The sequence below is a fragment of the Pelobates fuscus genome, chromosome 12, assembly GCF_036172605.1.
Source record: "Pelobates fuscus isolate aPelFus1 chromosome 12, aPelFus1.pri, whole genome shotgun sequence".
Taxonomy (NCBI): Eukaryota; Metazoa; Chordata; class Amphibia; order Anura; family Pelobatidae; genus Pelobates; species Pelobates fuscus.
This window is the reverse complement of record NC_086328.1, coordinates 89,771,386-89,843,474: the sequence shown is the minus strand read 5'-3', so window position 1 is coordinate 89,843,474 and position 72,089 is coordinate 89,771,386. Positions and strand designations below refer to the sequence as shown.

The 72,089-nt window shown below is 43.0% G+C and overlaps 1 protein-coding gene across 1 annotated transcript; it reads right to left on the bottom strand.

Moving 5' to 3' along the window:
• Window positions 1–39,095: 39,095 nt before the first annotated feature.
• On the bottom strand, window positions 39,096–70,196 carry LGALS12 (galectin 12). The gene is made up of 9 exons (XM_063437726.1): window positions 70,107–70,196; window positions 67,849–67,937; window positions 50,411–50,624; window positions 50,092–50,211; window positions 47,760–47,798; window positions 47,183–47,209; window positions 46,265–46,353; window positions 41,920–42,082; window positions 39,096–40,074 (listed from the first exon to the last, which is right to left on the bottom strand). Exons 1-9 carry the CDS (start codon window positions 70,149–70,151, stop codon window positions 39,928–39,930), a joined length of 933 nt encoding a protein of 310 aa, XP_063293796.1. The 5' UTR covers window positions 70,152–70,196; the 3' UTR covers window positions 39,096–39,927.
• Window positions 70,197–72,089: the final 1,893 nt, after the last annotated feature.

Below are 72,089 nucleotides of genomic sequence, written 5' to 3'. Positions count from 1 at the left end.
GGCGAAATGTTCGCGAACGGTTCGGCAGACAGTTCGCGACATCACTAGTGACCAACTTTTCACTCATAAAGTTACCTTAGTCACCCTCTTTGCCACTGTTACATGACATAGATCATATTATTCCCTGTCCTATTGTGTTTTTTTTTTATTCTTTATTTTTGTCGTGCACATAAAAGTTACAAGCAGGCGCGAGGTGCCCCGAGAGCAGTCCTCATGCGTTTTCCTCGCTAAACATGCGGGTCAATCGACCACAAGGCACATTTTTGTATTGTTGTTGTTAGCTGGTACATTCAGTTTGTGGGAGTAGTGTTAGATTGTGAGTAGGCTTGAACCATGTTTAATCTGAACTGTGGATAGCACAGAGTATGCATACATGAGAGGATGGGAAGAAGTAAACATGAGAGTTAAGTATGCAAATTGCCAGGCAGGCAGGTATGTCATCGTAATGTTAATAGGTGACAGGCTATTTGGGTGCGTGGCTGGTGCGTGCTGTGAGGCGCTATGCAAGTGTGGGATTAATATTATGTGAGTGCTAAACAATTAACAAGAGTAAACAGTGAATATCGCTTTAAAGTTCTATGTCGTTAGAAAGTCACTGTTCAGGATGTTTCAGCGTGGTATGAACAGCGTCTATTGTATTAGAGGCTTTGGGCTTGTACCTCTATGTGTCCCAGTTTGTGAGTTCTTTGACATCCGATACCCAGCTCATTGAAGGGTGTTGGGGGTGTTTGAAGATCCTGCTGAGGCACCGCAAGGTGCAGCGTTGTGGGATCCAGGTGCTGTTTTGTCTGCCCGTCGCTGTGGGAGCTTGAGACTCTCCATGATGACGAGTAGGATTGGGGCTCTGTGGGAAGTTTGCTTGTTACTGGTTGCTGTTTGGATCTCCGCTTTATGCAGGGTCTGAGGGGAGCTTGTGTGCCGATTTGGGCTGTGATCGCTGGGTGGCTTGATCTTGCCTGTTTGCGTGTAAGCAGGTGGGATCTCCATTTTCGGCACCATCTTTTAGGTCCCGTCGGGCGAGGCCCAGTGCGGTTGCGGTGGGTACGTGTGGGTTTTGCATTGGGTTTGTGCACTGGTGCTTCGGCGTGTCGCTCTTTGCTTGCCTTTCGTGCCCAGAAGGCGTCTAGTATGAATTCGAGTTTAGCCAGGATGCTGTGTCTGTCAGTGTGGCAGTTTGGAAAGCACGCGGCATCCGCCATTTTATGAGCCTGTGTAGCTTGGAGTTGCCCTGTATGCTCCGCTGTCAGCTTGCTTTGTAGCCCTGCTGCCTGGAAAGGTTGGACCGGGATCACCCCCGCCGGTCCCAAGGGGGGGGAGCAGGTAGTCGGCAGCTCTGTACCTCCGGCGTAGGAGCGGGGAGAGCGGCCGTCTCCCCCCTGCTCCGTCCATCGCAGGCCGCGGCTTGCCACCTTGGGTTGTCTCTTACGGGAAACACTCGATTCCGGTATCCGGTGCATCACCAGGGTTCCCCCAGCATGGGTAGCACGTCCCGGCATCAATTCAAGCATGAGATCAGTAAGTATTTCCCTGTAAACAGCCTGCACGGCGGGAGCTCCTCCACCATGCGACTGCTCTGCTTGCAGGTCAGGCCCCGCCCCCTGCCCTATTGTGTTTTATACCCCACCTCCTATAGACTGTTATCTTGTTTGAGCCGGGTCCTCTTCAACCTATTATTCCTGTAAGTTTTCTTGTAATTGTCTTATTTCTAGTTAAATCCCCCCTCTCATAATATTGTAAAGCGCTATGGAATCTGTTGGCGATATATAAATGGCGATGATAATAATAATAACTGATCCTGCAAAATCCATTCATTAGCCTCTTCCCATGTTTTAAGAAGGCCTGCATATTAGGTCTACAGCTATTACAAGCTAATTTGTCATACACTCCAAAAGAAATCTTGCAAATAGAATTACATGTGTGTTTCCTTTGTGGGTATAGCTACTAAACTACCCAGGACATAATTGAAAACGAGAAAAATCTCAATGTATCCTTCCTGGTAAATTATTTTATAAATAAAAAATAAATAAATAAACTGTGACTCCCACTGGACACATGACATGCCAGCACGTTATGTTAACATGCCATAAATCCACATGACGTGCTGCTATGTATTCCTCTATCAGTGCCAGCAGGGGTTAAATCCCTCCTAGAACCAGGGAGAGCCAGGTCAGCTAGATCCAGATCATGTGGCCCACATTAACCAATAGGCTGTATGCAGCGCTGCAAAAAGTCATCCAAATCACTCTTGTTGAACCATTACATCTAGGTACTCTGATCTCTCGGAAGTATAGGAGTTCCAAGGTTTGCCCTCCGTGACCTGATGAAGTCTCCCTGCATGCCAGAGCTGACATGGCGCTATATAAATATCATAATAATAATAATAATATTGACATTGATGCGCTCTGGGCTATGCAGGCTGCTGTGACAGCTCCAGCTCCTTCCATGCTGCAATTTGGCATTACAGAGTAATTTTGGCATCAGCATGGGGGTTCTCTCTGCATCAGGGCTAGGATTAGGATTAAAGGGACACTATAGTCACCTGAACAACTTCAGCCTAATGAAGTTGTTCAGATGAGAACTATAGCTCCCTGCAGCCTTTCTCATGTAAACGCTGTATTTTCTGAGAAAATACAGTGTTTACATTGAAAGCTTGGAACACCTCGAGTTGCAGTCACTCAGAGTGAACCAGAGGGACTTCTGAGTTGCCTCCATCCACTCAGATCTGCTGTGCACAAGCATCATGTGATTCAGTATCTCCTCCCTCTGCATGCAGACACTGAACTTTCCTCATAGAGATTCATTGATTCAATGTATCTCTATGAAGAGATGCTGATTGGCCAGGGCTGTGTTTGAATCATGCTGGCTCTGCCCCTGATCTTCCTCCTTGTCAGTCTCAGCCAATCCGATGGGGAAGCACTGTGATTGGATCAGGCAATCACATGTCAGCAGACTGCTTGTTTCTACTGAGTCTAACAGCATGCAGATTTACAGCTTCTGGCTTGAATACAGTAAGATTTTTACTATATTTATGGAGGCATTAGGGGCCCAGGGGGGCTAGATGGTTGTGTTAACACTATAGGGTCAGGAATACATGTAACAAATAATAACACAAATATAAGGAAACTGACAATGAGAATAAAAATGATAAATAAATAAAGTAAATCACAAAAAACAGGACTGCATCACATACAGGAGAGCGACTCGTGTAAAAGAACTTAAAACATATATGGTATGTGAGCGCACCAAATGATAAAAAATAAAATAATGACAAAATAATGACCACTATAGCACTAACACCACAATAACAGCCGAGTTGGGGATCAGATAGGATCTGGCAACAACACTGGGTTAGTACGCATAAATAAGCATACTATAAATATATACAAAGTATATACAAAACATAATTTATTACACATAAAAAGAATCAATTATAGATACAATAAAATGGATCATATGAGAAAACACCAAACGTCCAGAACGAATATCTGAAAAGTAATTAGTGTGGGGCCCCTTACACTGATAAGGTGATGTCTGGAACTGAAGATGTGCACATAAAAAATGTGAAATAAGATGATTAAAAAACCAAAAAATAGGAAAAACCTACCTGACCCGGTATTTTGGCTGGTTTACGAGCTCCCTCCATTTGAGATGGTGCATACATCTGGGTATTGTTTATAACATCTTTTTTTCCTATTTTTTGGTTTTTTAATCATCTTATTTCACATTTTTTATGTGCACATCTTCAGTTCCAGACATCACCTTATCAGTGTAAGGGGCCCCACACTAATTACTTTTCAGATATTCGTTCTGGACGTTTGGTGTGTTTTCTCATATGATCCATTTTATTGTATCTATAATTGATTATTTTTATGTATAATAAATTATGTTTTGTATATACTTTGTATATATTTATAGTATGCTTATTTATGCGTACTAACCCAGTGTTGTTGCCAGATCCTATCTGATCCCCAACTCGGCTGTTATTGTGGTGTTAGTGCTATAGTGGTCAGTATTTTGTCATTATTTTATTTTTTATCATTTGGTGCGCTCACATACCATATATGTTTTCAGGAATACATGTAGTTGCACTGGTGACTATAGTGTCCCTTTAAGGCTAGGGTTGATGTAGGGTTATGTTTAGTATTATGATTGGTCTATGGATAAGATTACGGTTTGGTTGTTGTAGGGTTAGAGTGAGGTTTGGTGCAGGGTACACTTGCCTTCAATATGCCATTGGCTGTAACTCCCATGATTCTCAGTCAGGCAAAATCTGAGAGTGATGGGAGTTACACTCCATGCTATCTTTGATTTAAACATCCTGTTTGAAAGGCAATATGGATTTTAGCTCCTATCACTCACAGACACATTTTGCCTGGCTGACAATGTGTTTTTATTTTTCCACTTTTTGACCTTTTTTAATTTTTTTTTTATATTTTATTGATAATAAATAATGGGATATGTATTCATGTAAGCCCTATCTGCCCTTTTACAACTGGTATATAGTTTTTGTGGCTGCACTGAATGGGAAAAAAGAAAATGTTCACACACAAAAGACAGTAGGAATTTTGCATATTTTGCTGTATGCTTGCCTAGCCATACAACAGAAAATGTGTCATTAAAGGTTTAAATTTAAATAAGGGGGGGCGGGGCCTGAGCTTCATGGCGGCTGGACGTGCCTCGTACGAGCTCCGAGCCTAATCTCCATTCCGAGCCGGAATAATTGCACTCCAGCCAGCCAGGACTCGCACAAACATATTGCACCTACCTCAGGAGCCAGCCGAGGTGCCCCGGGTCTGCCGCCCACGGGTGCACGGAGCGTTCACAGAGGGTGCCGGGAGTGAGGCCTAGCAGTGGCGCCAGACGGGTGAGGCGGCCGATCCCCCGCTCTGTGCGACCTAGTGCCCTCCCAAGCCTGTAAGAAGTGCCCTGTTTCCCCCCCCCCTGGACCGGTGGGGGTCATCCCGGTCCACCCTAAACCGCACCTGGAACCAAGCGACACATGATAATTTGCCCTAACTAGCCGAGCTATCGGAGCATATACGAAATGGCCGCCCAGCACAAGCCAAAAAGAGGGACCACAGACGGCCACCCACACTCTCACCCCCTGGAGCATTTGAACCGACTTTGCCTACGCTTCTGCAAGGCTCTTCATAACAGGGGTTTGACCTACTCTCACGCAGCCAGGGTGGTCGCCTCGTGGATCCGTCCAGCGACACGCCGCCGCCATTACGGAATCCCGTTGCAAGCCTTCAGGGGGGCCAGCCTGCCAAACAAAAGCCGACAACCTGGACAGCGGAACAAGGTCCAGAGCAAACTTGGCGCACACTCCCAACCTCATCCACGCAGGTATGAGACCGCCGGGCAATTCCACGGGCCCAACCACGCACCCAAACATGGCATCTCAGACCAGCAAGTCACTCGGTCCCTATCCGGGGCTTCAGCAAAGCACCACGCCACAGCACCAAAGAACATGGGGAGAAAACAAACCGGAGAGGGACTCACACCCAGTGCAATCAAGATCGCCTTACTGAACCCCCATGTTCCAGGTCTCGGTTTCCCAGACTTGGGAATTGGCTGACTGAACGCAGATCATGGATCAGTGCAGTCCCTGCTAAGCTAGTGACTTTAATGTCCATGATTTCAATGCCGGTTTTATACAGTATCACTACTCTGTGTATGCATGATTTGCTCTCAAGCTTACTCCTTATATACGTTTTATGTTGCCGCTCATAGACACTATTAATTGAATGTTGATTTTCTCACTGACATGGGAGCACTATATGTTCACCTACTACAACTGTATTCTCACAGCTTGCATCTTACCACATAGTTTAAAGCATAGCTGGCGGAGGCCAGGGTTGCACATAAACAATGCATTTTCGCTATTTGATATTATAGAGTTAAGCATGCTTACTGACAGTCCACTCTGGGCGTCATAGATGGTCTAACCGCTTAAACGAACACACTAGTAACGCTAAGCGAAGCTCAAAAGTTAACCTTAAACGTGCCGCACAATCTAGATCAAAACTCCAGCAGGTTTACTGCTAGCAGTGACTGCCTAGCCTCTCTGATCGATACTAACTCATAACTATCCTAGCTAAGAGGCGTATTAACCATGAACACTAGCATGACTATTAACACGTTTAACTTGTTAAGGCTTATTAAACATAAACACAAGCACGATTACTATTACGTTAAACTTGTTCAGGCATATTAAACTTGAACACAAGCATGATTATTATTACATTAAACTTGTTATTAATCTTCTGTAACGCTTAATTTAAAAAATATAAAAAACCGAGGCTGTTATGCGAAGGAGATGTTGTATCACTATGTTCCCAACCTGTATGAGAACGTAAATCCCTTTTTCTTCATTCTGTACCCCCCATAATTCATGCTTCAATAAAAGAAAGATTGACAAAAAAAAAAAATTTAAATAAGAGCATAAGCCACCAGCAGGTGGCGCTGTAAACTTGCAAATGTATTTAGCAGCACACTGTCATTGTCATTATTGATTTTTTGCAGTTACATAATATGTTGTTAAAGGAACACTACATGGGGAAGAAATGCCATTTTTAATTTTTAGCCCTAGTGTTAGTTGAGCTGTTTAGATTTTAGGCCCTCTCCCCCCCCATATTTTTTTTTTTTTTAAATTGTAAGATAATGTTTTCTTACCTGCAATCAAACACAATTTGATTGGCCACAATGATGCGGCAAACAAATAGTTCTCATAGAGAATCATTGAATCCAATGCTTCTTTATGAGAAGCATTGAACTTCAACTTCATACAGTGTATGAAGACTTTGAATTTTAAGAACCAAATCTGGATGAGGAAGCATCATCTAGTGGCTATTAGGGAGACAGTCATAGACGGTGTGTTGAGCCCCAAAATGGCCGTGTTTTACTTTGCAGAAGCAAAACAATAGAGGCACTGCACACAGACCACTTCATTGAGATGAAGTGGTCAGGACACTTAAATTGTCCCCATAACAGTTTAGCTTTACTTTATAAGGAGAAATACGGGCTATCGATTTTTTTATTTATATCACCAGTGTTTTTTTTTAAATAAACAAATAAATAAGATTAACCTCCAAATATTTAACACCAAATGCCTTTCATAGCTGCAGGTAAGAAGTGAAACATTTACCCTTTTCATTAGTAAACATAAAAGTAGATTTCAAACTTAAAGGGATCCTATAGTGCCAGGAAAACAAACCCATTTTCCTGGCACTTTAGGGTTAATAGCCCCCCCCCCCCTCTCCCTTGGGGCCCCCCTCCCGCTGGGCTGAGGGGGCTTGAGTAAGCGCATTCAAACCCGCCCATAGGAAAGCATTACTCAGTGCTTTCCTATGGGGATCTTATTTGACGCTGGAGGTCCGTGAGAATGTCCAGCATCATTTCAGTGCGATTTACTCACTGAGAATTGCGGCAGCACCTCTAGTGGCTGTCAGGGAGACAGCCACTAGAGGCTGGATTTACCCTGCAATGTAAACATAGCAGTTTGTCTGAAACTGCTATGTTTTCAGTTGCAGGGGTAAAACTAGGGGGACCTGGCACCCAGACCACTTCATTGAGCTGAAGTGGTCCGGGTGCCTATAGTGGTCCTTTAATGATCCCAGGTTGTGCTACTTACTAATCTTCACAAGAATAATATTTGCCCATGTTCCTTTCACTTAAGAGTATAGACTGCTAAGGATTGACAGAGCTTTGTGAAACATTGTCATAAGGACACTGTGCTGTGGGGGACCTTGGGGATATCCATATGGTCCTGGAGGATGCTGGTTCTTCTTGTCACTTACCATCACGAGCATGTCAAAACAATGTATTGCTTAATACATTTCATTTAACAGGTACAAATGTTTGGGGAATATTTAGATCTGTTCTTAGTTACTACAACATGTAGAAATGGTACATTTAGTAAATCTATCCCGAAACATTGTAATTGCCCAATGAAACGATATTTTCATCATGTGTGTAACTCAAATCCATATTACTGTCCGACAAAGCCCACGAACAGAGGCTTTCGTGTTCATTCTTGTTTTTATTCACTGTTCATGCACCTTGCACGCTCAACATCCCATGCATGTTTCTAATGAGAAAGTAGAACAATATTAATTATTGATCTACTTCTGGGAACATGAAAACCCCATCATTACAGGGTCACAAAAAGCGTGAGACTCTTTTTTTTTTAATTCTTTATTTTTGCAGTGCTTAGATTTAACAAACATTCTCGTATCGCCACGTTAGCAGGTACAAGCCGATGAAATCATACAAATTATACCGCATCTTGGCGATCATTAACAGCACTTTTTTTTTGTTTAGTGGAAAGCTTGATAAACAGTATGATAAAGATAGAGTTAATGTTAAGGATCATGAGTCTTGGCATGCATAACATTATAGGCATAGAGGGTGGTAAACAGGCTAAACATATTATAGACAGGGCAGGAGTTCAGCAGTGTACTATGATATATGAGCGGTGTCAGAAAAAGTCGACTCTGCTGGTGTAAAGTAACAAGAAGCATATACAAAGCTAGTATACAAGATGAAAAACCACAGCGTTTTTGTTCCTATCTGCTACACAGCTAGTAACCCCTAATGGTAAGAGCATAAGGGGGGGTCTGCGGCTGAGAGGCTGCAGCATATTATTAGGCAAATAGCACTTATCGGTATGCGTTTAGTCCCAGAGTCTGTTCGTGGTTTCCACCCCACGCCAACTCCTAAAGCTGGGTCCTTCTGTTCCAGGTTGAGGCTGAGTAGGGGTTCTCTGAGGTGTGTGGTAGTTGGTTTTGGTTGCTGGTTCTTTGAGCCCGGATTTGTGAGTTATGTATAACCAGATGTTTGGGGTATTCTCCATTCTGTTGTCACCCCCAGGGGGTCTGTTGCTGAGGAGTTCTTGCCCTTGGCCTCCCTGGCTCCCGCCATTCAGGTGCTGCGCAGGGCTGATCCAGGTGTGTTAGCAGCCTGTCTCTGCGGTGCATGGGGTCAGCGTTGCGTGTGGGTGTCGTGGTGTTGCTGGCAGTCGCCATCTTGGGTGAGTGGATTCCTGCTGCCACCTCCCAGCCTTGCCCGTCTGGTAGGGCCCATGTGTGCAGGAGCTGGTTTGGTTTGTGGATACTGTGGCGGACCGGGATGACCCCCGGCGGTCCATGGGGGGGGGGGGGGGAGGATTCTTCAGTGTCCTGCAGGACTTCAGAGTTGGGAGACCGGCCGCATCTCCCACCCCGCATCAACTGCTAGGCCCAAAGTCGGACCTGCCACGGCAAATGTGCCCGGAGAGATCGCAGTGCCCCTGCCCCATTCCCACTGGGTGCTTCGTGGGGTAGACAGGTGGGGTACCCGTTTAGTTTGGCTGGGTGTCTGGGAATCCGGCTTAATGTCGGCCACTCGATCGGAGCTCCGAGCGGTTGCGACTTCTCCGCATGTCGGTCAAGCTCTGCCCCCCGAGACTCTTTTGATTGTATAAATTAATGACTATCTAGTAAGTCTCACAAGGAGAGAGGCTTTCTTTATTTCACTTTACTTTATCCGTCTGTCTACGTTTGATTATTAGGGCTGCCAATCTTTTAGACAGTGACCTTTCTCCCTTTGGCACTTTTTCTGGTGCTTCGGTACTAAGTGGAGATTTACTAACACCCTATGCATTAAAGGGCCAGGACTAATAAAGCCTATATGAATATTGCAAACTTGGGTGTTTAGTAACTTTATCTCCTCACTTACTTAGGCATGGGAGTAGCCTTATAAGGCTAGTTCGGTATTTATTATTATTTGGAGTTAGTTTATTTTTGTGTTGATACTTTCTGTTACTTCAGATATATAGTGGTCTCCCTCTGGTTACATTGTTCCATGCCACTGGATGCTTTGGTGCCTATGTCTTTATCTCCAGTCAGCATTATATTCAGTTTGTGAATTTTTGCTTCTTTGTCTCTGTTGCTAGTATCTAGGGTAGAGATGTCGCGAACATAAAATTTTCCGTTCGCGAACAGCGAACGCGAACTTCCGCAAATGTTCGCAAACGGGCGAACAGCCATAGACTTCAATAAGCAGGCAAATTTTAAAACCCACAGGGACTCTTTCTGGCCACAATAGTGATGGAAAAGTTGTTTCAAGGGGACTAACACATGGACTGTGGCATGCCGGAGGGGGATCCATGGCAAAACTCCCATGGAAAATTACATAGTTGATGCAGAGTCTGGTTTTAGTCCATAAAGGGCATAAATCACCTAACATTCCTAAATTGTTTGGAATAACGTGCTTTAAAACATCAGGTATGATGTTGTATCGATCAGGTAGTGTAAGGGTTACGCCCGCTTCACAGTGACAGACCAAACTCCCCGTTTAATGCACCGCAAACAACCGCAAACAGTCCATTTGCACAACCGCAAACTCCCCATTTGCACAAGGTTGGATACCAAGCTAGCCATGTCCCGTTCCTTGTCCTCACTGATGCCATTGAAGGTCTCTTCCTCCACCCAGCCACGTACAACACCAAGGGTCCCCGAAAGGTGACAACAAGCCCCCTGGGATGAAGGGGATGACCCAGCAATTTTGCTCCTACCTGACCGACCCGACATGCTTAATAGCGGTCAGCACAGAGTGTTACTTACCTCCGCGTGGCAAGTGTGGCCTGGTGCTCACCAGGCGGGTCAGGCGGCCGATCTCCCGATCCTGGGATGCCCAGGAGCAGCTACTTCCCAGCAGGAACTCCATTACCCCCCCCCCCCCCTCTGACTGGTGGGGGTTATCCCGGTCCACCCCTGAGAGGCTGTCTGGAGCTAATAGACGCACAGAGCACAGCTGCCCAAGCTGACATACTCATCTGCGCCTCTCCCAATATGGCGGCAGCCGCGTGTCCTCCTGGTACCAGCAAAGCATGGCAGGATATTGAGTCTAAGCTGGACAGACTCTTTAATCAATTTTGGAAGCAAATAACAAGCAGGAAGCCCCAACAAGCTCCACCACAGCCCCAACAAGCTCCACCACAGCTAAGCGAAGCAGTCCCCATTAAAATCCACCAACGCAAAAGGCGTCGAAGATGGGACAGGAGGCACAAACAGAAATGCAGAGCCTGCCCCACGTCAAGCACTCACCTCCACCTTAAGCCACCACAATCCCGCACCGGACATGAAGCACCACCGGGACAGATCCGACCACCCGACAAAACAAGCTTCCACCACCTCAAGCCGCGAACCCGGCACTCAGCCAGAGACTTGCCTTTGTTGTTCCAGGTATCAGGGACTCCCAGGGTCTGCACCTGGCGCCCAGAAGGGATCGGATGAGCACAAGCAGTAAACAGCAGCCTGCCAAGCATGTCCCACTATAGCCGATCCTCCACACCATGCCTTTGATCACATGAACTGCTCTCTGCACATTAACTAATCGTAAAGTAGCAGGTGTTTAAACATGTCATTATTTCACCTTCTAAAGAGTTTATTTTCGTAGTTCCTTACATGCCTTTACCTTAACCGTTCATGTATTATGTTATTCACTAGTCTCATCTCATGGGGCGACTCACACTTGATTTCTAACTAGTGGTGGAGCTGCTGATATAAATACACAGTTGATAACGTGCAAGCTACACCCTAAACATGACAGCCATCTTTCACAACAATGTACTGCTATATACTCATACCCTCAGTGCAACTAGCCATGATATAGGCACGTTCAGCCTAGCATGCTCAAATATAACACACTTCTGTCTAAAAAAAAATAAAAAAAATAATAATAATAAAAAAAAGAATGCAGCTTCCGAATGAATCTAAAATGGATGCTGTCCAGGACGTGGGAGGGTCTGGGAGGGAGGGTCTGCTGCTGATTGGCTGGAATGTGTCTGCTGACTGTGAGGTACAGGGTCAAAGTTTACTCAATGATGACGAATAGGGGGCGGACCGAACATTGCATATGTTCGCCGTCCGTGGCGAACGCGAACAAGCTATTTTCGCCAGGAACTATTCGCCACCGAACTGTTCGAGACATCTCTAATCTAGGGTTAAGCCCTTGGGCATTGCTGGAGTGCCCTCTTGGTGCATGGAATCAGTGTGGAGGTGGTGTTTATTCCCTTTTACACCCATTTTCACATGGATCCCATTTCTTTCTATTTTTTCTTGGTTAGTAGTAATACTTGAAATGTTAAGCCCTGATCAAAATAACTCTTGTAAATCCCCATTAATCCAAACACAGGAAAACAAGCTATTAATAAAGGCCGTGGTGAGCACTCTATTTGGAATAAATGACCTTAAAATGTGCTAGTGACCCCAGATTCGCAGTCCAACCAAACACACTTAGAAACTAACAGTCCAGCACTCCTTCGTATTTCTATCAATCAACTTTATTACAGCATATTAAAAGACAACATTTGGGCCAAGACTTACCAAAGGCCAGTTGCTGGCCCAATCACGATGCTGCAATAAAGTAGATGGCTGGAAATATGAACGAGTGCTAGACTGTTATTTCTCTAGTGTGCATGGCTAGAAGACAGCTATAGCTTGTCAAAGGTATTTTGTCCAGGACTGGATTAACATAGGGGCTATGAGAAGCCTTTGATTGGACCTCGGCACAGCTCCCATGACGTCAGGCAGGGGTAACTAAACCCAACGCTGATCTAAGGTATGTCAACTTTAGTTTAAAATGTTCTTGGTAGGAGTTGACCTAAAGAATAATGCCTGTAGGGCATTATTCTATTAACTATGAACAAGGGTTGTAAAAACACTTTAACACAATTCTCTATATGTTTTTCCTTATATTTAATGCAGATCATTTTATGCAATCATACCACGTAAAGCTTTATTGAAAATAAAATGTAAATATAATTTTATAGCAGGTTTATGGCAGATTTCCATTAAGAGGCATCAGCTAAACCAGACATAACAAAACAAGAGCCTGATGAGACCATAAGACAGCGAGAATTTGTAAAAGCCCTAGAGCCAAATAGCTTTACACTTCTCTACTCTAGTAAAAGTGCTGTCAACAACATTTAAAACAGTATGAAATCACATAATCCAGGCCAATCCAATCTGAAATTATCCAGGCAAGTAAAGCAGTCATCCTAAAACCACATAACATGTATATGTTATCCCTTACAAACAGCAGACCATTCTGTAAAATTCCAAATTCCGAGATTCCAAAGGGTGAAAACAGATATGATATATAGTGGCCATAAAATAAGCATTAATATGTAAAATGCAAATGAAAAAAAATAGCTGCAAGTAGTATAATCATCACAAGCTAGGGTTCATTTACTCAAAGTAGGTCTAGGCGTATTAAAATAAAATACCTTCCAAACAATAATAAAAATAATATATTTAACAAATATATATATATATACATATATAATCTCAAAACCGAGAATTATCCTGATGAAAGATTAGTACTTAATCTGAGACATTGATAGAATTAAAGTTAAGTTTTATTTTTGAAAGAAATCCAAGACCGCTATCATTTTTTTAAGAATATGAGATTTTCTTGCCAGATTAACCACCAGGTGAAAGGGAATCAAGAAAACCCATAATTGCTATTTTTGTGGTTAGATATATAGTTCATCTTCCTTATTTTTATTCAGCTGTCAACATACTACACTAGATTTTGTGCTCTGTCCCGCCGGGTTTGAGGACCTTCTCCAAAGCGTTGCTCCCCTCCTCATATACGATGACTATTTGCGACAACAAATGAGACACTGGTTTGGGTTGTTCCAGCTGCCTACCTGATTACCTAACAAGTGCTAGAAACCTATCAATTTGTGTTAATTCTTTGTATGCTGCCTGTCCTGACCCTTGGCTGGGTTTTTGACCATTCCTTGTCTGCTGCCTACCCTGACAATTGTCATGTTTACTACTACTCTGTCTTCAGGTGCCTGGACTGCGGCCTGTCCCTGGTTTTGCTAACCTCTTAGATCATTCTATCCCTTTATCTTCACCTGCCATTAGGGGAATCACTTTTGCCTACTAAGTTTATTCTAACTATGTGGAAGTAGAGAGTTTACTTGTAGTTACCAATAATGCTTCACTAATGTTTACCAAGAGCTTTTTGGGTAAAATGCTTACTTTGGGTAAAATGCTTTTATTATTATCTTATATCTTCTTTTTTTACAACAGGAAGTAAAATCTTCTCTAATAGGGTTATTCACTAAACACCAAATTTGTCAAGTGAAAACAAAAAGTAGCAATTCTCACATTTACTAAAGCCAAATCCATTTTGAATTCAGTCATCCAGACTGAATCTGTACCAGAAATTCTGCTAGAGGCGTTCTGTGCCTGGTTTGGTGCATTTTGTACCCATAACTTAGAACACCAATAGAACATTATAGATCCAGGATATTTACAAAGCAAAGCATGTTTAAACAACTGGTTGGTGGATGGGGTCAAATTGACTTCCATAAGCTTGCTTAACTTTTAAATGTGATGGTTGGCTAGCAAGCACCGTCCACCTGTTGATATAGATTTCTTTTATGCAAACCAATAAGTTTGAATGACTATCTGTTCCTGTCCAAATTAGAAATAATAAAGTTGCGTGCACGCAGAAGTAAATTCACACTGACACGAGGTTCAGGTTAAATGAAAGAACTTCAGGAAATTTAATGGCATCTGTTAAAAAAGTGGGTGCGCAGACCCTTATAAAGGCATTATTACATCATTGAAGAAAATCAAGATATCAACAAGTAAACATTATTAATTGGTTTAGGTGTTAAGTGGTTATGTCAGTGCCCGCCCATCAATATTATTAATTGGTTTAGGGGTTAAGTGGTTAGTTGGGCATCCTCCCATCATGGGATGTCGTCATCTTTGACACGGGAGTGGACATAAGATACAAGCGCCATTCTTGTTTAGCATGAGGCTCGCTCGATGGGAGGGGGGCTATGGCAGCCAGCCATTTTGAGTACTTGGCACCATTTAGTCTCTCAAGGTTAGTTCTTCAAGGCTTTTAGTAACTTCACATTTTATTAAGACTAGCTGCTACAATGTTTCACTCAGCAGGAACCTAACATTTCCTGCTGACACACAATTTCTATGAACAAAGCATTCTTATAAGACTATCAGAGCATGAGAAAGAAATATAAGGGTAAAGATTTAAAGGGGCCTAATAATTCTACAACAGTCCCCCCTTAAAATGTTAATTACTAAAAGATAAAACTTTATTTGTTAATATCAGAAGACTTGTTAGCCCAAAGACACAGAAGCCCCATGACCGCTAGCTTGGTGTTAATGCAAAGTGCAAGTCTATCCCTTATCTGACCCTAACAGGCTGCAGCTCATCCGTCAGTACGGCTCTCGAACACTTCACTCCATGGGTATCCCGCGGTGGCTTGTCCACCACTTCTCCACACGGTAGACTGACCCATACAGACAGAAGCTGTCCCTGAGCTGTCCCTTCCTAGAATTTCTGCACTTCATCGGCATAAGGGAGAGTTTGTAGCGGAATACAGGGCGATGTGAGGTCTTGATCACCAATTTCCAGATGAGTAAAGGTTGGTGTTGTTTGGTCTACAGTCTTCTGTAGGAATTTTCTGAGGCATGGGAGGACACAACAAACGAGAAGAGCGAGAATAAAAAGAAAAATTAGTATAGCCATACCGATATGAACTAAAGCTTTCTGCCAACCAGTCATCCAACCAAACCATCTTTCCCAGGGATCAGTTACTCCAGAATTCCTTTTCAACTCTTCTGAGAGTTTATTCAATTTTTCTATGGCCAAGGTGACTTTACCATTAGGACCTGTGTTCTCTGGAATGTAGGTGCAACAAGTCATGGTGTCGGGTAGTATTTTACATACACCCCCCTTTTCAGCTAGAATCATATCTAAGGCCAGTCTGTTCTGGAAGGTCATTTGGGATGTGGCCTGCAATTGTTTGGCCAAGCCCTGGAGGGCATCCCTGGTGTAGTTAACAAAGCGCTGCTGGTTGTAATAGATGTAATTAATCCAATTAAGGTTTTTGTTGGCAGTGACTATAGTAAACAATGATTCAAATCCCACCGCAACTTCATCTCTAGCTTTAAATTCATTTGGTACCCCCCTAGGCACCCCAATGGCATCTATGTAAATGTGTGGGTCAAAACTGCCTTTTACTGGGGTTTCGCGCTTGACTCTGGCTGGTATATGCGGAGGACCGAGTATGTCAGAATGATTATCAGAAATAATGTGAATGGTCATGATGACTTTCACTAGGGCACATTCTCCCCACCATTCAATCTCTAGCTTGGATCTTATCAGTAAGTCCCCACATAACCAGTAAATATCCCCTAGTGACCTGATATGGTGCTGTAACAGGTGTTTAGGAACAGTTCTGTAGGTGGCACAATAACCTTTGGAAAAGTTACCCACAAATTTACCAGTTCTGTCATAATTAGTATAACAAGTGTAATTACCTTTGTAAATCGTAACTCCATCTGGGGGTTTGACATTTCCAACTAAGAGAGGGTATTCTGCTGTCCATGCTTTGGAGAGGAACTGATTAGAACCATAATGGTTAGCAAAAAGACCTAGGAAACAATTCTCTATTTCTAAAGGGATATTTAATGGAACGGTGCCGAGATGGGGTCGGGCACCACCACATACATAGCATGCAGTTCTATTATGTTTATTGGCATTATATCTCATCCACTCTAACCACAAGTTAATGTCATTAAAGCCAGTTTCAGCGGCCATGGTATCTTCGAAGGTGGGGTTAGCAATGGCCATCATGTCCTTAAAGGACTGGATATGTGGTTTCAGCGGGTTTGGGACCATATGATCAGCCCCTCGCCACTCTGGAGAGTGGCACATATCTTTAAGATAGAAATGACCTAATTTGTTATAGGAACCTCTCTTCCAATACATTCCCATTACATATTGGTCAGCATCCTCTGGGCCAGGATGCTCAATGTTTAACATCAATTTCATAGGTGTACCTCCTCCAGGCTTTCTTAGAGTCATTCTCTGAAGGAGGGATCTACCATGGTCATCTACTTTAGATAAGGCACTTTTTGGTTTGTAACCCCAGGCAGGCCCAGCATTCCATCCTGCAGCCCCCCAATGATTACAATTGTGCCCCCATTGCTTGTCAACCACACAAACATAGGGATCTTTTGCTTGTGGTATATCTTTATAAATGGCTTGGATCTGTGACTTGGGGAATGGACAATCTACAATGTCACAGTAATCAAAAGTAAATGTAGCTACACGGGTACATGATGAATTATACCAGAAGGTGTACCCATTAGCATCTTTAGTAATGGCCACTTGCTGGGCTTTAAGAAGGCCAATCAAGGGGATAATGTACCAGAAGTACATGGCTGTACAGAGTCGGTTTCCTCTGGGGCAGGTGTCTTCTTGCAGTGGGAGGCGTGAATCCAGTGAGGCCTTCCAGCCAGCTTAACAGAGGTGGTGGTGATCAGGAGGACTTGGAATGGTCCGTCAAATCTAGGTTCCAGGGTGTGTTTTCGCACAAATTTCTTGACTAGGACCCAATCACCAGGGAGCAAACTGTGGTTGCCTGCAGGTCTGCCATCAGAAATTTTGGGGCCCCTGACAAAGCACAAGGTCTGGGCCCCCGCCCCCTCCCTCTCGGGCCCGCCCACGCCCTACCTAGTCCGCTGACAATGATGCGGGACTGAATGTGGTGTGTATAGTGGAAGTGAATTAGAATGTGTGTAATGGATGTAGTGTTTGTGTGTATTAGATACTGTTTGTGCAGTGAATGCAGAGTGTGTGTTTGTGTAGCGAATGCAGTGTGTATAGTGAACGCAGAGTGTGTTTGAGTAGTGGATGTAGTGTGTGTACAGTGATGTAGTGTGTGTTTGTGCAGTGGATGTAGTGTTTGTATGTACTAGATGAAATGTGTCTAGTGGATGCAGTGTCTGTAGTGGATGCAGTGTGTGTATTAGATGCAGTGTCTGTGTATAGTGAATGCAGAGTGTTGGATGTAGTGTGTGTACTGTGAATACAGGATGTTTGTGTAGTGGATGCTGTGTGTACAGTTAATGCAGAGTGTGTGTCAGTATAGTGAATCCAGAGTGTGTGCATAGTTTAGTGAATGCAGAGTGTGTGTTAGTGTGTAATGAATGCAGAGTGTGTGTTAGTGTGTAGTGAATGCAGAGTGTGTGTTAGTGTGTAGTGAATGCAGAGTGTGTCAGTGTAATGAATGTAGTGTGTGTGTTAGTGCAGTGAATGCAGAGTGTGTGTAAATGTGTAGTGACTGCAGAGTGTGTATTAATGTGTAGTGAATGCAGAGAGTGTGTTAGTGTGTAGCGGATGCAGAGTGTGTGTTAGTGTGTAGGGGATGCAGTGTGTTAATGTGTAGTGAATGCAGAGGGTGTGTTAATGTGTAGTGAATGCAGAGGGTGTGTTAGTGTGTAGCGGATGCAGAGTGTGTGTTAGTGTAGTGAATGCAGAGTGTTAATGTGTAGTGAATGCAGAGAGTGTTTAAGTAGTGGATGTAGTGTGTGTACAGTGATGTAGTGTGTGTTTGTGTAGTGGATGTAGTGTTTGTATGTAAAAGATGAAATATGTTTAGTGGATGCAGTGTCTGTAGTGGATGTAGTGTGTGTATTAGACACAGTGTCTGTGTATAGTGAATGCAGAGTGTTTCAATTTGTGGTGGATGTAGTGTGTGTACTGTGAATACAGGATGTTTGTGTAGTGGATGCAGAGTGTATGTTAGTGTAGTGAATGCAGAGTTTGTGTACAGTTGATGCAGAGTGTATGTTAGTGTAGTGAATGGAGAGGGTGTGCATAGTTTAGTGAATGCAGAGTGTGTGTTAGTGTGTAATAAATGCAGAGTGTGTGTTAGGGTGTAGTGAATGCAGAGTGTGTCAGTGTAATGAATGTAGTGTGTGTGTAAATTTGTAGTGAATGCAGAGAGTGTGTTAATGTGTCGTGAATGCAGAGAGTGTGTTAATGTGTCGTGAATGCAGAGAGTGTGTTAGTGTAGTGAATGCAGAGAGTGTGTTAATGTGTAGTGAATGCAGAGTGTGTGTTAGTGTGTAGTGGATGCAGAGTGTGTGTTAGTGTAGTGAATGCAGAGTGTTAATGTGTAGTGAATGCAGAGAGTGTGAGTGTGTAGCGGATGCAGAGTGTGTGTTAGTGTAGTGAATGCAGAGTGTGTTAATGTGTAGTGAATGCAGAGTGTGTGTCAGTATAGTGGATGCAGTGAGTGGGTTAGTGTGTAGTGTATGCAGAGTGCATGTTGTATTAGTGAATGCAGTGTGTGTATTGTATTAGTGTATTAGTGTATGCACTGTGTGTGTTGTATTAGTGTATGCAGTGTGTGTGTGTTGTGTTAGTGTATGCAGTATTTATGTTGTGTTAGTGTATGCAGTGTGTGTGTTGTATTAGTGTATGCAGTGTTTGTTGTGTAAGTGTATGCAGAGTGTGTGTTGTGTTAGTGTATGCAGTGTGTGTTGTCAGTGTATGCAGAGTGTGTGTGTTGTGTCAGTGTATGCAGAGTGTGTGTTGTGTTAGTGTATGCAGTGTGTGTTGTATTAGTGTATGCAGAGTGTGTTGTGTCAGTGTATGCAGAGTGTGTGTTGTGTTAGTGTATGCAGTGTGTGTGGTGTTAGTGTATGCAGAGTGTGTTGTGTCAGTGTATGCAGAGTGTGTGTTGTGTTAGTGTATGCAGTGTGTGTGTTGTGTTAGTGTATATAGTGTATGTGTGTTGTGTCAGTATATGCAGTGTGTGTGTTGTGTCAGTGTATATAGTATGTGTGTGTGTGTGTGTGTGTTGTGTCAGTGTATGCAGTGTGTGTGTTGTGTCAGTGTATGTATTGTGTGTGTGTGTGTTGTGTCAGTGTATGTAGTGTGTGTGTTGTGTTAGTGTATGTAGAGTGTGTTGTGTTGTGTTAGTGCATGTTGTGTTGTGTTGTGTTAGTGTATGTTGTGTTGTGTTAGTGTATGTAGTGTGTGTGTGTGTTGTGTTAGTGTATGTAGTGTGTGTGTTGTGTTAGTGTATGTAGTGTGTGTTGTGTTAATGTATATAGTGTGTGTGTGTGTGTTGTGTCAGTGTATGCAGTATGTGTGTTGTGTCAGTGTATGTAGTGTGTGTGTTGTGTCAGTGTATGTAGTGTGTGTGTTGTGTCAGTGTATGCAGTGTGTGTGTGTTGTGTCAGTGTATGCAGTGAGTGTGTGTGTGTTGTGTCAGTGTGTGCAGTGTGTGTGTGTGTTGTGTCAGTGTGTGCAGTGTGTGTGTGTGTGTGTTGTGTCAGTGTATGCAGTATGTGTGTTGTGTCAGTGTATGTAGTGTGTGTGTGTTGTGTCAGTGTATGCAGTGGGTGTGTGTAAATGTGCAATCGGGGGTGAGGGGTGAGGGAGAGGGGGGGCATTTTAACATAAAAAAAATAATAATATTTAAATTGTTTCTCCCCCCTCCCTGCTTACCTGTGTCTAGGGAGGGGGGAGATTCCATCCCTGGTGGTCCGGTGGCATGGTGGGGCCCCCCGGGTTCCCTGTTACCGCAGAGGGGGCCCAGGCAGCACACAGCCTCTTCTCTTCTCTCCTCCAATAACTCTCGCGAGACCCGCGGAGCGTTGCCATGGCAACCGGGTCTCGCAAGAATTATTAGCAGAAACGAGAAGAGAAGAGGCTGTGTGCTGCCTGGGCCCCCTCTGCGGTAACAGGGAGCCGGGGGCCCGCGGCTGCACACATAGATAGCGATATTCGCTATCTATGTGTGCAGGGAGGGAAAGTGGGGCCCAGGACTGCCAGAGCAGTCCGGGCCCCCCAGGGCCGCCGGGCCCGTGACAACCGTCATGGTTGTCACCCCCTGATGGCGGCCCTGGTTGCCTGTATCAGTATCAGGATCTGGAATTGAAGAGAAAACTTGGGCATGGATTTTGTTTAAGGCATTTGCAAGTTCAGTTACATAATCTACCAAAACATCAGTTTGCAGTTGTAGTTGTTGGGGAAAATAGCAACCTAGCCTGGGTGCAGTTCCAAACAGAATTTCATAAGGGGATAATGAGGGCTTTCCTCTGGGTGGATGTCTGACACTGAACAAGGCTATTGACAAGCTTTCTGGCCAGGGCATTTTTGTTTCTTGTGACATTTTTAGCATTCTGGTTTTCAGGGTACCATTCATACGCTCCACCTTACCACTACTTTGTGGGTGATAAGGTGTATGGAAAGCAAGGGTCACTCCTAGAGCAGCCCAAATCTCTTTGGTTACTGATGCTGTGAAGGCCGGACCTTGGTCACTTTCAATAACTTCCGGCAATCCGAATCTGCATACAATTTCTGTGAGTAGACGTCGTGCTGTTGTTTTAGCGGTAATGTTAACCATAGATGCCACTCTTTGGCAATTTTGGATGTGGTCTATCTGAATTCTTTGGAATGGATACATAGGTTTAGCCAAGTGTTTCAAAGGGACTTTGGCTGTTTTTCCAGGATTACATTTTGCACAGATGACACAAGCCTTGCAATAGTTGTTGGTTAGTGTAGTAATCCCAGGAGCTTCATAGTACTTCTGTATAAGAGCATTCATCAGTTCTTTCGATAAGTGTGCAGGACCATGTGCCCATTGAACAACTGCTGGGTACAAATTCTTAGGGAGGCAGAACCTGAGGCTGTTGTAATACACTCCATCCTTTAGAACTGCCCCTTTCTGTTTCCATTTTTGTATTTCCTCAGGGGCAACTGCAGCCTGCTGTTCCCGTAGGATTTTTAGATCGGTTGGGAGAGTCTGCAGAGTAAATATGGGAGTTTCTTCATTTCCGGACACTATTCTTTCCACTCCCTGTGGTTCTCTTGCAGCCTGCTTTGCAGCCTGATCAGCCAGATGGTTGCCCTTTGCTTCATCCGAGTCAAACTTCCCATGTGCTTTTATCTTCAAAACAGCCACTTCTTCTGGAAGTAGGAGGGCGTCCATCAGCTCTTTGATTGCAGAACTGTGCTTGATTGGTGTGCCGGCAGTGGTAAGAAATCCTCTTGTTTTCCAAATCAGTCCGAAGTCATGAGCCACGCCCAGTGCATATCTTGAATCTGTGTAGATATTGGCGCGCTTTCCTTCAGAGATCTTGCATGCTGAAGTCAGGGCTTGTAATTCAGCTTCTTGCGCAGACTTTGTTGATGATAATGATGATGATTCAATAATTACATCTGTTGTGGTGACGGCATAGCCTGTGTGGTATCTTCCTTCTTCATCAGCATATCTTGAGCCGTCCACAAACAGGGTGATGTCGGGATCTATTAGTGGATCCTCATGCACGGTTGGTAGATGTGTTGTTTCCATTTTCATCTGTTCAAAGCAGTCATGGGGTGTCTCTGGATCATAGTCGTGCTTTATGACCAGATTTTCTAATTCTTCCTCCAGAAAGTAGCGCGGCCATGTCTTCACATGTTCATGTTCAGTTGATGGATATTTGACAACGCCTATTTCCTGGAGCTGTGAATCGTTCATGGTGGCCCATAGTTTCGCCATAGGCCCAAGATCACCCCATGACTTAGTCTTAGACTTGGTTACAGGGACATGTGGAATGGATGTGTCCCAATGATAATACAGATGGTCAAGTTCATGTGGTAATTGGACTAAAGCCATACTGTTGCCTTCAGTATCACAATAGAAATCTTGCATTACCTCAACCAATTGAAAAAGTTCATCTTCGTAACGAGGTTCTGGGTTGATGGTGTGTTTGTACCACATTGTGCAGAAGGCATATTCTGCCCCGTCACAGGGGGGCAATTTGGAGTGCATTTTGTCAATGGTATGTGCAAGGAGTAGGACATATCCTTCGTCCATGATGAATCCATAATAGCTACCCCCCTCAGGGAGTGGCAGAAGGGTGGACGGATTCAAAACTTGACATCGCTGAAGGGTGACATTGTCAGGTAACAGGAGAAGACATTGGAGGCGAAGATGTCTAGCAGCTGTGACATGTTTGATTTGGACCTGGTTAATGATGGCCGAAATATCATGGGGAGCCAATACAGTGAGAGAGTGGCCAAGGACCAGGTCACCAGTACATTCAATAAGTTCCTGAGCAGCAAAGACAGCACGAAGGCAAGAGGGAGTTCCTCTAGCCACGATGTCTAGTTGGCAGGAGAAGAAACCAATAGGCCTCTGGCCACAACATGTGGTTGTGTGAGGACACCTGTAGCATGGTCTTGTCTTTCAGACACGAATAATTTGAAAGGTTTGTCGTAGTTTGGTAGGCCAAGAGCAGGTGCAGAGGCAATAGCACGTTGGAGAATATGGAAGTTGTCATATGCTTCTGACGACAGACAGAATGGGTCTGAGTTGAGAGCATCATACAAGGGTTGCATGAGCAGAGAGGCCTCATGGATCCAGGCTCTGCAATAGGAGATGAGGCCTAGGAAGGCATGAAGGGATTTTTTGTAGTCTTCGGAGGTGGGATGGCCAACACTGCTCTGACCCGATCACGGGTAAGATGTCTGGTTCCATGGGACAGGCAGTGGCCTAAGAAGATTACAGTAGGCTGACAGAATTGAAGTTTGACTAGAGACGCCTTACATCCCTGATCTGCAAGATAACAAAGGAGGTCCAAAGAACATTTTTCTGTTGTGGGGACGTCATCTCCACAAAGGAGTAGGTCATCCACGTATTCGAGTAGGACCACCTCAGGATGGTCGGATTGCCAGGGGTCAAGGATGGAACACATCGCTTTTGCAAACTGACTTGGAGAATTTTGTGCCCCCTGGGGCATGACAGTCCATGTATATTGTTGTTTCTCATGTGTGAAAGCAAACAGATACTGACAGACTGGGTCCAGGGGAACACTGAAGAATGCATTGGCCAGGTCAATCACTGTGAAATATCTAGCAGATGGTGGAACGCCAGAGAGGAGTGTGTGTGGATTTGGCGCAATCGGGGTATCCAGAACTGTGGCCTCATTTACTGCTCTGAGATCCTGGACCATTCGATATATCTCTGGTTCGCCCTTTGGCGTTTTCTTCTTAACAGGAAATAGTGTAGTGTTGCACGGTGATTCACACTTGACAAGAGCACCTTTCTCTAGTAGGGCCTGGACTTGTTTAGTGATAGCTGCAGCTTGAGCAGGCTTCAATGGATATTGAGACTTTCTCGGTAGTTTGGCTCCTGGAAGGAGCTTGATTACTACAGGTGGGACTTTAAGATGGCCTATGTCCTCTGGGCCTGAAGACCATAGTGTCTTGGGGACGCTGTTCATCAGAGACTCTGGAAAATTGTCCCTCAGGGCTTTTGTGTTCTCACGGGGTTTTTCTAGATGAAGCATTAAAGGTAGGGAACACAGTGCTGAGGTGTCTGAGTCAGACAGGGCAGAGGATAATTCCACTTGGCCGTCTGGAGTGAAGGTGATAGATGCTTGCAGGCGAGAAAGAACATCAGCACCTAACAGGTTTATGGGACAGGTGGATGACACCACAAAGCGGGCAAGCAGACTAGGGTAGTTACCAACCCGCAGTGGAGTTGTCAAAGGACTTTGTCTTGGTAGGCCGTCCACACCAACACAAGAGACATCAATTTTGGAAAGGAATGATGGGTCTGGCAGGTCTTGTTCTCGCAGAACACTTCGGGCTGCACCTGTGTCAACAAGAAATGTAGTAGGTTGTCCTTCAATGGCTAGTGGCTAGTGGCTAGTGCCCCCCCCCCTGATCCCCTGAAGACACTGCCATGACAGGGGTTAATGACACAGGCTTGCCAATTTCCTAATCCTCTGGGTCTTGGGCAGGTGGAGGAGCTTTTAAGGCCTTTGGTGCAGGTGTAGATCTGGTCATTTTCTTGGGTTCAGGGCATTCATTCCTGAAGTGGCCTTTTTCACCACAATTAAAACAGTGTCCATCTTCGGGCTTGGTGCCTTTTGGAACAGGGCCAGGACGGGACACCATAAGAGGAGCTGAATTGGGTTTTCTAGGATTCTGTGCAGATTCTAGTCCTCTAGCCACTAGTAGCAATTTATCCAGAGGAACAACTCTATATTCAGGGCGTGCTGCAATGACACCCTTGCGTATAGAGTCTTTGATGCCTAAGACAAAGGCACCGGAAAGCATTTGAGAATGAATCTTATTAGTAAGATCAAATCCCAAATCTGAGAACACTTGAAACAGCCTAGCATGAAACCTTTCCACAGATTCTCCTTTTTCCTGTACAATATCATTAAGGCCAGCTGCTTGGTCTGCAAGTTTGTCTTTAGCCCAGGCCTTCAGCTGGTTGCAGAATGCTATTCCAGATGCATAATCAGTATCAGTTTCTAGCCAGTTTGTACTGAGGTGACGGGCAATGCTAGGCCAATAAGCATCTCCGGCTTTGATGGCACAGATGCTTAATAAATCCCGCCATGCAGCGGAGTAAGTCTTCTGAATTTGAACTACCCCTCGATAAAAAGGCATAGGTTGATTTTCTGGGTCAGGGAGTGATTTCATCAAAGCACTAGCCTGTGTGGGGTTGAAGGAAACATATTTGATGGGAGCCTTCTCTCCCCGACCCAAGTGTCCAAAAGGATCATTAAGGGAACATCGAGGCAGAGGCTCTGTGGCATCTGGCGGAACTTGGTAACCATGGGAGCTAACCTCGTCAAATTCATCTTCATATGTGACATGGACCCCTGTAGGAGGGGGAGCCATCTGAGGGGTCAGAACCGGGGGATAAGTGGGTATCCCGGCTGCCAGAGAAGCCAGTGGGTTATTAGCTTGTGGTGAAAAATCATTTGGAAGTACCGGCATTAAGGGTGCTGGATTACTGGGGGCCGCCATATTGGAGGCGTGGAAGGAAGCTGCGTTGGGGTTAAGGGAAGTAGTGGCGGCCATGTTGGATGTGGGCATGGCCTGGACAGGCTGTGCCAGGGTAGGCATGATTGGGGCGTGGGGTGTGACTAAGGAGGGGACGTAGGGGTTGATCGGATAGGGCAGGGCTGTGGGATAAGGGTAGGGGTATGGCCAGGCCATCTGGGCAGGGGCTAGGGCGGAACCTGGGTAGGGCGAAAGAGATGGGTAGGGGTTAGGGAGGGGGGAAGGATATCCGGGATATGGATATGGTGGGGGGGAGACGGAAGCCTGGGTAGCGGGAGGAATAGGCGGAGGAGAAGGTGGAGTAGGAGGAGAGGGGGCAGGTGTAGTAGGAGGAACAGAAGCGGGTGTAGTGGGAGGGGCAGGAGTAAGTGGGAGGGTAGAGGAGCAGGCAGAGAGTGGGCATAAGGAAGGAATGGCGGATGAGAGAGATGAATTAGGAAGGGAAGGTAGTGTAGGGATGGATGAGGGTGATGACATTTGCAGGGTTGATGGGGGGGAGAATAAAGATCCATCAGAATTCAGGACCGGGTAAACAGGGGCGATGGCAGGGTGAGGGTTAGGGGTGGGGACCATGGTCAGTTGCATGTTGGTCACTGCTGACGAAATTGTGGGAGTGGTCACCCCCCGGGTGCCATGACAGGGCGCTGGCTGAGAGAACCTCCCAGCAACATAATTATTATGATATACATACAACCTTAAACCTTTGTGATCAATCTCTTCCTCAACCCATCCTTCTTGCTGAATAGCTCTTGCTACTTTGTACCAGGCTTCTGCTGTACGTATCAAATCATTATCTGCCAGCTTGCCCTTCTTCTCTGTCAACAACCTACGCCAACTCTCTGGCTGCAATCTGCCACACGGAGGTACAGCAATTCCACACACTTTAGCAATCTTTTCAACTTTCTTAACCATTTCTTCACCCTCCCTATCTTCTACCAAATCACATGCCAACCAACCCTTACTGGGTTTATCTAACTTCTGTCCCATATCCCCTATATAAGGCGTCCCAGATATAGAGAAAGTGAGAAAGGAATGTCTACAGTGCTGGAAAGCTACGTAAGAGTGGGTTCCTACGTACGTCTTCCCAAAACGTAGACTAGTCACTTATTCCGCCTACCCAAAGTAGCCGCGGATTGGAGCGTGGCAAGAAGTGTGTGACCAATCACTTCTCTCAACAGAAAAAGAGAAATAGGAGGGGAAAGTGTAAAGAACACAGAAAGTAGAGTAAAAGTAAAAGTGAAAGTAAAAGTAGACACAGGAATTTGTGTGACAGACAATTAAGACAACATTACAATTAAAAATACAGTGCATGCATCACAGTTTAAAATGAATTCAACAGTAATCCCTTTCCTTTACTCATGTGTCCAAAGCCACCTCCCTCAAACCTCAGAGAACGATTTCCACAAATCTCACTACCAGCGGCCACAGGAAACATCAACAACCTCCGACCCGAATCCTGTGTAGCCTCCCTAGTTACAGTGGTTCGGACCCGTAACCACCACTTCCCTCACTCCCGTAGTGCCCCTACGGACCCACCCGTAAGTCTCACTACCACGTGGTGCTGGAGACAGCAATGCCTGCTTGAATCCACCCGCCACGAAAATAAAACTGGAACACTACCAGCATCAGCGCTCGAGGCTGAAGTGTCCCACCCTCTGCAAGCAGAGTAATGTGCACAATGAGGCTAGCTAAGCTGTCAAAGTGACACCATGGGAACCTCCGGGAAGCAGTGAGTCTACATTGACTTCCACAGGTTCCCCCTCCTCTTTTTCCTTACTGCCGTAGCTACTCGGCACCTAAAAGAGGTAAACAGGTAATAGAGGACCCCCAGGAAAACCTCCACAGGTCCACCCTCCTCTTTCCTTACAGCCACAGCCACGTGGCTCCTAAAAGGGGTAAACAGGCAAACACTCTACCCGGGCACTAAGCTAAGGACAAACCAATTCAAACACACCCAGGCAACAGATAGTCAACATGCAGGTAAAGTAAGTATTAACAAGTAAGGTATAGGGTCTCTGGGCAAGATATTACCTGACTTTGATGTCCTCTCGGCAGCCAATCTCAGACGCTGTGGCAGGTCAATCACAGGGGCTGGAACATACCGGCCAGGTGCTGCAGCAAACTCTACCGTGTATTCAGAGGTGATGAATCTCCTTCCCCCAGGATTCATCCACCCCGCGTCTTCTTGGACGGCTGCCCTAGCAGGGCATAACCCAGAGCCTCACGTTATGGGCGCCAACTGATATAGATTTCTTTTATGCAAACCAATAAGTTTGAATGACTATCTGTTCCTGTCCAAATTAGAAATAATAAAGTTGCGTGCACGCAGAAATAAATTCACACTGACACGAGGTTCAGGTTAAATGAAAGAACTTCAGGAAATTTAATGGCATCTGTTAAAAAAGTGGGTGCGCAGACCCTTATAAAGGCATTATTACATCATTGAAGAAAATCAAGATATCAACAAGTAAACATTATTAATTGGTTTAGGTGTTAAGTGGTTATGTCAGTGCCCTCCCATCAATATTATTAATTGGTTTAGGGGTTAAGTGGTTAGTTGGGCATCCTCCCATCATGGGATGTCGAACCTCTTTGACACGGGAGTGGACATAAGATACAAGCGCCATGCTCGATGGGAGGGGGGCTATGGCAGCCAGCCATTTTGAGTACTTGGCACCATTTAGTCTCTCAAGGTTAGTTCTTCAAGGCTTTTAGTAACTTCACATTTTATTAAGACTAGCTGCTACAATGTTTCACTCAGCAGGAACCTAACATTTCCTGCTGACACACAATTTCTATGAACAAAGCAGTCTTATAAGACTATGAGAGCATGAGAAAGAAATATAAGGGTAAAGATTTAAAGGGGCCTAATAATTCTACAACACTGTCACATAGCATAATACTGTTATAGTTTATGTGACTTTAATGGCTTGTATGTTAGGAATAAAATCAGCTTTATTATGCCACTGCCTTCCCGAAATCCTAGGGGGCTGAATGAACCTAAACACCAGTGGGGAGTTTGAAGGGTGCATGCAGCTCCTCCAGTTGCTCTAAGAAACTCCAGCAAGACACAGCAGTGTCATATAAAATATGTATTACTTATCTCCACAGTGATAATAAAAGAACGAAAAACAATGGTCCAAAGCATATTTTGTCTTCAGGGACAAAATAAAGGAACACAAAGTATTCCTAATGCTATAATGCCATAATCATTGCTGTTTAGGTTGTTGGGCCAATATTGCCAGGGTTAAAGGGATTCTATGGTGTAAGGAATACAAAGTTGTATTCCGTACACTATGGAGTCCACTGGTCCCTCCCTCATGCCCCCAGTTCATAAAGGGTTAAAAAATGTTTTAACACTTACCCAATTCCAACGCGATCTCTCTTGGCGCTGGGTTGGAGCTCCGCCTCCTCCTACATCATCTGACGGGGGCACATATACGCGTGTGTGGCAAGCACATTAGGCCCAATAGGAAAGCATTGCTTCAGTGCTTTTCTATGAGGATTTTACTGACGCTGGATGCAGTGCTGTATTTAGGACCTGTGCTGCCCTAGGCATGAAAGAACGCGGGCCCCCCTAATTTAAATTTGCCCCATCCCTGCCTGTCAAAGCCACACCTCTTCCTATTAAAGACTAACACACACTTTTACTGACAGACACACACTTACACACCCACTCACAGACAGGCACAGACTCTCAAATACACTGACATACACACACACTCAGTAATTTGACACAATCTGACACACACACACACAATCACTCACTCACAGACACTGACTGACAGACACACTCACTAAAAGACACGCACACACTTACTGACATACACACACTCACTCACAGGCGCACACTGACAGACACACACACATTCACTGACACACACACACACTGACTGACAGACACACTCACTGACATACCCACACACTCACTTACTCACACACACACACACACTGACAGAGGCACACACATTCACTGACACACACACACACACACCCACTCACTCACAGACACACTCACTGACAGACATGCACACACTCACTGACCTACCCACACACTCACTCACAGACACACACCCACATCCACTGACAGAGGCACACACACTCACAGACAAACACTGACAGACACACATGCTCTCTCACAGACACACACTGACAGACATACACACATTCATTTACAAACACATGCTCACTCGCAAGCACACACTGACAGAAACACTCACACACGGACAGACAGACAGACACACACAGTAGATATGCAAGTATAAGCAGTAATGAAATCCGGCTACGTAACTGACATTTTGTTAGGCAACATAATATAGTATAACATCATGCTCGGTCTAAGGATGGGGAAAAAAATCTTAGAGAGGACCAGCAGGTATAAATCAAGGGACCTGGCACCCAGACCACTTTGTTGAGTTGAAGTGGTCTGGGTGCATATAGTGGTCCTTTAACTGTTGGGTTGTATGTAGTAAAACAAAAACTAAGACTAAAATGAAAGTAAAACAACAAAGGCGGAAACAATTTAAAACCGGGCCCTAGAAATGTGACATTGACATAACACCGGGCAATACTCATGGATCATCTGACACCATTCACATTTTCCCACACACATTTACAGATTATTATTTTTTAAATTTTAATTTAAATCCACCCAGCGTCCCTAATTTTGGGAGAGCTGTGTGGATTTTTTTTAGATGGGGTCCAGTGGGGCTGCTTGGTTGGCTGGTGGCTGTGCTGTTCAGCGCGGGCAGGCAGGAAGACAGGCAGGTGGGTGTGTAAAGATGGAAGTGAGGGAGCTGAGAGCTCCATCGCGCGCAGCAGTGTAATCCACGGAGCCGTAATATGACGTCACTCCGGCTTCCGGATTACTCTGCGGCGCGCGAGGGAGCCGAGCAGTGAGCACTCACAGACCAGAGCTCCCTCACCGCCTGCCCCAGGGGGCCCCAATGGTGGCCATCTCTTGGCCCCCTTAAAACGAGGCTAACAAGCCATTTGCCTGGGCATTTAGTGGCTGTGTTTTTTGCCTCCCCCTGGAAAGTGCCGCCCAAGGCAAATGCCTTGTTAGCCTCTCGCAAATACAGCCCTGGCTGGATGTATTCTTGTGCTCATCCTCAAACATCGGTTAGCCACCGGGAAGTTCCTCTATTGGCTTTCTGATTGACAGCACCAGAGGCAGTCTTAGTCCTGCAATGTAGTTATTGCAGTTTCTCAAAAACTGCAATGATTGACATTGCAAGACTAAGTGGGACAGGGACACTGTAACTAGATCACTTCAATGAGATGAAGTGATCTGGGTGACTATAGTGTCCCTGTAAAAGAGGTGATTTAATCACCTTTCAGCCCTCACAATGCTGGTCTCCTCCAAGTAGCTCCTTGGCTGAGATCATCAATGTTGTGCGCCTCTAGTGGTTGTCATATTGACAGCTACTAGAGGCAGGTTAATCCTGCAATGTTAACCCTGCAATGCAGGATTATAAGTGGAGGCATATGGCACCCAGAACACTTAATTAAGATGAAATAATCTGGGTGCCTATAGTGTTCCTTTATTAGGCAGTATGTACAATAAAAGAAACAGTGCCAATAAAAACCTTCTGCCGAAGTTTCCATTTAAACAGTAACTACTTTTCACCCTACTCCTCATTGGGGAATCACATTCAACCAACCAAACACACACACAGTCACACTCAGCCAACCAACCACATATACACTTTCACACTCGGCCAACGCCATACATACATATCTCTCAGCCATCTCCACACATGTATACCACACTCATAGAGCCCCCATACAATTGCACAGCCATCACATATATTCCACTCAAGTATATTGTTTAGGGGGGAGCAAAAAGGGAGAACAAGTGGGGCCATTTTTGTATTCTTTCCCATGGGTCCCAGTAGTTTCTTGTTCTGGGATTTTTCAGGCCCCACTTGGAGTTCCAGCACCTGTTAGTCTCCCCTAACAACACTCTGCGTTGTATTGCTTTAAGACTATTTAGAGTGATTTAATCAAAATTAAATAACGTATAAAATAACCAAGAAGGAAATTTTTGCTTTCATAGCCCTAAAAAAACGTCAGAGGGCTGGGTGTGGGCTGAAGGCATGATGGCGTGAGCAGGATCAGGGTGACAATCATCTTTACGCAGCGAACAGCTGGGAATCTCCAAGGATTGGGAGGATGAGCTGAAAGGGATTAATGTTGTGATTATTACAAAGACAGAGACCTGGCGAGGTAGAAAGGACACAGAGAATGAACGAAGGAACGAGAAGAAAAGATTATACCAAGGTCCATTTACACAGCAAGATCCAGAACATCGAGCAGAAGGAAGTGAGATGATTATGAACATTAATTAGAGAATGATAAACAAAGATTGGCATCAAAGGAAGAATTGAACTGTTGGACTATTAGGATAAAGACTGTAAAGAAATAAAGAAGAAAAAAAGAGAAACAACACTGGACCCTCTAACTCAACTCAATATCTATCTGAAGCAAAGCAGTCGCTTCTACGGTGAGACACGAGAACATTGTCACTCTTTGACATCATCAATGTACCACCTAGATTCCCTGTAGAGTTCTGCTCCAAGAACATCCTACCCTCTGGCGTAGGGATTCCCAATATCCTATCATTTAAACCAGTTGCAGAACCTTTAATTCTCCAAAGAGATGCCTTGTCATAGTCTCCGCTTCTCCCTAGCACAGCTTTGCCTCTGCTATTTCCCTCCAGCTGCTTCACATTATACCCTGCTGTTTTTACTTTCCAGAAAAGAGACACAGGGCTGCTCTCGCTCAAACTGCTGTTAAACTCTAATTCCCATGATGCACATCCAACCAAAGACTGCATACGTGTGAAGGATTTTGACTAACGGTTGCAGGGACACATACGTCTCATCTTTGCCCTAGAGCAGGTGTGCTCAAAAGGTAGGTCCCCAGATGTTCTAGAACTGCAAATCCCACGATTCTTTGCATGCCTTTAGAATAACAAAGCATCATGGAAGCTGTAGCTTTAAAACATCCGGGAATCTACCTTTTGGGGACCACTGCCCTAGAGCATAACATTTCAGGATGCAATAGCAATACATGTTATCAAGATTCTCCTAATTCACAGGTGATTTGTAGAACAGTACCATATGTCCTGAGAAATTTCCACCACTAATACACTTGTGCTTATGTGTAACTACTCTGAAAAACTGCACTTGTGTTTGATTTCAAGCTAGGCTTCTGGAAGCCAACCCGAGTAGTGGTTCCCAAAGCAGTTATATTCTCTAAACAATTCTGGATTGAGGTTTTCTTTCTAGTTCTGTTTAAATGGAGGTTACTGATAAAGCCTGGACCTTTAGAAGTGCTCGGTGATCTCTTTGGCTAACAGTGTTCTAGAACACAAATGGTTATCTGTCAGAGTTTCAATTACTGTCATATGTGTAAGCCAAGATAAAACAGGCTTCCTGTGCGTCATTGGATTAATTGTCTATAGCAGCTCAAGGACCAAAGAGGGCTTTAGATTATTTCATTCCATAATTATGTATAAACTTCATATTGTATGATAGTACCGTTTGGAGATTTATCAAAGCAAAAGTAAATGCTACACTGGGGCAAAGTGCTAAATAAGAAGCAGTTGCCATGGAAACCAATAGAATCTCTGTCAACATTCAACAAAGGCACCTAAAATAGCACCGGCTTTGCCTTGATAACTCTCTCCCCATGTGTTTTAAAGGAACAGCGGACAGATTTAACTATACTGCAACACATGCTTTATATAATGTATTTGGTCTTTAGAAGTGTTAGTAGATAGTGGGAACCGCACTCAATCCCAGCGGCCACGGGTGCTCTGGATCAGGACCAGCAATCCCAGAATCATACGTAAAGAAGAAAGAATCACAGGCACTCCGAATTCAAGCCGCAGGCAGTTTTATTGTAACAAAATGCAACGCAACGTTTCGACCATAAAGGTCTTTTTCAAGCTTGAAAAAGACCTTTATGGTCGAAACGTTGCGTTGCATTTTGTTACAATAAAACTGCCTGCGGCTTGAATTCGGAGTGCCTGTGATTCTTTCTTCTTTAGAAGTGTTAGTGGGAAGATTGAGATTCATCTATTTCATCTTGAAAATTAATTGTCGATTTTACAGTGAGTTTTCTTTTTAGATTCTGTAATTAAAGGAAGGCTTTGAAAGGTAACTTGCAAGTTCGGCAAGTAAAGTAAGTAACCACCTGACTTGCTGATAATAGACTTTATATGTCAGATGGACGTGCAGGTGATTACAAAGCATAGAAAGACGCCACAACAGCGTGCTCTTATATTTAGACATAGGCTAAACAGTGGCATGAAGGGTTTGCACATTTTTGTTTTAAAAGAAACATAGTAAGCTAGGCACACGTGTCTAATCAATTATAAACTATTTACATTAACTGCAATGGGTTATCGACAGTGTAGTAAGCTAGTCAGCTTTGTCTAAACAGTTATGCATTGACTACATTGGGTTGTCTACAACATGGAAAACTGGGCAGTTATGTCTAAACGATTTTATACTATTTGTATAAACTACATTGAGTTATCAACAGGCTGTAAATAGAAAGTCGTTGGTACAGTGAGCGTCCCACATTGTGATAAAGCCCCCCAATGGGCCCCCGGGTATGTCATAAATGTACCCTTCAAGGGAGAATATAACCACGGAGAACATCAGAAATATACTCATCAAGTAACGGTAGGGGTAGTGGTATGATGCCGGTCAAGGAAATGTGCAATGCTCTGCCCCCTAGTCAGCCAATTCCCCGCTGGGGTGCTTCTGAGTCCAGTTTTGAGAGACTTGTTGTCCGAAGACAGCCAGGCAAGCGGAGTGAGCACTGCTGGTTTGGTGGTTTCTGTGAGGCTATTCCCTAGGACCTCGAGAATACTGGATTTTAAATGTCATCATTTTATTTAATAAATTGGATTGGAATGGGCAATATACAGTCTTCCAAGTGGTAGCTTATGACTCCCAGGAGGCAAAGCCAGTCCGTGTCTACATTTTATGTAGGGCTGCTCCAGCATTAAGTTTCTGAAGATGTAAAATCCCTATCATTTCAGAGATGTCCCGGGAGCAGATGGAAGGAGTGGTCCGCACGGTGGAAACCCTCCTTGGAGAAGCAGAGACCCTAAGAGCCCGATGTCAGCGGCAAAGCGATGAGGTGCGTCAACTCTGTGAAGACCTTCGCAATGAGAACAGAGAGCTCACAGAACGCTTCGGCCAGGCGGAAAAAGATCTGGCCGATGTGAAACGCTCTGTCAATGAGCTGATGGACACAAAAGTGGCGTTCGAAGCCCGTGAGAGGCAGGTGCGAAAGCTGAGCAAACAGCTGTAAGACAACCAATGGACTATGATTCATACCGGTTTGATAGGGAAACAATTAGCTATAAAACGTACTATTCACCTCTCTCTCAATTGAAGCTATGAGGCCATGTCAGTAATTCTTTTTATGGTATCAGATGTTCCCCAATGCTGTACAGTATACATTCTTTTAGCAATGCTCCCTCTATTCTAATTACTTTAGACTCCCTAACACCTCATCCACGTCTCACCCCTACTGACCTCAGACTCCCTCATAATGTGCACTGTGGTGGATGCATGCACCGACAGTAAAAAAGGATTGTTAACAAGAGAAACCAGGGTATTATTTTCTTAGCAAAAAGCTGAAATAAAAGTTTGTTCTGGTTCTTTCCTATGTCTGTTACTATGTAGTGCAAGGAGACAAGCATGCAGATATCACATTATACAGACAAATTCCCACCAAGTCCAGAATCTCCATGCTCTTCTACAAAGACCAATCCACTCTCTGGATAACACAGGAACAAACCTCATTGGTACATGGAATACCCATTACATTCCATAATATCTTTTATAAGAGATGCGGAAAGAGTTGGGTGCTATTTTGAAACATTTTAAAGGGACACTATAGTCACCCAGACCACTTCAGCTCAAAGAAGTGGTCTGGGTGCCAGGTCCCCCAGGTTTTAACCCTTTACATGTAAACATAGCAGTTTCAGAGAAACTGCCATGTTTGCATTGCAGGGTTAATCCAGCCCCTAGTGGCTGTCTTCCTGACAGCCGCTAGAGGCGCATCTGCGATGCTGGATGCGAAATTCAGAAGTGCAGAACGTCCATAGGAAAGCATTGAGAAATGCTTTCCTATGGACTGTTTGAATCCGCATTCTGCTCCACTCGGGAGCGGACGTTGGTGGGGGAGGAGAGGTCACCAGGGAGCCGGGCGCTGGATAAAAGGTAAGTGGCTCAAGGGGTTTTAAGGGGTCCCAAGGATGATATAGTGTCAGGAAAACAAACTTGTTAGTGATCCTTTAAGTAAAATCAAGATAGTCGCTTAGTCTTGTTTTAGATTTATGTTCCAATTAAAGTATTTAATAAAAAAAAAAAAAAAACACTACAAATTCTAACCTCAGTTACTATGGTTTCAATTTAACCCCTTAAGGACCAAACTTCTGGAATAAAAGGGAATCGTGACATGTCACACATCCTTAAGGGGTTAAACTACAGATAATTAATTGCTATGAAGCCATTACATTTATACACCAACAATTCTTAAAGAAGATGGACAGATAGATCTAAGTCCTGATAATGAGCAGTTTCCCCCAAAGTGGGATGCTTGGAGGCATTAGAGAGCTACAGACTGCTCTCTACACCATGCAGACACACCGATCCTAACTAGAAGCAGATACACAATATCCCTCTGATTATTAACAGGTACAGAATATCCTCCAGGCTGATAAAAGGCCTTTCCACACTTCAGCTGGCACACACTATATAAAAACTAGCGCCTTTAAGACTGGGTAACTCGGGATTTAGTTATTAGAGCAGATTGTTTGTTGAGTCAGCAGTTTAAAGATTAAACAATGCTTTAATCTGACTGCCATTTACTTTAACCCACTAACTCCCAAAACATTTGTTGTATTCATCCATTGTATACACACCTTAAAAAGTTCACATTTTACAGTTATCATTCATAGTTCCTGCACCCGCCCCATATATATATTTGAATACAGTATTTGAAATGCATGTAGACAGAGGGTATGTACCAATGGGTATCAAGACAGAAAACAGGTGGTGGGTTCTTATGTGAACTTCAAAGGGACACTATACTCACCACAACAACTACAGCTTATTGAATTTGTTCTGGTGAGTAGAATTATTACCTTCAGGCTTTTGCTGTAAACACTGTATTTTCAGAGAAAAGGCAATGTTTACATTACAGCCTAGTGATAACTTCACTGGCCACTCCTCAGATGTCTATTAGAGATCCTGCCTGAAATGCATCCAAACATTCAGTATCTCCTCCCTCTGTATGCAGACACTGAACTTTCCTCATAGAGATTCATTGATTGAATTCATCTCTATGAGGAGACGCTGATTGCCAGGGCTGTGTTTGAATTGTGCTGGCTCTGCCCCTGATCTGCCTCCTTGTCAGTCTCAGCCAATCCTATGGGAAAGCATTGTGATTGACTCAGAATAACACTTCTGATGATGTCAGCAGGCCGTGGGCAGGTCTACAGGAAACAGGGACAAAGCCTGCAGCTCCAGACTTGAATACAAGTAAGATTTTACTATATTAGGGGAAGGCAAGAGGGGCCATGGGGGCTAGATGGTGGTTTTAACCCTATAGGGTCAGGAATACATGGTTGTGTTCCTGATCCTATAGGGCTCCTTTAAATCTCATCATACTTCGACAGTAGTTGACAGAGGTCAGAGAAAAGAAGGTGGTAGTTCTGAGATTAAACACCCTGAATTTACACTAAAATGAGAATTCAAGTCATTGTGTATTTCCAGTTGTAGGTCAGCTCCGTCAAACTGGAAAAATTCTCCATGTTATCTATGTTTTCAGTTCAGCTACTCTGGCCTTAAATTTGAAACTCACTTTGCATTCTCATTTTAGTAAATAACACTGTTGGAATTTATAGTTCCTGGGGAGGAAAATGCTTCTTGCTGTCAACAAATTCTATTAATGACTACTTAAACCTGCATGGACCACAGATATCCGATCAGTCAGGAGATGGACAGAAGCTATGGTAACAGAATGGTAAAATCAGAAGAGCATTCCGTGTCAGCAAGATTTTAAGGTCCAGCTGATAATGAAACCGGTCATTGTTTGGGGTTTCAAATGCATTATATTGGACGTTAATACACATCGTTTTATCCAGAGAGATAAACCAGCAGGCTGATAGAATAGTGCATTAAAATTTTTAAATATGGAGGGATGAATAAACAAAGCCGCAATAGTTATTATCTAGGCGATATCCTTTTACACTGTAAGACATGCTAGAAAATGGTAGATCCTACAAACGAGTTTAACAAAATAATTAAGTAAAAGGCATGATCTTGAGATATTGCTTGCCTCACATACCCCAGGATGCTCCAAGTACAATGTGGTGGTTATACTTCTTTTTTGGGAAATATAGACATCAGAAGCAGGTTTACTAAACACGACAATGCCTGTGACTTTAAATGTTTTTGTGCTTTATAGTGAGTTTCGTATGGTTGCACTTTCCAGTAGCCAAATTTATTACGTGGAGAGTGTACAGGGTAACTAATCTGCTTTGCTACGGTCCAACAGACAAAGAGCCGATTAATGATGATTAACTTAGAATTGGGGACAAGGTGACGGAGGAAATAACTAACCCATTACCGGCAATTGCGCCACTACACAAGCTTTGTCTCTGAAATGCTGGGTCATGTCCTAAAGAATAAAACCAGAATGCCAAATTCAATACCAATTACCAAGCACCTAACATGTAGTGCTGTGCTGTCACTCCCAATCTAACAAGAGTCAAAATTTCCAAGGGACAGCTTTCCCCCTTCCTTCAAAATGTCATCAGCATTAACATTATAAAATGTCATATTTATTTGAATCCCTTACTAGTGCAATACTTCTTTCTAGCCAATTTGACTTTTGAATTAATTATCAGATTAGCATACCAGTTTTAATGCTAATGGTTATTAAAGAGCATGTTTTAGGACTACATCAACCTATTAGAGCCCTGAATTCTAGCAGGGCTATTAACTAAAGTGAGAATTGTGGTGAATTTGAAATCAATTTAAAATCAAAGGCCAAAATATCCAAACTGGAAGCATAGCCAACTTTAAAAAAAATATATATATTCCAATTTGGCAGTTAAATTTTAAATCCATTTTGATAATTCTTACTTTTCCTAATAACCCTGAATTTAAATCTATTCCTCCACGAGGAGGCTTATGGTGCGCTGGTTGAAGAGCACGTATGTACGGGACAGAATGTTACCTATCCATGGAGACGTCAATGTAAGTCAATTTCCACTAGACTATATTTAAAATGAATGTTGAAGACCTCCTGTCTGATGCATGTGGTCTACAACAAATCAGACAGCTGCACTCCACTCATTTGATGCTATTTTTATTTTCGTTTAATATTTGCAATCCCACTTACAGACAGGTCAAACCAATAGCCCCCGAGTAAATGCAATCAGTAGAACAAACAACTGCAAATAAGAGGTTTGTGTTTTTAGACAATCTGCAAGGGCATGCCTACAAGACTTAGGTATATCGGGAGGCAGAAACAAAGGACGGTGGGTGTTGGCTGCAATGTCCAATAATACTTTGCCTTTATGGTGCATAATAAGAGGTGAGGTAATAGTCTTGTACATAGCATGGATGATTACAAAATAATTTTTAAAAATCTAGGCCTGCTTTGACAGAAAATGTAGATTTCAGGAATATGGCACAGTTTTGTCATTGTAAAGGCACAGTGTGGCTCTAAAATGTAGTTCATGATTATCATTATTCAATGCATACAATATACATATACTGGTGTGCTAGAGCATGATATAGTGTCAAACGTCTGCTTGCCATAGCTGAAAACTTTTGTGCCCTCAAGTTCGTTCAGTTTCTTTCGGTCATTACACAGCATATACTTAGGAGTACCCCTCCGATTCAGGCTTACAGGTGGTTCCATAGAACAGAGGGCCTGGGTTTCGTAAATGATAAATTACTTGGCAAGTCAGATAGTTCGAGGTCTTGCAGTCAAGCCAGCATAGGATTATGAAAATTAACAGCTAGTGGTATCTTTAGTAGCCAATAAAAATAGTGGTTTCATGTGCATGCAGCAATCAGGGGTGGTTCTTCAATAGAAGAAAGAGAAAGGTTTGCAGGATAAACTGTCATATTCCATACGCCAACAGTGTGCGTAAAACACACTAAGGAGATAAAGGATGATCGGTATTAAGAAATGGTGTCAGCACTGAACAGTATACAGCTTGGCTCTCCCGTTAATCTCCATCTCATTAATGGATTTCAGATCCAGGCCGGGGATGAAGAATTCACCCAGGGGAGTTCCGTTAATGGCAAGCTTGAAAACCCTATCTTCAGGCAGGATTAAAATCTGTAGGGAGAAAAAAAAATTAAAACAAATAAAATACAGAAATTGGTAAAAATAAATAAATAAATAAATAACCATTTGAAAGACCATTTGGTAAAGCAATCTTAACTCTAAGACAGTCTACCTAACTGAGTACCCCCATAACCCCACACTTCACAGTACAAGGGAATGGATAGACCCTTGTCTAGCGTATCCCTTCACTGTGACCCTACACCAGACTAGGAATAAGTATGATATGAGGGCAGCATTCCTCTAAAAAGTGTTTTTTTGTTTTGTTTGTTTTTTTAAAGGTACACTCCACTGCTCAAATATAAAATCAATAAAGAAAAAAAAATACATCACAGTTTAGTAGATAAATGAAAACTTTTATTCATTCAACCATGTATTTTTTTCCTTGTGGGTATATTTAAAAATAGATTGCAAAAGCTGCAGATTTCTTGTCTGAAGCCTTTGCAAGCCCTCCCCTTCTAACCCTGCCCAGACTTTCTTTGGCTGTCCAATCAGATTTCCCAAAGCAGTTCAATGAGAAGTCTTTGAAAGGCAGGTTCTGAATTATTGCTGCCTCTTGTGTTGAGCTCCACTGAGCTAACCAAACCAGGAAGGGATGTCTGCTTGAAAGTCAAGAGGGCGCAATCAGGTTACTTTAGAAAAGTTTAATAAAATAAAAAAAAAAAAATATATCTATATCCATCTATCATACATCCATCAGTACACACACACACAAATCTTTTCACTAAAGTGCTTCAGAGGTCTGGAGTGTCCCATACCGTTTTAGTCCTCAATGATTTAAGTCACATATTTATCAGGTGACAGGTAAGGCAATTACCTACAATAACTGGCATTTCAAAGATTCTTTGTTTAATCATTCTTTAAATTACTGGTTAGAAAAACTTTATTCTTCTTTTAGAGAAAAAAAAATAAAAAATGTCTATGTAAGTTGTGCCAAAGCTACCACCACATACATGGTATGGATTCCTTGTCAAAATACGGTTTAAATCTGCTGCTCTTTAAGCATGCCAAAGAACAAAAAGGAACATTACTTTCTTTCTGCCTACGTCCAGGGCCGGCACAGGCAATCGCCTTAGGGCGCCAGAGCAGGTGGGTGCAAAAATCCGAATCCCCTGCCTCTAGCTGGGGACTCTGATTTTTCTAAATAACTAACTGTCTCCCTGCAGCCATAACACAGCAGCAATTTAAGTCAGCCGGCCACTCCTAATGATTTCAGGAGGAGGGGGGCGTGACTTCCACAGCGGATGGGAGAAGAGCAGTGGAAGATACGCCCCCTCCTCCTGACATCATAGCTGCTGTGTTCCTGATGCAGGCTCCCGCTCCTGTCTCACCCCTCTCTGGCCCAAGGTAAGCCTCAGGGAGTGGGGGTATACTTTTGTTGTCTTTTTTTTATCCAACTTTTTTTTTTTTATCTGTTTTGGCAGCCCCTGTCCTACCCCCCGTGCCACTACCATAGCCCCTGTGCCCCCCTCGACAGCTCCTGTCAACCTCTAGAGCTTTGGTGCCCCCTCTCCAGCTTCTGTCCCTCCACTCCATTTCCTGTCGCCCCTCTACCTTACCTCAAGGGGATTGTAAGAGATAGTAAAGGAGATAGAATACAATAAAGAGGGTAGAAAAAAATCAAAAGGTGGGGTTACGAGACATAGGTAAATACACATTATTATAAAAAAAGGTTTAACCCTTTAAAGACACATGGCATGTGACATGTCATGATTCCCTTTTATTCCAGAAGTTTGGTCCTTAAGGGGTTAATGGGGGGGCTCAAAATGCGTCTTCGCCTGTGTAGCCAAAAATCCCTGCCTACGTCAGAAAGTAATACTAAACACTACACACGATTACCTCAAAAAATCTTTCTTCGTGAAATAAGAAAAAAGGGGTTTGAATCTTCTGAGGCTCAGACCAAGATTGTCCAGTTAAGTGGTTGAAACACAAGGTTTGGTCTTGGAAGTTGGCAGTCAAACTGAAGGGAATAAGTTCACCGGATTTCAACCAAATATTAATCCTATGAAAACAAAATTAATCTCATTATACACTGCCCTGAAATGCAAGGGTATTTAAATGGAGATTACGCCAATCAGGCCATTTACATGAGCTCGTCTAGTATAATTCCACTAGCACATGTCCTTGTACAGAGCATGGTGATGCTTTTAAAGAAAAATGGTACAAAAGATTTTATGATTTTAAAAAGTGCTGACCGAATTAGCAGAAGAGGCATACAAATAATTGGGAGAAAGCAGGAAAGACATACTGAACTGATATTTTAAACAAACTCTCCAACCACAATTAACCTGTACATCTTGCTGAAGTGGTTCTGGTACTAGAAGTGCATTCTCCTACTGTAGTTTGCCAAGACAATTTAAAACGGTTTGACAATATACCTAGCTCCCACTGGTCAGCCACAGGCCCATAATTTTAATATTTTAATTTTATTTCTCAACTCAAATTTTTTTATATATAATTTTTAGCTGGAATTAATCCCTTTTAAACAAGTTTTAAGTTAGGAGATAACCCCTACCTACGATGCCTGCACAGCACACGACCCACTAAATCCCACAAGCCTGCACACACACTCCGGAATCACTGCGACTGATATATGGTGCAGAGCCCTGAGGCAACCCGCATCAAGCGGCAGAGATCATACCGCCGCCAACAGAAGATGGAAATGCAGGTCCGTTCCACGCAGAGAAGCATCCACGATCCGGGCTGGAGGACTCAGTCAGACCACAACACAAATGACAAGCCGGAGGCCCTTCAACGGCTGACATACCATCCAGGTATTTCTTTGCTGGGACTCACTGTGCTGGGCTGGTTGACCGGCTGCACCGAACGGGACTTTAACATACCCATGAAAGGCATTGGCTGATGGACATCGGGACTGTCCACATGTGAGGCACCAACTATACTCACAGGCAAACACCGACCGGACTCCCACGCCTATCACGGGGGGCCCCGTGGGGAAGACCCTCTATACAGACGAGTACCCTCAATTATACTCATCTGCAACCCAGCAGACAAGCATTTATGTACATGCACGCAACTTAAAGCATATCTAATATACCTCACGACAACCATTTTTTTAATCTCAATAAACTACTTAGGCACGTAACTTGAATCACTATCCTACTTTCCATAGCATAACGCTGCCTCCGCTGGCTTAATTTGTTAATCGCTTCACCATGTTGCACTACACACAAGCTACAGACTTATAATTTCAAAGCGCGACTAGCATTGTTAAAAGCATGTTATCTTATACAAGTGTTGTCCACTAATCTGTTAACTTCGTATTATATAAAAATGTGCCGACTAAACTGCCACACTGTGAAATGCCATAAGAATGTTCGTAGATGCTGTTGTGGCTCTACACGCTTATTGTCATCATATGCACAAAAAAAATAAAGAATAAATAAAATAAAACCCCAGTTTTTATTTTTCAATCATTAAATAAAGGATTGCATGTGATTTTGTTTTATCTGCAGACTACTTCTTGCAACATTGTCATGACACTCTTATTCATTTTAAGTTACACAATTTCTGGTCTACTTTTATAAATTTAGCTTTTTTTTTTTTAAATGTATATTGTGATTTTATGGACAGGTATAATTATTATTAGCAAGGTGTGCAATGGCAGAATGAAACATGTGCTTCCATATTGCAACAGTGTATATAGAGACATACAGACTGGACCTGTCTATTGGCATTTGACAAAGCCCTGCAGGACGGGGTGAAACGCATTATGCAAATTAGGGCGTTACGGTTCTGAAGGAAGCAGAGGTAAGTGGCTAAATCAATCTGAGCGGTTCGTGCTGGAGACTTTGCGCTGAACAAACGTTGGATCGTGTATTTACGTGACTTCGCCTTCTCTGGTTTTATGAATGTTATCGATTTGTTTTAATTTGATGCTCAATAAATATTTACCTAAGAACGAACGGTTCGCATTTACAGTTCAGTACAATTAATTTGATCCATCACACTTAGAGTGGCACTCATTCCACTAAAATACTTTTTAGTATAAAACTCACAGTATCCAATTGTCCTGAATCAAAGCTTAAAACGTGCAATCCAAGGATATGTGAAGTGAAACACTCCCAATGTATTTTTATTCTTTACCATTTCTTTTATATTGGTTTGTGCACCAACTTGTCGTTTTTATAGTTTTAATCAAAAAAAAAAGTTAAATCTGTTAAATTACAGAGATATATTTATTCTGAAGTATTTCAAAGGATAAAACAATTAACAAGAAGTTTGAGCCAGTAGCAGTGAGTGGTCCTCGTTGACAAAAAGTTAAATAGTAGATAATCTGCAATACATAGCCGACATTTTTTTGGCATAGGGCAAGTTGCATTGGCTGCACATTAATGTAATTATCAATAGACAGCAAGTGGCAGCCCTGTGACAAAAATCAAGATAATTGCAGACAACATTTTAAAGAATGGTATCTCACATTGGGACGGTATTGGTGACACCATCTATGCAGCTTTGCGCACTCTGGGGTTTAATCGCTAAATAAGGTGCTGAATAACTGACAAAGAAACCACATCAGGCCAAATTAACCACATTGGAATTATGCAACTCAGCCATTAGGTGCTTCTTCACTATAGTGAGATGGCTAAAATAAAAGCAAAAATCACCTGAGCTATAGGTCTACCCCTTAGACCTTACACACAACTACCAAGACACTCTGCACAAACGCACAGGTTACAAAAGATAAGCTCAACATTTATAAAGTGATATCAGCTATACACAGCTGCTATCAGTTAATACAGAGACTAAACTACTTGTAATAAATAGAGCTCTACTAGACAAATGTAATCGGAACAGGATGAGATATGAAAAAAAGGATTCCGATTGGAGGAAAAACTCTGATTGGAGGTAGGGGCCTGTCAGCTGCAGCAGTCGCCTGGGCAGTTAAAGGAGCTATAAGAACTTTTGGGGGTTTTCTTACTTTATTTTTGCTATGTTATCTTCTAATTAGATAGTTATAGGCTGAAAAGAGACATGTGTACATCAAGTTCAGCCTTCCTCACATTTGTTTTTTGCAGTTGATGCAAAAGAAGGCAAAAAAAAAAAACCAAAACAAACAAACACCACAGTTTGAAGCACTTCCAATTTTGCAACAAACTAGGGGGAAAAAATGCCCTATTGACCCCAGAATGGCAGTCAGATTTATCCTTGGATCAAGAAGCTACAGTTGAAAGATTATATAATTGAATATTATTGTTTTGCAAGTATGCATCTAGTTGCGGTTTAAACATCTGTACAGACTCGGATAAAACCACTTCTTCAGGCAGAGAATTCCACATCCTTATTGTTCTTATGGTAAAAAACAAAAACACACCTTTGCCTTAGACTGAATCTTATTTCTTCTAGTCTAAATGCACGATCTTGTGTTCTATGTATAGTGCTGTTTTTGGGAGTAGATTTCCACACAATGGTTTGTATTGGCCCCGGATATATTTCTATAATGTTATCATATCCCCTCTTAGGCAACATTTTCCTAAACTAAAGAGGTTTAAATTTGTTAACCTTTCTTTGTAGTTAAAATATTTCATTCCTTTCATTAATTTATTAGCTCGCCTCTGCACTTTTTCTAGTGCCATGATATCCTTCTTTAGAACAGGTGCCCAAAATTGCACAGCATATTCAAGGTGTGGTAATATGTGGTCTTACCCATGATTTATAAAGAGGCAAAATTATATTCTCATCCCGAGAATTAATGCATGACAAGATCTCACTGGCCTTAGCCACTGCTGATTGACATTGCACATTGTTGCATTGTTTGTGGTCTACAACAATTCCCAAGTCCTTCTCGTGTGTTATTGCATTAGATATTAGGGGATCAGTTCCTGCTTGTTGTATCCCTTTAACAAAAAGCCCACATCAATTTTAAATTCTGGTGTTTTGTACTCTATTTTAAAAATGCATTTGTCATTGTTTGACAACCCTCATGTCCCAACACAAAAGGAAGGAAGAAAACAGGAAGCGATCCAGACATTTGCTAATTATAGCCCTCGACCCACCAATAGTACTCTGTTCTGGAAAAGCAACATAAGCTCTACATATACTGAGTGAGCATCACTGGAGTTGCAGTTAAAGAGTCAGTTTGAGAGTTACCTAAAGACTATGCAGGATTTAAATAAAAATAAAGATAAAAAAACAACAACAAAAAAAACAACAACAAACTTACTTATCTGGGTCCTCCAAAACCAAACCCCGCACTTTAATCAGGTGACTTTCTGAGAGACCATCAGGCAGACTCATCAACAGAGGTGTTTCCTACAATATAGTAAAGGAGATGTTACACACAATGAGCAATGTAGCACATATTGTGACCAATGAGATCATTAAAAAAAAAAATAAAAAAAAATTATATATATATATATATATATATACATATACACACATACATACACACACACACACACACACACCACATTTCTTGCACTCTTCCCCCTGGTATTTACATCGATACAATATCCAACCAGGGTGCCTCTCCGTGCAAATATGTAGTCAGAAAGAATGAGAGAGTGAGAGCTCTCATTCTTTCTGTGTGTGTGTGTGTGTATATATATATATATATATATATATATATAAAAATAATATACACACACACACACACACACACACTACAATGTTGCTTGAGTCAAAGCAGTGTTACAAAGTCTCTTTGGTCATGGTCTCATTTGTCCTGAAATAGTCATGCAGTACCCTCTGGATCACCGAACACTGAAGTATTTTAGTAATCATTAAAGGTTATCGGCTAGAATACTTAACAAAAACAGTTTCTAAAATAAACTTGCAACAAGCTCTCTGTCCTCTACACGCTACGGACGTCTGTCATTAACGTCTATCATACCTGAATGGAGCAATAGTCACCTAGATTGAAAAATCGACACCAAAAACAATATAAGGGTTAATATTAACAACTCATCTTTCTGAGATAAAAAAAAAAAAAACAAACAAAAAAAAAAAAAATACATGTCAATAAATCTAAAAACACTAAAACAAAAACAGCAATAAAGATTTTGGCCTCTATTTACACACCACTCACACCTCCATCTGTGCACTCAAACTCCACTCACATGACACCATAGAGTAAACTTACCAGGGCTGCACTGCCAAGTTTCAGAGGCTGAGACAAAAAAAAGAAATGATATTTAATTAAGTTGTGCATGATTACGTGATCATATAGATTCTATAGGAGTTAAACAGAAATATAGATTCTAAGACAAAGTAAAACAAAAATTGAATAAATAACTATAGAAGCCTGGGTGCGTGCACGAGAGAGAGAAAAAAATAATATAATACACTTCCAATAGGGATGTTAACATTTTATTATTTAATTGTTGAAAAATGTAAGACTGTTCCTTTATTCCCCCTTTTCTTTTATTTGTATAGATCACGTATCTGTGAATAAAAATTATTTACATTTAAAAAAAAATGCCAAAGGTGTGTTCTGGCAGACTGCTACACCTACATGTTGCTCTTGAATTGCACTTTACATAAACCCTTATCACTGGTAATCGGTGGGTTAATTAATGCTGGTGTATGGAGAGGGTTCATCAGTAGCCAAGTCCACTGGAAAATAGATTACCGTTAATCATAGATTTATGAAGAGACTGACACCTTGTGTCTAGTTTAGACACTGCAAACATTAAAATAAAACAAGAAAATACTGTTACCTGGCACACTGGATACTCTGTCAGTTCATCATGATATGGCTGCAAAGGAGGAAAAAAATATATAATAAGTATGGCAGTGACAGTAAAGATCTATTCCTTAGGGAGAACAAAATGAGAAGAGAGCCTTTAATGAGACTACAGAAAGGGTAAGAGGTCACCCTTCATTGTGACAGCAGAGTTTATCTACAGCAGAAGAAATAGTTAATTTCAGTAAGAATAAAAAATAATGGGAATGTTCTGCCACAAGAATTAATTTAGAACCTACAAAAATGTATATTATAACAATAAGAATACAAAATACAGATGACTTCGAGGGTGGTGACAAATCGGATTGTGGAATCAAGAAGGAATCTATTCTCTTTATGATGCACAATTGTAAATTAGGTCAGTATCCTGTATATATATATATATATATATATATATATATATATGCGGACTATTCTTTTAAATTCCATATTAACCTTACCATATGTTATATGCAACAAGTATGTATCTAAGGGACTCACCCCAGGTGCGCAATTACCAAACACCATATATGGAAAAAATTTTTTTCACATATTTAGTCTTAGCACTATCATCTAGTAGCAAGATCAATTCTTTACACATATATCATTCACAGTTTAGCAGTTTTAGTAGCACTATATATGCATTTTTTTCATATATTTAGTCTTAGGACTATCATTCAGTAGTAAGATCTACTCTTTACACATATATCATTCACATTTTAGTAGTTTTAGGTCTTTTCCCATCCTCATCACTGTATACAAGACACATCACTTCGATATCTACACAAGCCTAATGTCTGTTGGTTTGCAAGTTTATATGCACTTTTCACTGTGTAACATAATTTTGACACATATTTCTATATGTATATATTACTATAAGTATATAAGTGTTCGGCAGGTTTTGTATTTTGATTTTAGCGTTTTTGCACGTCCGCCGGAAATGCGTCCAGGTTGCCATGACAACACTATGTGTCACAAAGAAATTTGGTCCTCGCTAGCCCTGGTACTTCGGGAGCAACCACCTGACATTGTGTATTGGTGTTGCCCCAGTAACGTACAGCAGCTTGACCAATTGACACGTCCTAGGGGGTCACATGACCGTAAACCCGGAAGTATGGTTGTCTGTGAAGGCGGTCTCGGCAGTTCCGGCGGCGAACGCAAATGCAGTGCACCTGATGGTGAGTACCCATTAGTAATAATTGTTTGTCCTATATAAGAGTGTTTTTAGTGTTTAAATATTTTGTGTCCTGATGAAAGCTCCTGTGAGGAGCTGAAACGTCGATTTTTTTTCTTCGAAATAAATGAAGATTTAAGCAACTTTCAACCCTTGAGTGCCGGTAATTTTGTATTATATATATATATATATATATATATATATATATATATATATATATACACATATATATACATATATATACATATATACATATATATACATATATACACATATATACATATATATACACATATATATATATATATATATATATATATCAATCAAACAAGGGAATAATAAAATGAAACACTGGGAGAAATAAAAAGGCACAAAACCTTGCAGCACTAAGGGCAACAGGGACACTGTACCCACAACACTTCAATGAGCTGAAATGGTCTGGGTGCCTGAAGTGTCCCTTTAAGCATGATATGCCGTTGAAATAGAGAGCATGTGATATAAAGCATTGATTGCACATGCCTTGTTCAATAGCCTGGTGTGCTCCATTTAAGAGGAATCAGATGTGATTCAAGACGCTAGTGCTATTTGACTTTCGGTCAAATGTAAACAGACATCACAGTACTTAAAGGGGCACTGCAGGCACCAAGACCACTTCATCTCATTGTCCCACTTGCTCTGCTATGTAAAGCCCTGCAGGTTTAGATAAAATGCTAGGTTTCCATTGCAGTAATAAGACTACTTCTAGTGACGATCTACCAGGCAGCTACTATAGGCGCTTCCTAGAGTGTCACGCCCTCACATTCTGCATGAGGACATTCAGAGTCATGAAAAACCCCATAGAAAGCAGAGGCAATTCAGCACTTCTGCATTAGGTCCCCAATCAGCTGATTCAGAGGAGGCGGAACATGACCCTGAGCTGAGGGACTTTGATGTTTGAACCGAATAAGTGAATAATGTTATTTAACCCTTTACATCGCCGATAGAGGGGTAGAGGGGAGCCCGCAAGGGCAGTGGAACATGTTAGTGCTAGGAATTCATCTTTGTATTCCTAACACTAAAGTGTTCCTTTAACAAAGAATATAGTTCCATAAACAAAATCATATACTGGATATTCCATAAATGTAAATGACTGTCCCAGGTGTCTGATACTTGCATTACAACAGAGAAACGATATATCCTTGACGGCAACATCCCCATAGATCCCGAATGTATCAACATCATTTAGAGGGAGACGGTGGGCAAAATCTAGGATATGTTGACCTCCAATGCTGACCTGGAGAGGAAGATTAAATCATAATCATTGCACACTAAACAGCAGTGCACTACATAATATGCAAAGATAAAAAAAAAAAAAAAAAAACTAACACCAAACATTATAATATATTTTTTTTTTTATCTTTGCATATTATGTAGTGCACTGCTGTTTAGTGTGCAATGAATATATATATGTGTTTTTCTTAAGTTGATCTCACCTTAATTCTGTCTGCAAGAAACAGGTAGACTATTTGAAAAGACTGAGCTTTGTGGAGGGGGATCTTTGAAAAGCGAATCTCGTCAAGCCACTGGTCCTTCCGCAGAGTATTACAGATGACATGGGTTTCAGAGGATGAAAACCGGGGGTTAAAATGGAATGCTACGTCGGCCCGTGGACTAGTGCTGCAACCAGACTGCAGATCGATCTGGAACCTGGGAACACACAGAAATATATTGAATGGAGGGGTAGGTGGAATATCAGTACTTGCAATTGTAGTATGTTGCTGCTGAAACTTCCAAAAACCAGAGTCTCTTCTTTTCTGGTGGTACGATGTATGTAGGTAGTAGGATCAGGGAGCAGCGCCTGTGAAGGAATTCCCACGCTCAGAGCGATATGGAGGACTGAAGGAAAAAGAAACAGATATAGTGTAGTCCATTTTTTTAAATCATTTTATATTATCCAGAGAGCACTATTTTGTGTTTTTACCCTTTTTACATATCACCAATTATTCAAATACCGGCCTACTGCCATTGGGAAGGAGATATACCCTACCACCACTGGAGACCCCCTTTATGAGGACATCCAAGGACCATCTACATATCCATAGGCGGAGATTGTACCGTCCAGGCACACATATCTGGAGCTGAGTATAGGCTCCAGAAAATTGTAAGTGCAATTCCTTTCCCTTCATTTACCATCACTTAAGATCTCAATATACTACATTATATCCGTGTCTTTTTCCTTCCCTCCTCCATATCGCTCCGAGCGTGGGAATTCCTTCACAGGCGCTGCTCCCTGATCCTACTACCTACAGAAATATATTGGATGAGTGTAGAACATAGACTGCAGATCAAACAGTTACGAGTTATGGAATGTACAAGGTTGGCCAAAAAGAGAAAGATTCTGCAATCACAGTTTGAGACGCTTGAGAAAAAAAAACAAAAAAAAACACGAAATCAACACACTTTATCTCTATATTGTTTCTTAGATTATGTGAACTCTTCAATTATCATACCAATCCAACAGCAAAGTCAGGCTGCAATTGTTGGAATACGCCACCTTACACTCTCATAGTCAAATAGCCATTTCCATCTAAGGCTAGACAGATAAAGTGAAGACCCAAAATATTCTGTGCACCTTAACCGTTACCATGAGCTGCAGTGGTTATGTTTAAGTAAAACAGATTAATGTATCTTAAAAGGGACTCTAAATTCATCATCACAAAAATATACAGATGATCTGAACACAATCTTAAAAAATGGGAGAACGATGGAATATTCAGTAGTTATAATACACTAATGTCACAAGTGTCATAAAATAGTAGGGTATATTACACTTACGTGACACAATGTGAACAAGGCATCATATCAGAGGTCATATTATAAAATCTGAAGGGAAACCAGAGATTGTGGTATGATGCCTTGTGTTCTGTTACATTAAAACAAAAAAACGTAGGTTAAGATGCTGGTTCTATACCAACCAGAGTGGGTATAATCCTTATATCACAATTAGTGGTTCTCCTCTTATCACAAATATGTGACTATGTTACACAAAATACAACTGGGACATAAGGCATGAATTCACAAGAGTGATTTCACACTTAAATCAGAGGTGACCAAGTATACCACAGACTAAACATGTGAGAAAATTAGTTTAGCCAAACCATATTCACAGCCCCCTCCCCCCCCCTCAATTTTTTTTTTGGAATGGCCATATGGCAGCTTGGTTTGTCAACATTTTGGTAAGAAACCACACAAATCAAAAGTGGGCCAGTCAGTGGACTGGAATACACATACCCAACTATCATGTATATATTTTTCAGTATAATGATAGGAGCATCTTCCCGCCATCTGGTTCACAGATCAAATGAACAACAGAGGGAAAAAATGGTGGAACTGTCAATTTCATGTTTATTTTTTATTTTTATTTTTTTATTAATTAATTTTTCAAATGCTCCTCCCCACATTCCCTGTATTGGTCACTTCTTGCTTAATCTGTGAATAAAATCAACATTAGTGACCATTTCTTAGCCAATCATCTTTTACCTATGTTAACCATGTACTTTTTGGGCGCCAAGAGCAGAATTCAAACTCCAGTAACAAAACCAACATGCTCAATCACTGCTCGATTCAGCTGGATGGTGAATCGGCTACATTTAGCATTGGAGTTCGGTTATTGAATTATTACCGATCAGCCCAAAATTTGTTCATGAGGGAGTATGCATACCACAATCACTGCATTTTGTTCTGGTGCCACAGACCCCACAGTTCGAAAACAAAAATCTATTATTTTGGGGAGTAAACAGGTTTTTGGCGACAGTTGACCTTTACTAAATAAATATCACAAATCATTTTCCACCTCTAAGCCAAAGTTCTCTTAATTACCCTGCTATTTAGAATTTCCCCATTTTACGATGCAGTAAGGCATCTTGATGTACCGGTTTAAAAAGGTAATTAAACTATTTTGCACATTTGTGATTTATTATGAGTTCTTCTAATGCCTGAGGTATGTTAGTAAATTTATGAAACACTTCATACACTTATGCAAGTGAAACACAAGAATCTTAACTATGTTAGCACTTTTCGGACTTAATGGAAGTTCAGTTACTTGCGCATAGAGAGGAGACGCTTAAACCAGAATTTATGAAATACCACAATTTTAGAATTTTTTTTGTAATGCAGGTTTAAAAAGCTAGAATTCAGTTTCTAAAACTTGGCACTCCAACAAATTCCACTTAATGAATTGTATTTATGCGGAAATCATTGGCCTCCAAACAGTAGAATGTTTAGCTCAAAAGTAACACCTTGCCTAAGGCATCATACTGCATGCTGAGCATTACTAACGTTTGTCAGAAAAAAAAAAAAAAAAAAACCTCAACAAGAGTTGTAGGGAAGAACCATGACCACTTCAGTGATTTGAAGTGGTCATGGTGCCTAGAATCTGTTTGTGCAGCGTTTTGCTTTGAAACACTGTACATACAAAGATTTACCCCTCTGCTGCCAGAGATGTAACTCCACCTCTGGAAGGGTAATATGGGGGAGCATGGTTACACAGAATGACACCATTGGCTGAAAGTGGTCTATCAGCCAATGAATGTGGACTGCATCTATGCAGAAGCACATCACTGGACCACCAGAGTCTGGTGTGGATTCACATGAGGGGCAGTCCCCTGGTGCTTCTTGATGACTCCATGAGTATTGCAGCAGGTGCTCAGAGTCCCTGACAGAGCACTGAAACCATGTGGTTGCTTTTAAAAAGTTGTCTACACCAGATATCTATACCCGAACTCCACCACACCCGCCACTGGACGTTCAGTTAACATAAGACACGGACACACACACTCTTTGTGAGAAACCTTTTAGCAATGTGCAGCGGCCAAATAAAACTTTGTGACTACAAAAGAATAACAAAATAAAAAATAAAAATAACTAAATAAAAAGGGTATGCAGCTAACTTTTCCAACGGTAAATATGTTTTTAAAAAAAATAATAATAATGTGTGGGGGGCGGGGCCTGACTACCGAGCGAGCAGGACGCATGTTGAAGGAGCTCCTCTGCAAATAAATTGGCCCAAAACTGGATACCTACTATAAAGTACCGGCTGAACCCGATCCCTAAAGGCACGGGAGAGACCGGGCACCAATTTTTACCACCCTGCTAAGAGCTTGATTGGCCCTGACAGTCATTGCGGCCTGCTGACTACACTGAGGCGGAGGACGCGGCCGATCTCCCGCCTCGCCTACAAATAGACGACGGTCCTGGCCACGCTTCCTCCCCTATGGGCCGGTGGGGGTTATCCCGGCCCTCACAAAGCAACACGACAAGAACAAGTGCAAAATAGCACCAAGCGACTGAACCCACAAACCGGCATGCTAGCTGCAAAGATGGCCACCGTACAAAACCCAGACCCATGGGCCCCCCACGAGAACAACATAACAAGGGCATTTGATCGCTTTTGGATGCAATTCTGGGGGAAACTCGCTGAACAGCCACAAGGGCCGGCAATCGTAGACCCAGTACAAAAGCTGGTGGCGACAAAAGCACCACAACCTCCACCACTTAGTGGCGCCGAGAGGCTGATCATAATGAAGAGACTGAGGATGGCACGGAACATACCACGACTCAGTACAAGCTGTCCCACTACCAGAGCTCACTCGCCTGGAACCCAGCCCGCGCAGGTGAGACCGCTCTCGCACAGCTCTCAGCATAGGATACCGAGCACCCCATGGAGACACCGGCTGCCAGCTCACACACACAGCGATCCAGGTCAGACAACCCACAGCACTCATGCACGAGAGACACAGTCATGGCCATATGTATCACTGGAGGGGAAGAAGCAAACCACAATGGCACCTACCAAGAGGCACACATGGAGGTCCAAGGCAGAGCGGTCAACAACATCAGTAATTATTAGGACACAGGCACCCACTTCAAGCAGCGAACGTGACACCACGCTTAACCCTACTATAAAAGGTGCATAGAATGTCAAACTTGATGCAAGTCCATAGTCTGTCATTGTGTCTCATGCTGTCACACTTCTACTAGTTCACTCACACTGTGCATAGGGCACCTGTCAGTAAAGACAGCCTGATTATTAAGCCATATAAAGTCTCCTACCTACTGACGTCTAGCATTATGTCATTATCACTTGTTTGTCATCATAATATAATAGATGTGCAACCCTTATTACTACTATACGACAGTAATCTATAGCAACGTAGTAACCCACTAGTTATGTTCAGCACGTAATGGTCTAGTTTGTTTATGTTTAAAAATGTACATACACTCACGCCAATACTAAGCATGTATACGTATATATGAACGCAACTATGGCGCATGAAAAAGCCTGTACCTAAAAACGCGCACATATCGCTGCCACTGTTTAACATGTTGATATGCACATGTACGCGGTTGTGGCATTCGTCAATATTTCTGTACCCACCTGCGCAACAAAAAATAAAGAATAAAAATAATAATAATAATAATAATAATAATAATAATAATAATATGAAGTGTACTCCAATAAACTTAAAAGTGCAAATGAAGAAAAAAAGTTTACATTTGTTTATTTTACTGTTCTGCACACAGTTTGTCATGCATGTTTAGTGAATAACACTTTTCTTTATTTGCACTTTGAAGTTTATTGAATTATCCCCCCCCCCCCCCCTCAATATTAACTGTTGGAAAGTTTACTGTGCACCTTCTTATGTATTTTAGAACGCAGTTCACAGAGCCAAGGGCTCTAGGAGGGGCCCCAAGGCAACCTTAATCCGGCTATGTGTGAGGATGTACTCCACAATTCCATGCCTCACTTGCAATACCTGCCATGCTTCCGGGTGTCACTGTCACACACACACACACACACACTGAAGCAGTATTCGTGGAATCCTCAGATGTTCACATTTTGTTTAATTATATATTATGCTGACTATGGAACATATTTGTCTCTGCCAGTCACATGCTATATCACATGCTGTATGATGGATATGCAGAAGTTACTCATTAGAAAGTATGCCTGCAGGACAAGGAGGCAACTTTCCAACTTTGTTACATATCAATATGAGTCAACTCTTCTATCCAGCAAGATTTCTGCTTTAAAAAGGGAATGTTCCCGGGTCGAGAGGGCCATTTTTTAATGCACCAAATGGACAAATATCATGTGTGAAGTGCATTTGCTGTGAATTGGCATGCTGTGCAGCAGAACTCACCAAACAATACTAGTCTCATGTGAAGTAAAATGGTCATGACAAATATATATATATATATATATATATATATAAAAAAAAACACCCAAGGGGTAAAATAAATAAATACATAAAAAGTCCCTTTTTATTGACTCTCGAAGTCTTCTTGGAAGCTGTATCCTTTAATTTTGTCCAATAAAATGCTTGAGACGTTAGATACGAGAAGCACATTCACAGCAAGACCCATGCTCATCCGATCAAATGCTTCTCATAGCACAGCTTAGAATTCAGTGGCTTCCTAAGATAAGCATAAAAGATTACTTTTAACTTTTTATGGAAAGAGTGCACCTTTGTGTGTGTACAACAATAGGCCACTGAAGAACTGATTAATAGGTCCTTCCTCAACATTTATTTTTATTTTTTTTTAAATAAGAGTGCATGCTTTATTGGGGGTCGAAAGATCAGTATAAACAAAGTGATTTAACCCATAAATAAAAGAAGTGAGCAGAGACAATGCAGTAGTATGATCTATATACCGTTTCATTTTTTCCCCCTTTATTTTTTTTGCGCAGGCGGGTACAAAAACATTGGTAAACGCCACAATAGCGTACACTTGTATATAAACAGGTTAAACAGTGGCATAGATAATTGCGCATTTTTTGTTTTTGAGTACAGGCTTTTGTCAAGCGCCACCCGTACATATAGATACATACAGGCTTAGCATTGGCGTGAGTGTGTGCACGTTTTTAAACATAAACAAGCTTAATAATATCAAGCTAAACATAAATGATGAATGACTGCGTTGCTATAGATTACTGCAGTAAAGTAAATGCTTGAGCATACATGTCGGTGGGAGAGACAAGGCAGGAGGTTCAAAAATAGGAAATATCTAACATGTAGATTATAAAAATGATTAAAGGGACACTATAGTCACCTGAACAACTTTAGCTTAATGAAGCAGTTTTGGTGTATAGAACATGCCCATGCAGCCTCACTGCTCAATCCTCTGTCATTTAGGAGTTAAATCCCTTTATTATTATTATTTTATCATTTATATAGCGCCAACAAATTCCGTAGCGCTGTACAATGGGTGGACTAACAGACACATAATTGAGTTCAGACCACTGGACGTTCAGGAACAGAGGGGGTTGAGGGCCCTGCTCGATGAGCTTACATGGTAGAGGGAGTTGGGATTTTATGAACCCTAGTCACACCTCCCTGCATGTGACTTGCACAGCTTTCCATAAACACTTCCTGTAAAGAGAGCCCTATTTAGGCTTTCTTTATTTCAAGTTCTGTTTAATTAAGATTTTCTTATCCCCTGCTATGTTAATAGCTTGCTAGACCCTGCAAGAGCCTCCTGTATGTGATTAAAGTTCAATTTAGAGATTGAGATACAATTATTTAAGGTACCGTATATACTCTAGTATAAGACGAGTTTTTCAGCACATTTTTTGTGCTGAAAAACACTCACTCGTCTTATACTCGAGTCAGTTGTCTGTATTATGGCAATTTTCATTGCCATAATACAGACAAGGACCGGGGGCTGTCAGGAAGCTGTAACTTACCTTCACCGCAGCTCCTGTCAGCTCCCTTATCTCTCCTCCGTCCGTGCAGCTCCCAGGTCAGCTTCCTCTGCAACTCTCGCGAGAGCTCCGCGCGGCCGCGAGACTTGCAGAGGAAGCTGACCTGGGAGCTGCACGGACGGAGGAGAGAGAAGGGAGCTGACAGGAGCTGCGGTGAAGGTAAGTTACAGCTTCCTGACAGCCCCCCTCCTACAGCCCATCCACTGGACCACCAGGGAGTGAGAGCCCCCCCTCCCTGGCCAGCTAACAAGCAGGGAGGGGGGACGGAAAAAAAAATAATAATAATAAAAAAATAATAACATTAAAAAAATATATATATATTACAATAATAATTAAATAATAATAATTAATAAAATGCCCACCCCACCAATGCTCTGCACTCACACACACACACACACTGCATTCATACACACTGCATTCATACACACACCTCATACACACACTGCACTGCACTCATATACACACACTGCACTGCACTCATATACACACACTGCACTGCATTCATTAATTATATACACACACTGCACTCATGTACACACACACTGCACTCATTTTTTTTTTTTTAATTCTTTATTTTTGCACACGATGGGTAAGGCAAGATTCATACAGCTTGGAGGCTTGCGCAGAAGCCAAAATATACACAAACAGTTTCGTAAATGCGACAATGCAACAACAGCATGTAGCACAAGCCACCTTGATAATTCTATTCAACCTGCCCCCCATCGGGGGTTTTTAATTGTGTATATAGCATAAGTATCAAAGTTCCTCACTTTTGCCCGAGGGTGTCATAATAAGAACGGTGCTATTGTGTGTCCTGCTTATAAGCCTCAGTGGAAGAGATCGGTCTGTGGAAAACAGTCTTAACGACAGCTGTCCCCCAGACACGCTTATCCCTAGTTTCCGTGGCGCCGGGTCCCCATCGGGGATTTGGATTTATGCTGTACTTTTTGGCTGTTGTCTTCCATCATCTATTCGAATAAAGGGCCAGGAATGTAATGTAACGTGTCCGGTTAGCGTGAAACCACATTAGTGATACAAGAGGTCACCTAATAGCCATAGCCAAACCATCCCGAGCTTCCCCGTACAGGTCGTCACAGTCAGCTGCCTCTAGTTGGAGGAAGTGTATATGACTCGGGGAATGACCCATTATCCCACAAGGTGTCTGGCAGGAAAAAGGCATCCAGAGAATATGGTATCTCCGCATTCCCCTATCGCACCGATCGTATCTGAGGAGATGTTGGGTATACAGGCAAAGTGAGGAACCAAGAAGGATGAGACCTTCAATAAAAAGAGAAAGCCTACCCCCGAAACCCGATGATGAGAAATCCGGGGTGGTTATAGGAGAGAGAGAAGTAAAAGATCAGAAGAAGAGAAGAGAAAAAGAGGTGAGGTGCTGGAACCGGGACGCAGCGAGTGCGGGGCAACCAGCCAGGGGCGCCACGCGACCGGCAGTGGGAGAGCCCGAGAACCCCCATGCCCCATCCTCCTGGTGATCATAATCCGTTTACGCAGATCCTGCTACGCTATTATCCCAGGGCTCCCAGAGTTTTATGAACTTCTCTGTCGTACCCTTCACCCGTGCCGTCAGGTCGTCCATCAGTCGGCAGTCTCGGATCCGTGAGATCACGCCTGAGATCTCTGGACCTTCCGGGGAGAGCCATGCTGTCGCGATAGTACGTCTAGCCCCGAGGGTTAGTTTATGTACCAATGTCTGCTCCCGTTTGGTCCACCCGTCAATGGGTCTATTCAGTAAGTACACCCATGGATCCAGTAGTAGGGGTTTGTGGAAGGTCTGAGTCAGTAAGTCCTCTACTGCCTTCCAGAAGCTACGTAGTTTTGGACAATCCCACCACATGTGGAGGTATGTACCTTGGTTACCACATCCCCTCCAGCAATCATCGGTATCCAGTTTGTGCATCTTATATAGTTTGACAGGGGTGGTATACCAACGGAACATAGTCTTCCATGATTGTTCTTGGAGAGTGACGCAGACGGAGGAGTTCTTATTAGCCTCCCATATGTCCTGCCATTCCACCCCCTCCAGAACCTCTCCCAGATCTGCCTCCCACTGGTCGGCGTAGGTCAGACGTCCCCATTCTTTGTTCTCCGAGCTAAGGTGGGCGTACAAGAGTGTGATCATACCCTTAGGGACGGATCCTTCTCGGCACAGCTTTTCATAGAATGTCATCCCTGTTTGCGCAGCTCCCTTTATATGGGGTTTTTTGGCGAAGTCTCGAATCTGAAGGTAGCGAAAGAAGTCTGATGGTGTTAAGTGGGAGTCCCGTCTAAGGTCGTCAAACAGGATTATCTGTCCGTGGCGGTAAAGTTGGTGAATCCGCCTTAACCCTAGTCCCTCCAGATTCCTAAAATCTCCAGGAGCCATTCCCGGTGGAAATTCCCTGTTACGGAGGATCGGGGTCAAGGGGGAGGGGGAAGAGGACAGACCGTATTTGCAATTAGTCTCGTCCCAAATGCGGAGCGAGTTCTGGATGGACGGGCAGAATGCCCGTGTCAGAGGCCTGTATTCCTTCGGGACCCACATAGTAAAGTGGGGGACGTCGCTCCCCATCATCCTGGACTCCATCTCCACCCATCTCCTCTCCCCTGTCGGCGAGTGCCACATCGCAACCTGAGTCAACTGGGCTGCCAGGTAGTAGAAGTAGACGTTTGGTAGGCCCAGGCCCCCTCTATCCCTACGTCTGTAGAGGACTTGGCAGGATATCCTATGTCTCCTATTCTGCCATATAAATGCGCTGATTGATCTTTGTAATGGTATCAGTTGGGTTTTCGTAACTCGGATCGGCAAGGCTTGGAATAAGAACAGGATGCGCGGGAGGACGTTCATTTTAACCGAGTTAATCCGTCCGATCCAGGAGATGGGCTTGTCCGTCCACTTCTCCAGGTCTCCGGTCAGAGTGCGAATCACGGGGTCGTAATTAGCAGAGTATAGGCGCAGAGGGTCGGCCGTAAGTTGTATACCCAAGTATTTCAGGGCATCTCTTTCTATTTTGAGGCCATAGGTCTCTCGAACGCGGTGAACGGTGGCATCGGACAAATGGATCGGCATTGCGCTGGTCTTGCTCATGTTGGCCTTATAACCCGACATCGCGCCATACTCTCTTATAACTCCTTGTAGAGCGGCCATGGAGTCCAGGGGGTTAGTAACGGTAAGGAGGATATCATCGGCGTATGCCGATACGGTGAACTCACTATCCCCCACCCGTGCTCCACGTATGTTTGGGTGATGCCTTATGGCTTGGAGCAAAGGTTCCAGGGCCAGTACAAATAAGAGGGGGGAGAGTGGGCAGCCCTGTCTAGTACCGTTAAATAGCCGAAACGGCGTCATAGGGGCTCCCGTGATCCGCACTTGTGCCTGAACGTTGTGGTACATGGCCTTTGTGGTTGTTATGAATTCATCCGGGAACCCCAGGTGTTTCAGTACCGTAAATAGAAATTGCCACCGCACCCTGTCGAAAGCCTTTTCTGCGTCGATAGCTACCACCAGCGTCGGTACTTTCGATGTCACTTGTTGCCAGATCAAGCCTATATTCCTCCGAGTGTTCTCAAACAGCTGTCTATCCTGAATAAAGCCAACCTGATCGGCATGCACCAGAGAGGTCAGTAACGGGTTTAGTCTATCTGCTTGTATTTTCGCCAAGATCTTAAGATCATGGTTGATCAGCGAGATAGGCCGGTAGTTTTCAGGTGCGAGCGGGTCCTTATCGGGTTTGGGTATCAGTACCATTGTAGCTAGGGCCATTGTTGGATCCAGCCGACCCCCCTGCCGGAGGTCGGTAAAGAGCCTGGTCAGTGGAGGCACTAATTCTTCCCTAAATATTTTATAATAAGAGCCCTCGAAACCATCAGGTCCCGGTGCCTTATTGCTTTTTAAGTTAGAAATGGCTTTACTTACCTCCTCCTCGGAGATATCCGCCGCGAGGGCAACCGCGGCTTCCCCCTTAAGTTTGGTCATCCCAAGTTTATTAAGGTATTCAAGTATGATCTCTTCCTCACCTACCTCACTCGTCTGCTGGTCCGGCGTATGGTTGTATAATTGTTTATAGAAGTTTTCAAACACCTTAGCGATCTCATCGGGTCTCGTTTTGGTCGATCCGTCTGGGTGTCTTATGGCTGTTATATGAGAATGTTCCTGTCTGGGTCGCAGAGTCCTGGCAAGGAGCGAGTCCATTTTGTTGGATTTCTCGTAAAAGGACCGCCGCGACCATACCATGGAGCGCGCTGCATCGTCTAGCAACAAGGTCCGGATGTCCCTCCTGATGCCCTCCAATCGTTCGAGTGTCACCGTATCTGGGGCCGTTTGGTGTTTCAGTTCAAGGGTCCTCAGTCGTTCCAGTAGAGTTTCCAATTGAAGATGTTTCAGTTTCTTACGTCTAGTAGCCAGCTTTATGAGGGAGCCCCTGATAGCTTTGTGGGCTGCCCAGATCGTGCTCGCGGAGACGTCTGGGGTATCGTTCATGTCAAAGTATTCATGGATGTCTCGACGGATCTGTTCCCTCAAAACGGGATCCTGTAGCAAGGAAGTGTTCAACCTCCAATTCCATGGAGAGGCCACGCAAAGGCTGCCCAAAGTAATGGTCACATCGGCATGGTCGGACCACGAGATGTTACCGATTCTCGAGTCGACTATCCTGGGCATCCCTGTTGCATTGGCGAAAAAGAGATCGATCCGTGAATACGTACCATGCGGTGCCGAATAGTACGTGTACTCCTTATCCCCCGGATGGTGGGCGCGCCAGACATCCACCAGGCCAGAGTCCGTCAGAAACCGGTTAAGCAACCGATCCTGGCCCCCTCGGCCCTGGGACCTCAGGGTCCCGTCCTTAGTGCTCCTGTCTACTGCCGGGTTCGGTGCGGCATTGAAGTCCCCGCCGACATAAACCATACCATGGGGCAATGTCGCAATTCTCTCCCGGAGGTTCCGCCAGTAGGCGGGGTCTGGTTGATTAGGGGCATACACGTTGATGAGGTGGATCGTATGTGAGTGCAGTATGCCCGAGACTATAATGTACCGCCCCTCTGGGTCCGACTCTTGGGCCGTTTTCCTGAAGGGGCAACTGGATTTGACCAGGATGGCCACTCCATTGCGTTTACGGAGAGACCTGGCTTCATAAGAACCCTTGAAGGCATGGTCCCTCAGGCCAAACTTGGCCTGCTTAGGAAGGTGTGTTTCCTGTATAAATGCTATATCAGTATGCAGCCTCTTGAGTTCCCTAAACAATAGGCGACGCTTCCTGGGGGCGTTGAGACCCTTGACATTCAAAGTAGAGATTTTAAGTGTCATCTTGTTTCATGGTCCCCCCGCTTCTGTAGACCGGGACATACGGGTCTCTACTCCCCCCCCCCGGGTCCCACGACCCCACCGAGGCCCCCCCACACCCCCCACCCCCCAGCTCCGCACCTCTTGAAGAGAGAAGAAAGAAAGAGAAAAAGGAAAGAGAAAAAGGGAAAGAAGAACCAAGGCATCCAAACCCAATTGGATGTAGAGAAGCACTGATCTCACCAGTAGCCAGTGATTTGTGGGTAGCGTGTTCCCTCATCCCTCACCACGATCAACGCGATAAGGGAGCAAGGGTCCCTGTGCTCCCACTCGAATCGCGCCCGCTAAGACCTATATGGACCTAAATGGGCAGACGTAGAGCCTCCTCCGGGTAATGAACCATTTGAGACCTGAAAAGTTGCCACTGTGGTACCCTGATCAGTCATCTGTCTATGTCTCATCTGTTGAGCCTACGGGGCGGTAGCCCCCGTCTGGGGTCTGAGCTAAGTCAGGGCGGGTCAGACCGTATGAGCGGGCCTGGGTCCGGGGTCTGAATGTATCTCCCGAGGGGAGATCCCCTACGTTCCCCCATCCGTCCACCTTCTCGCAGTGTCCACGGCGGAGCCACATGTATAGGGGGCCCACCGCTGGTTATATGTAGAGTCGCAAATGTGAACCCCAATAAAATGAGTATAAGACAGTGCTAAACCTATGTGTCAAAAACGTGTGTACAGAGCATATAGTGTAGGTACGATTAATAATGCAATAAGGCACTGGGCCCAGCAGGCGGGGGGAAAGCCGGCCGTGTCTTAACCGATACAATGTGGCTATATTCAGGCCGGTACCAATGAAACTGTCAGGCCGTAAGTTGTAAGTCAGGGGGTCCAGGTGACATCCCTCAATCCCTGTAAGGAGGCGAAGCCCTAACCTAGGTATAATGCTAAACTATATGAAAAACCATGTACAAAAATCATAAACATCGGACATCTTAATGCCCTCATAGAAATACCCGCATACTAATCATATCTGTTCCCTTCAAGTATTTACATATATCTTTTTTTTTTTTTTTTTTTTAAGTTAACCAAAAGATTGTTTTACCCGTAACATAGGGGCGGAGGGGTACACAGTGGCGGTGTGACACGTATGGACTTAAGGTCTCGGCAATTTGTCCCAATTGAGCCAATAGTCCCCCCTCCCCCCCCCCCCCTGTTTGTTTTTTTTTTTTTTTTTTTTTTTTTTTTTTTTTGTCTTTAAGCTTATTTGCTGAGTTAAACATCTAAGTATATATACTGTGCTTGGCGTTTTCAACAGATTGTAATTATTTTCATCATTTTTTTTTTTTTATATAAATAATCATGTCACAACTTTGTCAAAAACTAAAGTCCAACTACCTGTACACTCTATTTTTTTTTTTTTTTTTTTTTTTTTTTTTTAAATGGGAGGGGGGGAGGGGAGGGGGGAGGGGGAGGGGGGACACACTGCACTCATATACACACACTGCACTCATATACACACACTGCACTCATATACACACACTGCACTCATATACACACACTGCACTCATATACACACACTGCACTCCATTCATTATATACACACTACACACACACACTGCACTGCATTCATTATATACACACTGCACACACACTGCACTGCATTCATTATATACACACTGCACACACACTGCACTCATATACACGCACTGCACTCCATTCATTATATACACACTGCATTCATACGCACACTGCATTCATTATATACACACACACTGTAAATAAATATAAAATTAATATTATTTTTTTTGGATCTAATTTTATTTAGAAATTTACCAGTAGCTGCTGCATTTTCCACCCTAGTCTTATACTCGAGTCAATAAGTTTTCCCAGTTTTTTGGGGTAAAATTAGGGGCCTCGGCTTATACTCGAGTATATACGGTAAATTACATCTGTTTGAAAGTGAAACCAGTTTTTTTTTCGTGCAGGCTCTGTCAATCATAGCCAGGGGAGGTGTGGCTAGGGCTGCATAAACAGAAACAAAGTGATTTAACTCCTAAATGACAGTGAATTGAGCAGTGAAATTGCAGGGGAATGATCTATACACTAAAACTGCTTTATTTAGCGTAAGTAATTTAGGTGACTATAGTCAAATATTCATTAACTGCTTTTTCTTGTTGGAGCAGGCGGTCGAACATTAGGAGTGTTGAATTCCAACGTGTCAGGCTGTCGCAAATCAAGCGCCTCACTGGCATGTTGTTTCGCCGCTGGATATCTGCAAAGTGCGCCATGGCCGTGTAGGAACGCCTGAAATGGCCACACACCTTCCTGGCCTGCTTCAGGATGACCTGTAAGCCTGTGTACTAATGCACAAAGCGTTGTACGATCAGATTACACACATGTGCCATGCAGAAAAAAAAAAAAGCAGACTGATGTTCTAGCCCTAAAAAGGGCTTTTTGGGGTGCTGTCCTTACAGCAGAGATCAGATGAGTCCTTCAGGACTGTAGTGGACACTGAATACCCTAGCCTAGCTATACATTTCCCTATCAAATGAGCAGCAGCTACACTTTCCTTTCTAAGAATGCAGCTTCAGAATGAATCTAAGATGGATGCTGTACAGGAGGTGGGAGGGTCTGGAAGGGAGGGTCTGCTGCTGATTGGCTGGAATGTGTCTGCTGACTGTGAAGCACAGGGTCAAAGTTTACTCAATGATGATGAATAGGGGGCGGATCGAACCGCGCATGTGTTCGCCCGCCGTGGCGAACACGAACATGCTATGTTCGCCGGCGAACAGTTCGGTACATCACTAGTCTGATGTAGTTCCTGCTATTAAAGAGGTATTAACATTGGCCTTAGAGAATAAGTGCTATGAGATGCACCTGAGATTGCCAAACAAACACAACAAAATTATTAACTTACCACTGGAACATATGGGAGGATTATGTCAAACGAAAATACTCTTTCTGATGAAATTTTTACTGGTTTGTAGTTTATGTGCCTCTCCTTTAACTCTTGTTCTGTTTGTATATGCAACTGTTTATACACTACGTATCGCGTTTACACCTTATTTGACACTATATAGTGTTTTTCATAGAGCATATGTTATCAACTTTATAATGGATGGATAATTCCTCCCCCCTGTTTCTTTTGGTTTGTTTGAGTTATATGTATTCTTATTATTTATTCCATATATTTCAATGTTTTACAATGATTATTGTTAAAAATGAAAACTTTTAACTAAAACAAATTTGACAAGAATTGCCTATGTGGTCAGAATTTGGTAGTTTTCACCGGATTTTGTCCATTTGTAATCAGAGACGCTCCTCACTTACCGACAGGGTTCCGTTCTTACGACCCGGTCGTAAAAAGAATTGGTCAGTAACTGAGGTGCGTGCGCACCAGCGCAAGTCTATGTCCAGGGAAATTTCACAGAACATAGATTAGAGGGATTCCCTGCTGTAGTGCGTATGTCTACGTTCAGGGAAATTTCACAGCAGAGCATGGAATCACTCAAATCCCTGAACGTAGACATACGCACCAGAGCAGGGAATCCCTCTAATCCATGTCCGGGGAAAATTCCCCAAACATAGACCAGCTCTCTAACGTGAATCCTAACGCTAGAGAGCTGACCGTAAGTGCGAGCCGTCGTTAAACAGGTAGGTCGCAAAGTGAGGACCACCTGTATTAAAGGGAAGGAATATTGTGCAGAGGTTTAGGGGACTGCAAGAACATAAAAGATTGGGTCTAAAAAAGGTCCTAATTAGAGGACTAGAGAGCTTTGTAATTAAACCTTAACTTGGGCCTCACAAAATCTATAGCCTGATTATACATATAATGTAAAATGGGAAACCATTAATCTACTTTTAGTATTTGCTCTCTAATGGAAGTACAGGTTACAACAACAATACTCCTACCATGGGCTAAAAGAAATGGCATGTACTTTGAGATACACACCATTTTATTAAATGCAGGGTAATTTTTGTTTCACTGTTTCTTTAAAGCCAATACTGCAGGTTTTCATGTAATGAGTAACATTGTAAAAATGCAGACGTGTAAGAACTGAAAATGAAAGAGGTATCCAAATACATTCGGTGTTCAAGGGGATTTTTTCCCCCAGTGAACAATGGCTTTATAATTCTCAAATGGATAGATACACCAGACATTCTTACATTTGCTTGTTCACTAGAGAGATAATTGCCTGAAATTCAAACTGCACTTTTACATTTTAGTTCAAAATAGGCAAACAGGAATAATTCTCCAAGTCACCTATATTTGGAATCCTATTTCAGCCTAAAAAAAAAATATCATTTATATTGCAGACAATTAACATGTTTGTAAATGCCCCTGTATGTGTACAGTCTTTACTTGGGTGACCTCATAATTATAACCCCCAAGTTATATATCCTGGTTCTACATGGGGAGATATTTAAAGAGCTTCTCAAAGTTCTATAACTATTTCAGCATTTTGAAGTGTTCATGGTGCTTAGAGCCTGTATGGGCAACTGTATGTGCAGCGTTTTTAAGAGCTGCACATAGAGTTATGTTGGAGGTGTAAGTCCACCTACGGCAGTGTCATTAGCCAGCCTGGAATGATAGTTCCGGGCTGGCTAATGCCAATTCTGTGCATATTGGAAAGCTGTCGTCATCATGCATATCACCAGAGGATGATCAGGCTGTAGGGAGAACTTGAGGACAGCGCAAGGTAGATTTTTTGCTTTACTCGTTTATTTTATTTCTTTAAAGGGTAAGGGGACAATGCTAACATTGGTGACTAAACTCCAAGAAAATAGGGAATTTAGGATAGACTATGAGGTTAGAGTTATTTGGGTCCTATGAATGGTAAAAGAACAGATCGGAGGACAGATTGGCCAAGGTTATTACCTGGTGTCACACACCTACTTGCTGTGCTCGAAACAGTCCCTTGTATAAGAATCATTTTGCCAGGACGGAGACCCCCAAAAATTGTGCACACATAGGGAACAATCTGCAAATATAACCAAAAGACAGTCATAATGCGTGCAATAAAAACATGCACCATTGAATGAACCCGCAAATAGACATCTTATGTGTACTCGTCAAGGTACATACATATTTTTAAGTAAAAGAATAAAATCTGATGTAGAGACATTTTATTAGTGTCAGGAGAATTACAAGCAAATGTATTCTTAAAAACTAATTTTGAGCATTTCATAAAGATAAACTTTACATGAAATCTTCATAAACTGTACTGTAATTTTATTGAAATACCAATGCAGTCAAAAATATATGAGACAAAACAGGGATGTTAAAGGGACTCTCCAGCCAAGCAGTTTTACTCACCTGGTTCCAGCGCCGGGAGCCTCGTGAAGCCGTGCCCCCTATTTCGTCAAAATGACGAAATAGGCGGGCACGAGCAGGGAGCAATCAGACGCTTCCATTTGGAAGAGTCATTGCTCCCTTGTGTGCATGCGCGGCTTTGCCGCACATACTTCAGAGGGCGGCATTCTTGCCGCCCTCTGAAGTCCTGAGCGCACTACCGTGCATGCGCGTGGTGTGCGCGGCCACGAGCTGAGCTGACTGACAGCTCAGCTTGCGGTCTTTGCCCGCCCCCTTCCTCTGCTGACAGGCTGGAGAGAGAAGGCGCGCACACAGTGCCTTCTCTCTCCTGCACACGTCAGATGTATTTTAATACGTCTGACGTGTACAGGGCCTTTTTAGGGCCCTGCGTGATAGGAAGTCCCTCTAGTGGCCGTCTGAGTGACGGCCACTGGAGGTATTCCTATCAATCAATGTAAACACTGTATTTTCTCTGAAAATACAGTGTTTACATTAGATTGCCTGCAGGGAGCTATGGATCATACCTGAACAAATACATTAAGCTGTAGTTGTTCAGGTGACTATAGTGTCCCTTTAAAGTTTTACAAAACTTGACCAAATGCGGAACTACCATGGTCAAGTTTTGTCATGTCACGTCTGTGGGAACATGGCAATATCTTGCTTATTGTGAGATTATATCTATTGAGGATCCCAGAGTCTTGCAGGGACCTCCATATATCAGTGCTGTACTCTCGCGCATGTTTGAGTACAGCACTGCTATGGGCCCCTGCAGATGAAGCACCAGGAGCTGAAGAAATATGGCTACACGAGCAGGGGGACAGCATCAGGTAAGTACAACTCACCTCAGATGCACTTTCAGGCCAGCGCATACCAAGCAGCGTTGTCACCATTAGGGGTCTTTGCAAAAACCACAGAAGGTGACAGAACCACTTTAACCCCTTAAGGAAACATGACATATGTGACATGTCAGGATTCCCTTTTATTCCAGAAGTTTGGTCCTTAAGGGGTTAACACAACTACATGATATCTTTGCTATGAATATTCCTGCAATGAACAGGTCTCCTTGTAGGGTCTCAAATATGTGCTTGCGATTGGGTTGGCAGTGGTACTGCTGGTAGTGCACGGACATGACACAAAGTCAAATCCACAAAGAGACTCCATCCACATGGGTTATACAATCTGAATAGGACAGGTACAGTGAGCAATCAAATCTGTTAATACAAGCAACGTTGTCTGAGCCCAGGGTCCTACGCAGTTGCCTAAGGCTACCTAATTGGTAATATGGCTATGCACAAGATATTTTGAATTTTTTTTAAAGGAGTATCTCAATACTAAAAACAGTATAAAGGGATGAGTATTGCATTATAGTGAAAGCATTCTCTGACTACACATTTCAGAACATTCCAGCATATCAGGAATGAAACTCATACAGCATGTCAATAAATGCTTAAACAAATGCCAATGTCATTAGCATCAGATCTCTTTAAGCAAGTGCAGGTCACCCTCCATGCCACACACATACTTGCCCTGCATGCCAATGGTCGTAAATAGCAGTGCTTTATAAGCAAGGATGGCCCCCCTCTGCAATACCAGCAGTAATAGCTCTAATCATGCTTAGCCAGCCTGCAGTAACTTAGCATACTGGCAGTGACACAACACTGCACTGGAAAGGAGAGTGCAGCTTATTTATACATAGTGCTCTGTCCCTTTGCCCTTTGGTACTATTTCAGCTCCTGATACACACAACAACCCCCTCTCCTGTATCCAGCTGGTCAGGGCATACTTAGAGATATTGATACATAGTTAACCCTCCCCTGGTCCCTGACACCCCACACACCGGATGGTAAACAGGCGGCTGCAGGAGAAAGACACCAGGGTCCATTTCTGTGTCCGTACAGGAGATGATAATGATGAATCACAAGGCAAGGGGTGGGTGCTGTTAAAAACTAGCTCAGCCTATCAGCCCGCCTCTTCCATTTAACCTCCTGCACCCCACAGCACTGCCTGCATGTTGGGGATCTTAATGTATTACTAGCCTTTACTTGCATAGGTGTTCATGATCAAATGTCCTGCTGCAAAGGGAATTGCATTATGTGTTATTTTAAAGAAACAGCCAAAATAAATAAATACATACATTATCACAAAATTCAAGAGTAATACAGATACTCCCATCATAAATACTGAGGGAATAAGCACAGACTTGAGAAACTTTGATTTAAACTATATGAACCAACTATATAAACATGGCTGCCATGTTTAACCCCTTCCTGTACAAGGCCATCAAAACATGTACCCATCTTCCTGCCAAAGGTTTGACTGAAACATTGTTACACAACTGTTCACAGAGTTCAGTAGAGCAAACTCTATCCAGTTCCAGAATAGAACGCATTAACCCATCTATGACCACACCTTATTGAGGTTAACATCTCCTCCTATGTACACAGAGTGTATGAATTCACTGCTGATTGCAATGCCCTGCCCATGGTTGGATATGTATTTCTTAATTGCCAAGTGATGACTAAATTATTAGTTATTTTTCCATTCATTCACCATTCTTTATAAAGAAACAACCACACACACAGTAACTGCTAAATACTGACCGGTTTACCTAAAATTATACAAAAGAAAAACGACAAAGATTTACAGCAGGCTTCCTCAAACTCCGGCCCTCCAGATGTTGCTGAACCACAACTCCCATGATTCTATGAATGAAATAGATAGGCTGAAGATCATGGGAGTTGTAGTTCAGCAACACCTGGAAGGCCGAAATTTGGGGAAGCCTGATATACAGGGTAATTCACTAATGTGAGAATTCAAAGTGAATTTCCAATTTGAGGTCAAATAGTGGACACATTGTTTAAGCCAGCTATGCTTTCAGTTTGGCTACTCTGGTCATAAATTCTAAATTCACTTTAAATTCACCTCAAATTCTCACTTTGGTGAATAACTGACAATATTTGACTGCAGGCAATCTGCAACATGTCTGTACCACTTGAGTTCATTATGCTTGTATTAAATCTTATTGCTTAGACTATATATAGCATTTTTATATTAAAGGGACACTATAGTCACCTGAACAACTTTAGCCTAATGAAGTAGTTTTGGTGTATAGAACATGCCCCTGCAGCCTCACTGCTCAATCCTCTGCCATTTAGGAGTTAAATCCCTTTGTTTATGAACCCTGGTCACACCTCCCTGCATGTGACTTGCACAGCCTTCCATAAACACTTCCTGTAAAGAGAGCCCTATTTAGGCTTTCTTTATTGCAAGTTCTGTTTAATTAAGATTTTCTTATCCCCTGCTATGTTAATAGCTTGCTAGACCCTGCAAGAGCATCCTGTATGTGATTAAAGTTCAATTTAGAGATTGAGATACAATTGTTTAAGGTAAATTACATCTGTTTGAAAGTGAGACCAGTTTTTTTTTTTTCATGCAGGATCTGTCAATCATAGCCAGGGGAGGTGTGGCTAGGGCTGCATAAACAGAAGCAAAGTGATTTAACTCCTAAATGACAGTGAATTGAGCAGTGAAATTGCAGGGGAATGATCTAAACACTAAAACTGCTTTATTTAGCTTAAGTAATTTAGGTGACTATAGTGTTCTTTTAATTTATGCATAGAAAGGACTGCAAACTACAGAGAAGGAAAATTTGCTCAAAGTGTAAAGTCATAGTTTGCTGAGGGAGACAGAATTACTAGGACTAGCGCAGTCTGCACTTTGAGCACTCTGCCTGCCTAGCAGTAGTGAGGAGAGTTGATGACCATTATCAGGATTTCAGGGGCAGATGATTAAGAATAAAATGATGTTAGCTTCTCAACAG

Excerpts from the sequence above, each read along its gene's own strand:
- LGALS12 (XM_063437726.1), bottom strand. The coding sequence starts at position 70,151 with ATGGACCCTGGTGTCTTTCTCCTGCAGCCGCCTGTTTACCATCCG. Across the intron at positions 67,938-70,106 it reads AGCCGCCTGTTTACCATCCG|ATTGTTCCCTATGTGTGCAC; the intron begins GTGTGTGGGGTG and ends TTATATTTGCAG. Across the intron at positions 42,083-46,264 it reads GTTTTGGAGGACCCAGATAA|GATTAATATTTGGTTGAAAT; the intron begins GTAAGTTTGTTG and ends TTGTTTTCATAG.